The following is a 70680-nucleotide window of genomic DNA, read 5'->3' on the forward strand; positions in this document are numbered from 1 at the left end:
GGATGACTATAAACGAAGAGGAGGAATGTGCACCAGAAATTCCTGAAATAGGACACCCGCGTGGGGCGTCACTGTGGAAAATAGAGGAGACCATTTCCCAGCGCTGCGTACAGGAAAATGCCTCGGCGGGTCAAGAAAGGCCAGAGGGTCAAGAGGAAGCGCACCTGGTGGAGGAGAGCAATGAATCCGTTCCTTGTGGGGGAAGCTGCCCGATCCCAAGTGATGCCACAGCCCCAGTAGGAACTGACCCCGGAAGGAAACGAAACCCCTATGGCGCCTACACCAGAAATTCCGGCATCCCTCCAAGATCTCGCACTGGGGGAAAACCGGTCAGATGCCACATCTGTGGGAAGTATTTTCTTTGTAGCGCAAAGCTTCTCGTCCATCAGAGAAGCCACACTGGGGAGAAGGCGTACAAGCGACTGTATTTCGGCAACACTCAGCATGTGGGTCCGCCCACCCTCGGCACAAATTGCCCCAGCCAGGCGACCATGCTCCACAAAATGGTCCCTCGGATCCGTGGCCAGCGGTGGGAAGGCAAGGAGGTGGTGGCCCTGCTGAACGGCATCAAAGCCAGCCCCGCCTTGGCCCTCCTCATGAGCAGCAGTTCCCAGAAGGGGCAGCAACACTGGGAGAAAATCAAGGACCAGCTCCAGGCTCAGGGGTACACCAGGAACATCGACCAGCTGAGATCCAAGTGGAAGCAACTGAAAACAGATTTCTTTGCCGCTGGCCGACCTGCAGCGGAAGGGAAAGAAAGGCCTAGCATAATTCCACCATATTTTAACCGGATACGGGGAGTGTGGGATGCAGCAGGGAGGCCCCCCTTCAAAGATCGACACCTGCCAGGTGAGTTGAAGTGTTTCTTTAAGCAAGGGGAGCAACGGAATTCATTGCACAGTTCAATTCTGCAAGCGGTGGACTCTTTTAATGGGGGTAGCTTTCCATGCTTGTGTGTTTTATTTTTGCGGCTCTTTGTGGCAGAAGCCTCAACTTTTTCACTCTGCAGAGCACCATGATGGGAAAATATCCATATCTTTACAGAATTTTCCAACCCAAATTTAAAATTTTGAGCAATTCTTGGGGAACGCATTTTAATTGTGGGCTGGACTAAGAGCAAAAACTGTGGGGCCCAAATATCAGAAATAACACAATGCCAATACCTTTTAGCCTAAACCTGCTTCTGCCAGTAGTTAAGGCTTAAAAGTGAGAATTGTGACTATTTTGAAAGCAAGCTTTAGGACCAGCTTTCCTTTTAGGATGGAAGGGGAAAAAACTCTGCAAAAGCCAGATATCCACTAAAGAAATCACAACACACATCTTGATTTTGGCTTTTTCCTGTCTTGTTTCTTAGCCTTCTGTGTTGCATCAATGAAAAATAAGATGGGATCTGAGAACTTAAATTATTCCAAATTGCTTCTGAGCACTAGCAACACCCTTTTCTCTTGATATCTCTGTCCCTCTAACTGCAGACTCAGGTGGTGAGGTACCAACAGAAGTAAGACCAGCCAGAAACAAAAAGGAGATATCTGTAGACCCTATGATATCTGTACAGATTTCAAGCACAGAAATCTGCTTTTAAAAAAGCAAGTCCTAAGCAGGTAAACAAAGAGAAACATAGCAAATCAGAAGGGGCCTCCCACGCCATCTAGTCTGACCCCCCGGCTCCAGCCAGCTCCACTTATGTAATCCCCAACATATGATTGTCTACTCTTTCCTTAAACAGCCCACTGATGGGGCCACCACCACCTCCCACGGGAGCCCATTCCATATCCTAGGGGACCTGAAGATTGATTGATTGATTGATATCCTGCCTTTATCCGACAAAGGGCTCAAGGCAGCTTACATCATTCTCCTCCTCCTTCTTAGATCAGGAACTACCTCCTGACATCCAACCTGGAAACCAGTTCCTTGATCTTTGTCCCACTGGACCATAACAGGTTATGACCCAATTCAAGGTGTTGATTATGACCTACAAAGCCCTAAACGGCTTGGGTCCTGGCTACCTGAACGAGCGCTTACGTCCGTATATGCCCGACCGCCCCTTGAGATCTGCAGGAGAGTCCCTTCTCCGGGAACCCTCCATGAAAGAAATTAGGAGAGTAAGTACCCGGAGGAGGGCTTTCTCTGCAGTGGCACCCAACCTATGGAATTCACTCCCCAAAGAGGTCCGCCTGGCACTGTCGTTACTGGTTTTTCGGCGCCAGGTAAAGACCTTTTTATTTAAACATCATTTCAATTGTTAAAACATATGATCTGGCCAGGGCAACTTCTTCTTCCTTCTCTTTCTCCTCCTATATTTTTATTTTATACTGATAATTTTAATTTTATTTTTGTAAATCAATGTATTTTTTGTATTTTTATATTTAATGGTAATTTATTATGTACTATTGTATTCCAATGTATTTTATCGTGTTGTAAGCCGCCCCGAGGTTTCGGCAAGGGGCGGCATAGAAATGCTATAATAATAATAATAATAATAATGATGATAATAATAATAATAATAATAATGATAATAATAATAATACCATGTGACACCTCTTCACACCTGTATGTCACTAAAAGATCCCCTCATAGTCTCCTCCAGGCTGCAGAGGCCCAGCTCCCTGAATTTCATCTCATCTGTCACCCACCCAATCTGGCTGCCATCCTTGTGACCTTGCGCTGTCCTGATTCCAGCCCCGCTATGTCCCTCTGTAATGTGGAGTCCATAATTGGAGACAGCATTCCAGTTGTGGACGCACCAGAGTCTTACAGAGTGGTACTAACACCATCTCAAACTGGAAGCCACGCTTCTGGCTGCACCTCCAAGGGTGGCATTTGCCCTCTTACCCACTAGGGGAATAATACCATTGTAGCAGTTTATATTTTTGCTTTAGCAGACGTAGTTTCCATTAAGCCTCAGCAAAGGCAGTCCAGGATTTCAAATATATATCCATCTGAGAGTAGAGCCTGGATATCATCTGCTGAAAAACTGAGAGAGTTGTTAGGTCTTCAGTCCATTGTGTTACAGGAGGAGGGTTTTTATCTTTCCAGTGCTGCAGTGTTAGGTTGTTGTCATTATACTTTTATCCTGCCTTTCTTCCTTTTTCATGGGAACCAAGGCAGCTTATGAAGTGCTCCTCTGGATATTATACTCGCAGTGACAACAGAGCTGTTGACTGGCCCAAAGCCACCCAGTGAGATTCATGGCTGGGTGGGGACTAGAACCCGGATCAACCAGGCCTCCAGTCCAGCCCTCCAATCACTACTGGATACATGAGGGCTTTCCCTCTATCAGCTGTTGCCAGCAGCATCCATTGTGGCACATTGTACTGAGAGGAGGAAGCAGAGCCATTCCACTAGCCCTCATGAAAGAGTGCTTTGTTTTTCCTCTCCCTTCCCTATTCCTTTACCTCATGTGTCATGCCTTACAGGCAGGGACCGGCTTCATTTTACTGATTACCTGTATGTTACTCCTTTGGCTGAATAACCTAAGGGCATCTTCAGAAGTCCTTCTCTGGGAGCCCCTTCCAAAGGAAGTGAGGAGGGTGGCTACCAAGAGGAGGGCCTTTTTGGTTGTGGCACCCTGACTTTGGAATAAGCCCCCAAAGACATGTGCATGGTGTCTGCTTTTTATTTTACCAGTATTTTAACAGTTTAACTTGTATATATTCCATTTTTTTCTGTAGCACTGCTATGCTTCTATGCTGAATCATCACAATTGCTATTATGGTTTTGTTCCTTTGAATTAATGTGTGTGTTTTCAATATTTGTTTCATTTTAACTTCTGTTAACTGGCCAGAGAGCCCCAAAGTGAAACAAATAACTGGCAAGACTCTCAAGGAATAAACACTACACTGCAACATTTAGTTGCAGTATCCCGCTAGATCAGGGATGCAGAACCTTTGCCCTCATGGCTCATATCAGGTGTCTGCTGGGGGGGGCGGGGTACCACATGCAGGCCCATTCACATGTTTGCTAACACACCCCACTTAACACACTCATGTTGCACTTTTACGTAGAGTCTAACGTTTTTAAAAAGTTAATTTAAGGCAGGAAGGGGCATCTGGGGCCACCTATCCTTGGGGAAGAGCTCCCTGGAGTCCCTCTGCCCCCCTCACACAGGTATACAAACAGGAGAAGTTTGCATCTCCTCACTTCTCGATCCCCCACATTCACTCACTGCTTGAGCCCCGCTGCTTTCCTTTGCCTTCACCAAAAAATGACAACCGAACCCTCTAGGAATGGGCTCTATGGTTGCCACCATCAATGCTTCCTTCTTCCTCCCTGCTGTTGGGAAGGAAAGAGGCCACTGTTCTTGGTGTGTATCTCAGGGCCAGGGAGATTTGGACTCTTTGGACAAGGAGGATGGGCCCTGGGAAATGGGGCCTCCAGAGATAGAGACAGAGAAGCCAGAAGATGGAGGGCAGATCTGAGAATCATACCGGGAGAGGGTGTGGGGCAGGAGCCGGGCAAGACTTGTTCCCATGCCACCTCCTGATGGGCCTTCCCAGAGGTCAGGGACCAGAGCTACTCAGAAGAGAGTTTTTGGAAGTAGTGTCTTGGTTGGCCTCAGCAAACTATTCTCTGCATGCTTAGGGACTCTTTCTTGGCTGGTTGTGGTTTGCTGGGTGTGCACTGGGAAATAGAGCGCTTCTGCAAAAGAAAGGTGTGTTGTTTTGCAATTTGAGAGCCAGTGTGGTGTGGAGCGCAGGTCTGGGACTCGGGCAATCCGGGTTCTAGTCCCTGTTCAGCCATAGAGCCAACTTGGGTGACTTCGGGCCAGTCACAAACTCTCAGCTCAACCTACCTCACAGGGGTGGTGTTGTGGGGAAGAGACTGAGAGAAGAAGAATGATGTAAGCTGCTTTGAGTTCTTAAAAAAAAGAAAAAAAGACAGGATATCATAGATAGATAGATAGATAGATAGATAGATAGATAGATAGATAGTGAGAAGGCAGCAGCCTAGCTCCAGACACCTGCCTTTCAGGTTCTGGGGAACTGGAGTCAGCCAGACAGGGCTTGGGGACCGCCTGAGCCTGGGATCTGCACATTTTGGACCCCTGAGCTAGTCCTACATTTTATTTATTTAAAGTTTTTATATGTCGTCCAATACCAGAGTCCCTGGATGGCTTTCCAAAAAAAAAAAAACCCATACCAACAAACAACACACTGAATCCAACCATTTATGATAAAAACAAAGATAAAACCAATTAAATGTTAACATGTTGGGAAACTAAAATGGTTTTCGCCTAACACTGAAAAGAATAAAGCGCCAGGCAAAACTCCCTGGAGAGTGTGTTCCAAAGCCGGGGTGCCACTGCCGAAAAGGCCCTTCTCTGGGTGGCTACCCCTCTAATCTCCTTCAAAGAGGGCTCCTGGAGCAGGACCTCTGCCTCAGATCTCAAGGGACGGACGGCCACACAGGGAAGAAGGTGCTCCTTCAAGTATCCAGGACCCAAGCTGTGGGTACAGCAGATGCCGCCCCATGTACCCTGGCCAGGTAATGAGTCCATGACAAATTCTCCAACAAGCATTCCAGATTTTGGCCAACCAGAACTGCTTTTTCCCCCTGCCCTCTTGCAGCCTCCTACCGAGCCCGGCGACGTGAACTGGAGCGATGCGAGGAAGACGATGAGGACGACAATGTGGAGATGCAAGGCCCTTCCTGCTGAAGACAAGCAGCCAGACCTGTGGAATAGCCACCTGCGTGGCTGGTGTGTGTGTGCGCGCTCCCGTAGCCCAGCAGCCATGCAAACGGGGGGGTTCCGTCTGGAACATGATTGGCCAACGTAAGGATTGCAGACCGAGCATCATAATACTGAATAGTTACGCATGGCTCTTTTTAGCCATCAGTGTGCATAACATCCTGTGCCTGCCGAGGCTGACAACAGCCCTGCGAGGTAGGCCAGTGTTATCTGTTGATGTGCTTTGTTTTTCTAGTGATGTGACGCAAATGACACATCACTCCAACCCACAGTAAATCATGAGCGATTGTGCATCCTGTTTAGAAATATTTAAAGGATTTTTAATCAGCAGATTGTAAAATAGGTTTTATGCCAAAATGTTTCATGTTTTAAAAAATGTTTGTTTATAGGAAAATATCCTTTGAAAATGTATGAACTGGATGCACAACAGGCTGGTTTTTGTTGTGGTTGGAAGTTTCTAGCCAGTGACACCTTCCATTAATTCGCTCTGACTATGCATCACCTTTCTGCCAATGAAAGGCATTTGTCCTCTGATATAATGACTTGCAGTCAAATAGGCTGGACCCAGACTTTGCCTAGGCCCATTGAAATCCATGGGACTTCATGTCATCATATGAGGCTCAAGTCCCATGGATTTCAATGGGTCAGCCATTTTGTTTCATTTATTAGATTTCCGGTCCCATTCCAAATCTGAAACAACCTACATGTTTTACAGAGATTAAAACCCTGAAAGGACATTCTAAAAACATATACCTTTGAACACGCAATACTCAGAAAAACACAAATGCCTAAAACCAGCCTTAAACAATCAAGAAAAATTCAAGATCTGCTTTTATTTATTTATTATTTATTTATTTAGAATTTTTGTATGCTGTCCCATTGTTTATAGCCTTGGGATGGCTCACATAAATAAATACACATAATACAAATACAATTAAAACCCAGAAACACCCTGGCTGCACAGTTAAAACCTATAGATATTATTAAAATGTTAAATAAATAAAATTAAAATAATTATTTTATTTAATAATTTAATAATTTTAATCCTTAAAATAATTAAAATTATTAAAATGTTATCACATACAGTCAAAAGCCTGAGAGAAGTAGGTCTTGATCTGGCATTGAAAAAGGCCTCATCAGAGACATCACTCATTGGGGCCATCACTGAAAAGTCTTCCTCTTTTTTGCTACCTTCCAAGCCTCTCCAGGAAGAGGCAACCTGAGGAGAGTGTTTGATTTGGGTCTGTTCTAAGTAAGATTAAATGTGGGACCTACCTTTAATAATAGGGACCCCCCAAGTATTGTTGGATGGTACCTTTCACCCTATCATATTGGCTATGCTCTGTAGCGCTAATTCGTTCATTCATTCATTCATTCATTCATTCATTCATTAGCTTTCTATGCCCCCTAACTGGCAAATGCCCTCAAAGCAACTGGCAATCGTAAAATCAAATCAAAACAACAGCATGGCAACATCAAAAACCCAACAGTGATAAAAATGCCAAAATCACATCATTTCAGCCCAACGTCACCTGCAAGTCCACATGTTCCCCGCCTCTGCCGTACACACAGAGATGTTGGAGAAACTCGCCACAGGTCCAAACATTCAGATTTCTACGGTCTGGACCTGAAGCAGAACTTTTTCTGAGTCACACAGAGGCTGCAGACTGGCAGGAGGATTTTTCATCTTGTGGGGGAATTAGGTGCTAATTTACATTGCTGGTAATTTACAGTATATGAGCTGGAATGTATTGCAATAGATATGTATAAAAAAGAAGATCTGATTCTGTCAATGAACCAAAAAGGGAACAAAAGACACCTGACAATTCATGAAGCACAGATGGAACGGAATTAAAATCTGGGACACGCACCCTAAACAAAGGGATGGATAGCTTAGCTTTCTTGGGGGTGCCTGAAGCATATGTTACAGTTAAGTACCCAAGTTAATCCAGTGTACTTTAAAAATTACTGTTTGACATCTGTTCTTTCCTAACTCTGCTGTTTCTCTTGCCTTGGCAGTTGACAAGTTGGTGGTCAAGATGTATGGGGCTCAAGAAGCAGGTGAATTTCCTGAGATGAGGAAAACAGTCCATCAAAAGCTCTCTGTTAATCTCATGGATCAGGCTATTGGCCACCTTCGCCCCTATAGGGGATGAAGGAAGAGGCCATCTCTAAACAGGAAGACGTTTTCCTGATCTCTCCCACACCGTGTGGTCCCATTCTCTTTTCTTCAAACGACACATCCCCAGCCCTACGTTTGCCCTTATCAGAAATCATGTCACACTTTTCCAAAGGCTCCTATATGTTATTTATATGAATATAAAATAAAGCATTTAAAAATGCTGGTTTTGAACCTGTATTTACCTATTTCTGTGGCTGCTGCAAGAATTATGTCCTCCATTTCCTGCTAGGGAAAGAATTCTTGAACCTGTAAAATGTGGAGCTGTTCGGATCTTCAGTCTGGTGTAGGAAAAGAGGAGACAACTCGGGCGTTGTCCCTGGCAGCTCTCCTCGGTCTTCACTGTGGATTTCATCAACCTTCGTTGACTCCCTAGGGTTGATGGGAATTTTGGAGGGCTTCCATTCATAGGGTCGCCATAAGTCAGAGATGGTTTGACAGCACAAAACAACAACAACCCTGCAATGTCTGCAAGGACAAACACCAAAGAAGTTTGCTACTGGACCTTACCTCTGCCTGAGCCAGGGAACTCCCAGATCTTACAACTGGAGTCATCGGCATAGTCCCCAAAAGAGCCACAGTACCTCCCTGCCTGCATAGCCATACAGCAAGCTAGCACATGGAGCAAGCTTTGCTAAGCTAGAAAGGCTCAGTACTGCAGCTGGATGGGAGACCACATGTGGAAGTAGAGCAAGGGGTTGGACTCAATGGCCTTTTGTTGTTGTTTGATCTCAAAATCATGTCCTTCATGACCCCACGGACAGCATTCCTCCAGGCTCTCCTGTCCTCCACCATCCCTCGGAGTCCACCCAAGCCCACACCCACTGCCCTAGTGGCTCCATCCAGCCACCTCAACCTCTGCCTTCCCTTTCTCCTTTGGCCTTCAATGATTCCCAGCATCAGAATCTTCTCCAATGAGTATTTCCTTCTCATTAGGTGGTCAAAGAATTTGGGCTTCAGCTTCAGTCCAGGATTGTTCAGTCCAGAACAGCCAGATTGATTTCCTTTAGGATTGACTGGTTTGATCTCCTTGCAGTCCAAGGGACTCTCCGGCATCTTCTCCAACACCACAATTCAAAAGTGTCAATTCTTCGGTGCTCAGCATCCTTATGGTCCAACTCTCACAGCCATACATTACAACTGGGAAAACCCCTTAAGACCCCTTCTAACTCTACTTCTATTCCATCCTCTTCTGCAGACACTTCCAATGGGGCCTGTGAAGGTTCCCCAACACGAGCGCCATGGGCACCCAAAAATTGTTTTTATATTTTGGCCGGTTGTTAAAAAAACATCCACATGGACTTGTGTGATGTGCCCACAACTTTCTCACACTGATGCGTAGGTTTCAAGAAACGCAGACCAAATATCCAAATACATCTCCAATTCAAGTTGGCACCTCTTTATGCCACCTGTTCTTGTACCAAAAGCTTTGTAAGGTCCTCAGTCCATTGCGTGATTGGAGGTGTTTCTCCTTCCACTGTTAAAATATCTGCCTTTTGGCTTTCCAAAGGTCACAGAGGCCCATTTCCCCTTCCATTTGCCAATTGCCATGAAACAGGCACACAATTAAAAGAATGCGCCCCATCAATGAATAGTAAAGATTGTACCAATAGAAAATGTATCTGTATAATAACCTCCCAAATTAAAGCAATGACTGGAGATAGCCAAAACATACACGTAAAGGAAGATGAATTGTTCTGCACTGACAGAGGAATTAAACAAAACCCCTTATTATGATGTATTTATTAGGTGTTTTATATTGTAAGCTGTCCAGAGACAAACCATAATGGACAAGTTAGAAATACCCTAATCAATAAATAAAATAAAGAGAAGTTGTTGTGTCTGACAGACACAAAAGAGGAGTTTTTGCTGAACGTGACTCTGTGATCCGCAGGTGCAAGTAACAGACGCCAGAGTAGTGGCTCGTGCTAAGCCTTTGTGGTCGTGCCCACTGCAGTTTCTCAAATCCCCAAATGTGCTCGCAGTTTGAAAAGGGTTGCCTCTACCTGAATAAGACTCCAAACCGGGGTCATGAGGTCTTCCCTCCCCAGCCAGGCAGATTCTCCAGCACTTCTTGTAAGCATCTTTATTCTACAAAGAAGACTCGAAACATGCACAAGTCTCTGAGCATACACAAAGTGAGATGTTGAACCCTCTCTGCCCCCCTTTACCCAAAACTCTACTTATGAACCCTTCAGGGACTTTCTCTGAAAGGAGGGGCCCTGTGGGGGCACGCCTGCGTTCTGCACTCTGAGCCCCCATTTCGGCCAGCCTGCAGCTGTGACGATGGGCCCTTGGGTCCTGGAGTTCTCCATCCAAGAGACGACCCATTTCCCAATCCCCTACCTCCAGATGTTGTTCGTTTTCTTCCTCATTCCCATGGGAGGGTGGTCTGGGCCCCATGGCTGTCCTTGAACTAATCTCATTTTGAGCAGACACAGACGAACTGAGAAACGGGCTGCAGCGGGAGGGCTGCCCATTACAGCAACCATTCCATTATCAGAGTCTGAGCTCTTAGCCCTGTCTGGGTCAGCCAGCTCCCCATCATTCCCAGACTCGGAGCTATCAATCCCACCCAAACTCAGCTTCTCGTCAAGGCCTGAAATTGTAAACTGCAGCAATTAAACCAAATAGCTCTGTTTTTAGTACTAAAACTTAATGAGAAGGAAGGACAGAGAAACGTTGGAATTGGTGTAATGTTTATTTGCAGTGGCAAGAGGGAAAAGAGGAAATGAAAAGGGATGCAAGGAGGGGAGCATGTTGGAAAACAACGTTAGGCAAAGAAATAGCAAACGTTCAGTCAACCTGCCATTGACCTGAGTCTTCCAAGCAGGCAGGACCCAAATGGCAGCCTTGGTGAGCTTCACAAGGCCAAACCAAGGCAGAGAACTGAATGAAAAGGAAAAAATGGCTCTAGCCAGCCACCCATCCCTGGTAGTATATCCAAAAGATTTTCAGAAAAGTCAGCAGAGCTGTCCTCTGACCTTGTGACTAAAAATGCATGAGTCCTGTTGGATAAGGGCAAAGGCCCATCCACACTGCCTATGAAAAGCAAACCAGACAGGAACACAAAAGCACCCTACCTCCCATGTTCCCCAACAGCTGATATCCATAGATATGCTACCTCTGCCGCTGCAGGTGGTCCATAGCCATGAGGTCTAGAAGCTTGTTCTTCATTTAAGATCAAATGCACTGGCAGGGGAGGGGGAGATTTGGAGATGCCCCAAGATAAGGGCAATTATTTGAGAACACAATAGATTATTGTGCATTAGAAAAACTGCATGATAAACAGCATATATGTATGATAAACAGCATATTGGTTGCACACAATGACGCTACTTGAGCTAGTGTAACTTTGGAAGCTGCCTTACTATAAAGGCACTTGATGAGACGGGCTGATCAAAGCGAAGTTCAACAGGGGCAGCCTTCCATTCCCACAGGGGCAGCCAGCTGTCCTCAGGATCCCATAAGCAAGAGATGAGCAGATGAACGCAACTTGACTCTTGCATCAGCTAGGGGTGCATAGGCATACCGCTTTAGGTACTGGAGGCACCATACAGCCATGAGAACTAGCCCCTTATTTAAAAGCAGGAGGTTATTGTTGTTGATGTTATTCTTTTACCTGTTTTAATAGGTTTTAATATGTTGTTACTTGTAAGCCACCTAGGAAGGCCTTTGTCAGTTAAAGGTGGCATATGAATGAATGAATGAATGAATGAATGAATGGACATGCTGGATCAGAGAGAGATCCATCCAGTCCAGCAAAGCAGGTGCGCACAGGAAATCCACAAGCAAGACAGCAGTGCAACAGCACCCTCCCACCCAACTTCCCCCACCCTACTTCCCCATATACACGTGGCTTCTGATTCCATGAGGACTAGTGCCTTTCTGAAGCGCGTTAGAAGAGCTCTGCAGCATCAGACCAGGCTTCTGCTCAAACTGTGGCCACCGGGCTGCGCCTGGGACGCCCATACGCACGACCTGAGTGCAACTGCGCCCTCCCGCCCATGTTCCCCAGCAACTAGCACACAGAGGAGGTTCACAACAGCACCAGAAGAAATAGCTACTAAAAGTGGTTACAACTGGCAGCCTGCCCGGCCAGCCTGTCCTTCCTCGCCCCCTTCTCTCTCCCCCCCCACTTCTCCCCCCCCGCCCCCCTTCCTCTGCACAGGCTTAGCTTGGCACTCTAAGCTCCGAGCCCTGCCTTGGGAGGAAAGGGTTAAGCAGAAGGAGCTGCCCTTCCTAGAGAGGCCCGCCGGGAGGTGGGAAAGGCGCTCCCCCCTCGCCCCCCACTTCCAAGCGGAAGCGCGAGCCGGGGCTGGGGGCGCCTGGAGGCGGTGAGCGTGCGGGGCCGCGGGGGGGGGGCGTCTCCAAGAGAGGCCGGGAGGGAAAGGAGCACCGGGAAGGGGGGCAGGAAAGGGGAGAGGAGCCCCCCCCGGGCCGGGCTTTGCTTCTACCCTGACCCCGCAGGCCTGGCCTGCTTCCCTTGTCCCTCCTCCAGACGCCTCTGCAGCCTGGAGAGTGGGGTCGGGGGGGGGGCGGCCCCCCACTCAGGCCGCCCTCGATCCGGGCGGGCACCACCGCCCCTCGCTTTCTTCCAGGGTCTCGACGGGGCTTTTCATCCATTGCAGCTTTTCTCCTGAGCGTCAGCGCTGCAGTGGGATCAGCAGCCCCCTTGCCGCGAGAGGCACCAGCATCCCCTGCACCCCTTTCTGGCTCTCCTGCAAGGGTGAGGCTTAGGGTGAGGCTGAGGGTGAGGGTCTGAAGGGGGCTGTTCACCAGTCGTGACAGAGCTCCAAGCAAGCACAGGACTGGAAGCAGCGGGTGAAAAGCGGGGAAGAAGGCGGACTGGTGTTGGGACCATTCCCAGGGGGGAAGAGGCTCAGCATTCGTGGGGCAGGGTTCCTCCAAGGCGATGGCTTCTGTCTTCCTTCAGAGGGTGGAGAGACGCCCCTGTGCCAGCGATGCTTTTTTGGCACCTTGCATTGCAGAGCCTGGGTTAAGCAGAGGTTGAACTAAGGGAGAAGGTTCATGGCTTGGGGGGCTCTTGAACCCTCAGCTCTCACTTGTTCCCAGGTGGCCAGGAGCCCCTTCTATCAGCTTAGCCTGATTTTCCAGCCACGTTCCTACTTGGATGAGCGGAGCGGAGCCACAGTTATCCATGCTCTGGTTACCTCTCATGTGGATTACCATAATGCGCTCTCCGTGGGGCTGCCTTTGAAGACATCCGGGCTCTTCAAATAATCCAAAACAGAGCAGCACAGTTACTAACTAAGACCGGCTCTAGAGAATACATCACACCGGTCCTCCACCAGTTGCATTGCTGCCTGTCATTGCCTGGGCCCAGTTCGAAGTGCTCACACTAAACATATAAAGCTTTAAACGGACCAGGAATGCCTGTCTCCATATACCCCTATCGGACCACTCAGGTCACTCCTTTGCAAACCCTCCCCATATGACGTGAAGGGGGATTAGCGAGGAAAAGGGCCTTCTCGGTTGTCATACCTCACCTTTGCAATTCCCTTCCAAGGCAGGTGCGACTGGCACCCGCTTTACCTTGCCTTTGGCACCAAGTTAAGCCCTTTTTATTTAGTATTTTAGGTTATGTTTATTGGTCTTGCTGCTGTTTTCTTGTTTATACTGTGTTTAACCTCCTGTTGTATTATATTGTATTTTTAATCTATTATGTTTTATGGTTTTGGTTATTATACTCATTTATTTTTACCTGCATTTTCTATTTTTACCTGCATTTATTGTTTATGATTGCACTGTCAGTTGCCTAGAGCGCCTTCTGGCTACAGAGCAGCATACAAATGCAACAAATAAATAAATAGGGGTATCTTTAGGAGACGGGACCCTTTAAGCACACAGAGACTACAGCATCTGTAGATTACAGATGTGTACTTCTTTTTTCCTTTTGCTCCAGTCCCTGTTGATAAGATGGTGGGTCCTTTCTCTCTGAGGCATTTATTTATTTATTACATTTCTATACCAGCCAACAACCGAACCTCTTCGGGAGGTTTACACAATCCTTAAAGACAAATAATAAAAATCCAGTAAAAATGTTAGAAAATTTAAAAAGTTTAAAACAGCTAAAACTGATGATAAAGACAAACCATACCAAGAATAATTTAAAAAGAGTGACTCTGCAACACCTGGATGTCTTTAAATGCCTCATCACACAGTGCCATCTTAACCTGGGCCAAATGGATGACATGGTTAGTGTGAGGCTGGCCTGGGCAGGGGTGTCGTTCTAAAGTTAAGGGGCCAGCACAGAGAAGACCATTCCTGTGGCTGCCTTCTGCGCCTCCCTTGGAGGTGGCACTCAGAGGAAGGCCCTAGATGTTGACCATAGTGTCTGGGCAGAGTGTGGCCGGGAGAGGCGTGTCAGCAAGTATTGTGGTCCTGAGCCATGTAAGGCATTCACAAATGTAGGACAGGTGCAAACTGCTAATTTAAATGTGCATAGAATTTGGATCAATGTATGAGACAACCAGCATCTTTTCTTCCCCTGCATTTCTATTTTTAAGCAAAGGTCAGGCCAACATGAAGATGAGCATTTCCTTCTGTCTGTTAACATTGTTAACATGTTTCCTTCTCTTCAACCAGACAGAAGCTTGGCACACCACTTTTTAAAATAAATGGCTCTTTGTGAGTCACCTGGAGATACAACCATGGAGGCCCGAGATGACACGAGCTTCAAACTAGAGAAGTCTCCAGGGAGACGAAGAGAAGCCCCACATGTGCTCCAAGCAGGGAGTATTGCAGAATTTCTCAGGAGACCAGGAGAAGAGGTAAAACAAGAACCGGATGAGTGGGAAAGTCAGTGGCAGGAGTTCCTGAAGACCGTGGAGTCTGCTCATTTCCACTGGGGAAGCCCACCCATGTCTGAGGAGCCTGTAATCTGGGACGACGCCAAGGCCTTCCTGGCCTCCTTCGAGCAGGTGGCTGAGGCCTGCCGGTGGCCCAAGGAGGAGTGGGCGGCCCGGCTCCTGCCAGCCCTCAGCGGAGAAGCTGAGCAGGCCTTTCACAGTCTGGATGCCCGAGACAAAGAGGATTATGGGAAAGTGAAGGCGGCCATCTTGCGCGGGGACGCCCTGAGCAGGGAGAAGGTTCGCCAGCACTTCCGGCGCTTCTGCTACCAGGAGGCCGAGGGGCCGCGAGTGGCTTACGTCCGGCTCCAGGAGCTGTGCTGCCGATGGCTGAAGGCCGAGCGGCACTCCAAGGAGCAGATCCTGGAGCAGCTGATCCTGGAGCAGCTGCTGACCATCCTGCCCTCCCCGATCCAGAGCTGGGTCCGGGAGCGTGGCCCGGAGACCTGCGCGCAGGCCGTGGCCCTGGCTGAGGACTTCCTTGTGAGGCAGGACTCGAACCAGCGACAGGCCGACCAGGTGAGACGGCATCACTGGCTGGGTCAGACAGAGCCTGAGCTGGCCTTCCATTCATAAGTCAGCCTGGTGCCCCACAGTAGGGCTGGACTACAACTCCCAGCATCCCCCAGGACAGCAAGAGCCAAAGCCTGGGCAGTGTCCTTGGCCAAGGACTTCCCCTTGAGGCAGGAAGTAGACTGGAGAAGAGAATGCCAGGTGAGGCCATGTGGTTCCCATTCTGGTGATTCAATGCTGAGAGACCTCCCATGCCCGATGGTGCTCTCTGCTGCACCATGCCATTGCCGTTGCTCTTAAGTTGACCCTTTTGGCATTTAGGCCCTGTCATCTCCACCCACCACTAAGATGTGGCCCCCAAAAGCTTCTCCAAAATGGAACTTGGCCCTCGGACCAAGAAGAGGTGCAGCACTCCTAGTCCAGCCCTCCCACAACTAGGGGTGGGGGAATCCGGTCTGGAGCTGGGAATCCATAGGATTTGCCGCCAGCTGGACTGCTCTGTTGCAGCCCCACGTCTGAGTTCCTGATGAAAATCCCCACCACTTGCAGGGCATGTGCCAAGAACCAGACCACACTGGCTGCGGAAGCAGCGCCCCTCTTCCAGCCATTTGTGCAGCTGCAGCTGATGCAGAGGAAGGTTCCCATCGCACAGCCTTCATTCTGCAAGCATGCGCGTGCCTCCTGTCAGTTCAATTTGCTTTACTAACCAGGCCAAGCACAGGAGGAAGCCTGCAGAATCCTGGAGGGACAGGCTCCGGTGAGGTCCGTCCTGGTTCCGCCCAGGATTTTCGCTTTCCGTGAGGTGGACCCTCTCTGCTGTTGCAGGTGACGTTGGAGGAGGAGGCAGGGTGTTGCCCCGTGGTCGACCCGACTTTGCCCGGTGCCGAAGGGAGGCAGCTCTGCGTGGGAACCAAGCAAGAAGACAGCCACCTGGAGACTGCCCTGCTGGGTAAGGGGAAGGTGCATTTTTGTGCCTGAGATCTTGGACTCTCTGAAGTGCCTTGCTTGGTGGCCGGTGCATTGCTGAGGCCGGGCCATGCAGCCTCGGCCCCAAGTCTCTTTCCCCGGGACCCAGATCCATTCCTGGCCACCTAGAGTCAGTGCTGGGGAGGAGAAGGCTGGGCACAGACTGGAATTTCCCTAACTCCACAGCTCTAGCATTCCCTCCCTGCAGTAACAGACTCACCAGTACATCTTGATAAATGTCTTTATTTTACACAAGTCTCTGAGCATACACAGAGCAAAAGATGGACCCTCTCCTGCCCCCTTCACCCAAAGCTTTGCTTAAGAGTCCTTCTGTGCCTGTCTCAGGAGGGGAGGGAGGAGCGCTGTGGAACCGGGCACGCCTGCGTTCCTCCCTCTGCGATCCGAACTGGGCCACTCTACAACTGTGTCAGTGGACTTTTGGGTCCACTTCCTTAAAGGCTGCAGTACTTCGTGCCAGAGACTCCCCATCTTTAAATCTCCCCCCTTGCAATGCTGCTGCTCTTCCTCGTTCCCAAGGGTGGGTTGACTGGGCCCCTCGGCTGCCATTGAACTAATCTCTCCCACAGCAGGTAAAGGCAAGTACCCAGGGGAGCTGCGTCCATTTCAGCAGCCTTCTCCTTATCGGAGCCTGAGCTATCCGCCCTGCCCGGACCGGCCCGCTCCCCTCTGTACAGCTCACCCGCCAAGTCTGAGCTGCCAGTCCCACCAAAATGGTCAGCTTCTCATATGCACCTGGGAATCCTGCCAGGACGCATGTGCACAGCACTAGCTGTTTGCCCTCCCGGAACTCCCTGCTTTTGCCTCTCCAGGGTCTCCTCAAGACCCCGGAAGGTGCAGCCCGCACGGTCCATTCCTTGCTGACTTGGAGTGAGTGGGCTGGGAGCTTGTCCTTTCAAGACTTCGCTCGACATCCCATTTATTCATTTGCTTATTGGTTTCATTTCTGAAGCTCTCTGGGCAGTTCACACCAATTAATCCACGTGCAAAAGATACAATCAAAATACAAATATAATAAAGCACAGCCTAAAATTCCAATATACAAAAAGAGAAAACTGTTTGACTGTTTAAAGTTATTATATGCCATCCCAATACTAAAAGTCTCTGGATGGCTTTCAAAAAAAACCCATTTAGTTTAGCATCTAAAAGATTTTAAAGAACACTAGATCTCATGAAAGCATAGAATTCCACCTTCAATTGTTTAATCCCTCTTTTCAAATACCATTATTCCCTTTATCTCCTGTCTTCAACTCTGCAGTGGTGAAACTTCTATAGCCAAAATGGTGGTACTCATGTGCAAGAGAGAGGTATCACTAGCCTTGGGGGAATGCCAAAGTTTGCCGATCTGCTGAACAGTTAAAAAAATAAAAAACCCTAAGGGAAAAATAACCTGCAAAACAGCCCCATGAGCTGCAGCGAGGGGTCTTGCCAGTGGTGGCCCCACAGTCTTCCAGACGAGGCCCATCAGATGCCAACATTGTTATCTTTTCAGCATCTTCTTCTCTGGCATTTGGCAGCATATGATGAGGTCTTTCATCAGGTCCTGAATGTTTCTCTTATGCTTTATATAAAATTGTTTTTAGATCCATGTCTGTCTCTTTATGCACTGGATATGTTTATGTTTCTCTATCTATGGTTTTTAAGTGAGCATTTTCACCTGAGTCTGCTGCCCAGAGAGCTTTGGCTATCAAGGAGTATAGAAATATAAGTCATGAAATGTTGAGGACTGAACACAAAATTTTGAGTACGCGTGCATGTTGGGCGGCAGAATGGAAAAGCGGGTGGTGATGAGAGGAATCAGAATGGAGAGAACAAAAGTACAATTTAATTGTTAACAATATTTACTTATTTATCTGGCCAGGGCGACTTCTTTTCTTTTATAACTTTTCTTTTATAGCTTCTTTTATATCATTTATATTTTTTATTTATTTATTTTTATTAATTTTAATTTTATATTGTTGTTTTTGTATTGTATTGTATTGTGTTGTAGGCCGCCCCAAGGCTTCGGCAAGGGGCGGCATGGAAATGTTCTAATAATAATAATAATAATAATAATAATAATAATAATAATTTGCAGCATCTTTTTTGGTTCCGACCCACTTAGTCCAGAACAAAGCCCTCTGTGATCTCTCACTAGGATACCAAGAGTGGATGGAGCTGGGTGGAGAGGAGGACTATCTGCCTGATGATTCAGAAGTGGTGGGGGCACCCACAGTCGAAGAGACATTTTCCCAGGAACGCAGCAAGGAAAGCCCTCCAGCATGTCAGAAGAAGGCCGTGAGCCAACAGGAAGAGTACCCAGCGGAGGAAGAGGATGGGTCCATACCTAGTGCAAGCCATAGCGAAACAGGAACCGATGCTGGTAAGAGGCCAACACCAACAGTGCTTATGGAAAAAGAAAGCGAGGGACCTGGAGACCAAGTCCCACCAGGAAAGGCTGCCACGAGACTTCTGGTTTTTAAATTTTTTTCCTGTGGGGGGACCGTCTTGAATGCTTGGACGGGGGGGAATTCTTCCTGCAGAAAGCTAACTTTACACGAACCCTTGCAGCAGACGGCAGAACTGATGGGCCACAGAGGCAGCGTTACTGATCCGCTAGGGGAGGTGCGCCGAATCTTTCAGTCAGCATGCCAAATTTCCAAGAGGCCATCTGCCCCACCGCTCTGCTCCACATGGGCACGCGCTGAAATAAAGGTAGAGGGGCTTTCATGAGCTCTGTTGAATCTGATCCCCCAAGATGAGCTGCCCCTTTGCCCAAATCTGCTTCTTCCCTTCCTGCAGCTTCTGTTTTGACTTTTGCTTTACTTTCCTGAAATCAGATGCTCTCGTTTCCTCTACCCAGCCAAATCGGGTGTCCCTCAGAGACAGGGTCCTTTAAAGATGCACACATGCATACTCTCACACACAGAGACCTTAGAACACATGTCAAGAAACACGCAAATTGGTGCATTTTTTAAATCCTGCAGACCTGAGCCCTGGATTTTTCTGGTACCTATCACTGCCCCCACTTTCCATTGCCGCCCTTCACAAAATGGATCCATAAAATAAACAGATTGCGCATGAGAGAATTGCGCATGTGTTCCTTCATGCAGAAGGATTAAGACACAGAAAATAACTCTCTTTTCATCAGGGTTGTCTGCTTCTTTCTCTAATCCTGCTTTCTCACATTCTGGTGTCTCTTCCCTTTTTATGTTAAGGATGGACTGAACTTTCAAATAATCAGAAGTTGAGCCTGAGCTGTGGGGAAAAGACTGGAGGGAGCAAAGCACCTTCCTTCTTTTACGTTTTGGGAAGGGGTGGTTTTGACGGGGGCGGGAGGGGAGCTCCATAAAACTGTTCTGCCAGTGGCAGTAGTCCATTTTTGGGATCCAGAGACACTACACACACCTGCGGACCAAGAGGAAGGCCAGGATCTCTTCTCACTCATCCCTGAGTGTAGGACATGGCATCACACCAGATTTAGGCTAGACACCAGGAAAAACTTCCAGAGTGACAGAGCAATACAACAGTGGAAGCAGTTGCCTGGAGAGGCCATGGGCTCTCCCACACTGGAGACATTCAAGGCAAACTGGACAGCCATCTGGTGCGATGGTGTGACTTGGCATCCTGCTACAGCAGGGGGTCCACTGAATCTATGATTCTGTGATTGATTATTACCGACATTTACATTCCACTCCATAGCCAGAGCTCTCCAGATGGTTTAAACTCAGTGTTACAGTAAAACAACTTTAAAGCTTTGCAGGTATAACCTATGCAAACAGAAAGATGGAGGGAGTTACTTATTATAAACAACCGACATGTACAGGTGTAACACGCAGGCCCTTGGGTTTTTGGTACCCACCCACTCTTCCTCCAAAATGCATTAGCTCAAAGAAGCTCCACAAGCAGAAAATTTCCTCCTGCCACCATGCCCCCAAATTTCAGGGTTAAATTAGGCTTCCTGGGAGTTGAGGGGCAGACCCAGAGTGCAATGCAGTCCCCTGCCAATTTCCCACTGTTGTTATAAATGTTTTGACTTCTGTGACTTCTTTCTCACAAATCCAGAAGATTGAGCGTCTGATTATCAGAACAGGGGATCATATAATTGAAAGATCCCATAAATGGGGTGGGGCGGGGGGACAGAAAACAGACATAATCTATCACACTAATATCTCTTCACCTGCACTAAGAAGCAGCCGTTCTTAGTAGAAAACAGGAGAGTAGTGTGCTGTTAGAAATTTTCCATTGGAAGAGTTTTGAATAAGATTTGGAAGGCATAACCTTTTACAGTTTCTTTGTTCTAATTACATGAGCCACTGCATAAAACCATAAAATTGAAGCAAATTTGTTATTTGTTCAGGACATATATGTTTGTTTGCAACAAAGAATCCTTGTTGCCCTTCTCTAGGCATAGATTGCAATGGTGACGTTTTAAAATTGCTTTCCAGAAGTGATGTGGCGCTGTGCACAACTTTGCTGTATCCTGTTATATATGTTCTTTTGTATTTATCTGTGCATATTTTCCCCGCAGGGTGGTTATTCTGACCTTTGTGTGTAAAGGATTATAAAAGCATGAGCTTATTTTTCTTTATTAATGCATGTATATCTCACCTTTTTCCTCTTCTAAATACCTCAAACTGGCTTACCCAGCCTCTTTCTTCCTCCACCACCATTTTACCTTGGAGGGAGGGATAATTTGGGGAGGGAGAAGCCAAACTGGGTGTGTTTTTTAGGGGAAGAGGGAAAATGAGGATTGTGGGGTAGCGGGGAGGAAAAGACAACCTGAAGGGAAAACAGGGCATGTGGGTTGTTGTGGGAGACATTTAATTAATTGGGGGGGGGGGCAGATTGTCAGGCTGTGATTGTAGATAGAGTTCTTAAAGTGCTTGCTAAGAAGAGGACATAATCCTGTTCTTACTCAGTTTCATTCTGTCTGAGGTGCTTATTCAATTTCTTATTTATTTATTCCAGCAAATAATACACAGGAGAGCAAACATGAGCAGGATCCATATAGGATATCATCAGAAAGAACTGGCCCTGAGGAACTGAAAGGGAACATTTGTCATCCAGATAGATTAGAAATGCAGGAGGGAAAGAGAAGAGAGAATCCCCTTCTTTGTCCAAGTGAGGATTTCAGTGAGATTCCAACCCAACAAAGAAAGCTAGCAGAAAAGAGAAGGAACCAGTGCTTCAATGCACCTTGGCAGTGCCATGCTGAGGAACCCACTGGAGAAAGTTTCCATCAGAGCAGAAACCTTCCTGAAAGTCAAGTGCTCCACAAAGGAGAGAAGCCATACAAATGCTTGGAGTGTGGAAAGTGCTTCAAGCAGAAGAGAAGTCTTACTACACATCAGAGAATGCATACAGGGGAAAAGCCATATCAGTGCTTGGAGTGTGGAAAGAGCTTCAACCATGCCTCAAGCCTCACGTCACACAGAAGGATCCACACAGGGGAGAGACCATACAAGTGTTCTGACTGTGGGAAAAGCTTCTGTCAGATCGCCAGCCTTAGTTCTCATCAAAGAACCCACACCAAGGAGAGACCATTCAGCTGCTCTGAATGTAACAAAAGCTTTTGTAGTCAATCAGATCTGATTAAACACAAGAGAATCCACACAGGGGAGAAACCATATAATTGCCTGGTGTGTGGAAAGATATTCTGTCAGAGGATACACCTTCTTAAACATCAGATGATTCATACAGGAGAGAAACCATTCATCTGCTCAGACTGCGGCAAAAGGTTTACTTACAAATCAAGACTGACTCGCCATCAAAGGATCCACACTGGGGAGAAACCATACAAATGCTTGGAGTGTGAAAAGAGCTTCAATCGGAATACAAACCTCGCTTCCCATAAATTAATTCACATGAGGGACAAACCGCGATATGGCTGCTCTGACTGTGAGGATAGCTTCTCTCACCAGTCAAGGCTTCTTCAGCATCAAAGAATCATGCATGGGAAGAAATCCTATAAATGCTTAGTGTGCGAGAAGAACTTTGGCCGGAGAAAAGATCTTACTTCACATCAACGTATCCATGTGGATCATATCAGTGTCCAGATTGTCCCCAGACCTTTTCTGATCAGCCAGTCTTCTGGGAAACATAAGATAACAGACACAGAAGAGAAACGATACACATAGAAATGAAACTGTTTGGCCACTTTGAACTTGTCTTTAGTTGTAAAGGCGTTGCTCTGTTTTCAGTGGTGGATCTTGCCAGGACTGGGGCGGTTGGTGGGAAGCGCAACCCAGGAAAGTAAAACTTAAAGGGAAGGACCAGAACACTGATGATGTAGAAACCAAAAGCTTAGCCAAACTCTAATGACTGGCTAAGAGATTGGGAAGGTGAGCTAGAAGAGCATGTACAAGTGAGGCCAGCAAATGTGGGGAAAGGAGAGGAAGCAACCAGAAGATGGCAGGAAAGAGAACAACAGAAGGGTTCAGAGAGGAAAGATGGTGTGCTGTGAAGGACTGGAATAAACCGAAACAAGTGGTGTTCTCATGGAATCATAGAACAGCAGAATTGGAAGGGGCCAAGAAGCGCATCGGGTCCAACCCCCTGCTTGTTGCAGGACACCGATTTATACCACTCAGATGCTGTTCTTGCTGCGTCTTGGCTAAAAAAGGGAAATGTTGTAGACCAGGGGGCAGAATTTCAGAGGCAGATCTTAGGGGTAGATCTACCCCTTCGGGGCTCCTTCTCTCCTTGCTCCCCCCTCCCCCCCATGCTCCAGGGTGATGAGGGCCTGCGAGCAAGATGCCTCGGTGGAGCCCCTTCTCAGCAAAGAGGCCGCTTTCTCACCTCCCTTCTCCCCAGATGTTTCTGGCCATCTCCCTCTTGCTCCTCACCAGTGCTGTCATGCTCGCATCCAAAGCCCAGATGTTCTTCGTGACAGTCTCCACAGCTACATCCTCCAAGAAGAGTCCCAGAATTGTAGCTCTGTTGAGCCCTGTCAACACATCAGTTCTAGGAGCCTCACCGGGAGCAGGCCTTGGATGATGGAACTGGGCTAGGGTCCCATTCAAGACCCAGGCAGCTCCAGCATCCTCTGCATTACAACGAGGAACATCCATTCATTGCTAGACGAGTCCGTCACGCGTGCACACGCAGACCCAGACACCAAAGCTCACAGTTAACCCTAGAAAGAACAAAGGCGTCTGAGAGAGTCGCAGACAGACGACTGGGTGTGGGTCCTTGAAAGGAATCTAGCCAGGCTGAGTCCGGGCTAGGCTTTCTGCAGTTTTTTTCCCCTGTCCAAAAGCTGAAATGCCCCCCTAGGGCATAGTTACTGGCACTTAAAGGCTTTAAGACACAATCCCCTTGTTATTTTGATTCTATCCCATTTGCCTTTGGACCAGTCCACAGAAATAACCTTCCATAATGGAAATCAGCTCTCAGATTGAAAAGTTTCCATACCCCTAGTCAGTCAGTCAGTCAGTCAGTCAGTCTGTCTGTCTGTCTGTCTGTCTGTCTGTCTATTTATTTATTTGGGATATTTCTAGCCCGTCCAATCACTTTCATCTCTGGACAGCTCACAGCAAAATCTATAAATACAGTGACATAAATGAATAACATACATACCCCAAACAATAATAAATAGATATCCCACAACTGAAATAAATAATTATTAAAATAAATTAAATAGATTAAACTAATTATAGTAATAATTAAAATCTATTAGCATTAAAATATCAGGTGAATAAAAAGGGTGAATAGACCAAAACCAGGTATACACTAACAGCAACAAACTAATTCAGAGGGTCTGGACCTTCCAGCCCACCCAGATGCGAATTCTACCACCATGCCTGCTCTGGCAATGTTGTTACGGACCTCATCCTGTCCCCTTCAACATCAGCAACATGTCACTTGCTCATCTTCCCATGTGAACTATGTCCTCTTCCATCAGCCACCCCCTTTTCCATTTTGGAGCAAGGAAAAGGCCTGTCCTCTACAGAAAGGAATCAATGCTTGCCACTCAGTCTGCAGAAGCCATTGGGAATGGTTTCCAAGAGGCCACTGTAGCAAAGAAACTTCAAAAGGTGATGAGAGTAAGCGAAGGCTTGATGAGAATTCAACATCGGACCTAAATCAGGCTTTTATCTAACTGCACTTACGCCCGTGGAGAAACAGCCCGTGAAGCTCACAAAGAGTTGGGGAAGCAAAAGGGCCTATGTGTGGGCCCCAGAATCCTGTATTTTTTGGCTGTCTTTTTAATGCAGAGTAAGTCCAAAGCCGATCTTTTAAAAGCTCCCTACTCCGTATACTAGATCCCCAATGGAGATACATGCACATGTGGAGTTTCTGGAGAGAGAACCCTGTAAGAAGGAGGAGAGAAAAATAAGTTTTCTTTGTGTAATTGGATGTTCATAAATAAAACATTTGCTGTTTTCCTAAACTGGATCATTGTTTTCTCTGTGGAATAGCTCACCTAGCTGAGCTGCTGGACTGGGCCATAAAGGTACCTAACAATATAATTTACATGATTGTTACTGTTTTTCAAATCCTTTGATAAAAACTGAATTTTGGGGGGGTTTCTTTGGCTCAGATGCCTTCAAATTCACCCCATTCCTAATGGCCATCTCATTCTACCCAGTATATGCCAGGTTATCTGAAGAAATGCCTCTTCCTGTATATTCCTACCTGGGCCTTAAGATTCTCTTCTGGAGTCCCTCTCAAGGAGCCCATACAATGGAGGTAAGGAGGGTGGTGACTGGAAGAAGGGCCTTCTCAATTGTGGCACCCCATGAATGGAATCAGCTCCCCAAAGGGGTACACCTGGCACCTACCCTTTTTTCTTTCCAGTGCCAGGTGAAAACCTTTTTATTTTCCAGGCATTTTAATAGTTAGGTTTTTAATTTTAATATTGTACTTCCATAGAATCATAGAATAATAGAGCCGGAAAAGTCCAAGAAGGCTATCAGGTCCAATCTCCTGCTGCTGCAAGACACCAATTTACACCATTTCACTCAAATGACTGTCCAGACACTTTCTGAATGCCTCCAGCATTCAACCCACAACCTAACCAGGCAACTGGTTTCATTGGCATATTGCTCTGACAGTGAAGAAACCATTCCTAATATCTAGCCTGAATCTGGGTTGTCACAACTTGAACTGATTATTCCATGCCCTACACTCTGGCATCAGCAAGAAGAGACCTTGTCCTTCCTCTTTGTGACAGTCCTTGCGGTACTTCTAGAGGGATACCATGTCTCTTCTCGAGGCTGAATATGCCCAGTTCCCTCAGTCCCTCACAGGGCAGGGTTTCCAAACCCTGGATCATTTTTGTTGCCCTCCTCCGCACCCTTTCTCATTTTTCTGCATCTTTCTTTAAACTTGGTACCCAGAATGGGATGCAGTGTTACAGATGAGATCTGACTAGTGAGGGGTATGGGGGCACTACTACTTCTCGTGATTTGGAAGTAATACTTCTGCTAATGCTTGCCAAAATAGCATTTGCTCTTTTTGCAGCTGCATCACATTGTTGGCTCATATTTAACCTGCCATCCACAATAACTCCAAGGTCTTTTTCTGTTTTATATTACTGCTGTGCCTATGCCCCAAGATAACTATGGCAGCAGTGGGCTTGTTGTTATATTAGTGATTTTAGTGTGTCTGTTTGTTGTCTTATATATCTATTTTATACTTTCTTGACTTGGTAACTGGCCAGAGAGGGTTTGGGCTACTGGAGGGGATAAAAATGAAATAAATAAATCAGATTTGCATGATCACTGGAGAAAAGAAGCCACTGTGGTAATGATGAGTCTGGTCAATGCATCGGCTGCAGAATAAAAGTCAAGAACAATAAAGACCTCTTTTGATAGCGGCAGCCAATAAGATAGAGAGGTGAGGGCCACTGGAGAGAAGAGAAATCAGGAGTTAAGTTTTTGGTTTCCTTGCATTGCTTCTGCTCCATCTTGCAATGCAGATTACAGTCATCATACAGAAAGGGTTTTGACCATGACCCCTTCAGAACGGGGGACTGTTGAGTTAGAAAAGTACGGAAAAGTCAACACAAACAGCCAGGGCTTAAAACAGCTTGCTTATGAGGAAAGCTTACAAAATCTGGGTCCTCAAGCGTCCAAAAAGAAAAAAAGCCAAATGAGGGAAGATAGGATAGAGGTGCACAGAATTAGGCATGGCATGGAGAAAGTGGATTGGGAGTTTTTTTCCCTCTCCCATAACAGTAGGACCCAAAAGGGTAATCAGTTGAAGCTGATTGGATGGAAATTCAGCATGGATACAAGGAGGACTTTGTCATACAGTGCATAGTTATACTGTGGAATTTGCTTTTACACAAAGCAAGGATGGCCACAAAGCTGGACTTCTTTAAGGGATTAGATCGATTCATGGAAGGTGAGACCATCTATGGCTTCTAGTCCTCATGGATAAGACCATCCATGGCTATTATATTACCTCTGGTAAAATCATCCAGCGTAAGCACCTTCCACTGGAGACCATGGCCAAAATCATCCACACTGTTGCATTCCTGATCACTATGCGTAAGTGTGAAGGCTGGGCCATGAAGAAAGCTGGATGGAAGAAAATGGATGCGTTTGAAACATGGTGCTGGAGGAGAGCTTTGCAAGTGCCCTGGACCGACAGAGAGATGAACGAGTGGATCCTAGAGCAAATCAGGCCAAATCTTTTCCTAGAAGCAAAAATGGCAAAACTGAGGCTGTCAGAATTTGGATACATTCTGAGAAGGCAAAGCTCCCTGGAGAAGACCATCACACTAGGGAGAGTTGGAGGCAGGAGAGGAAGACCAAATACGAGATGGATGGACTCCATCAAGGAGGCCAAATCCTGGAGTTCACAAGAGCTGAGCAAAGCTGCCACCGACAGGACATCTTGGAGATCTTCCATTCATAGCGTCACCCTAAGTCAGAAAGGACTTGCCAGCACATAACAACAAAACTTGCTGGCTGAGATAGACTGGGAGTTGTTGATCATTTTTTCCCCTCTCAACATGCATAGAATTGTGCTTCTCATTTGCAAAGTCCAAGGCTTTTCAGAAGCACCCCTCTGCAAGTCGAGATGAGAGACAAGCCAACAATCCGCTGGTGCAACTTGGGAATTCCTAGCCGCCTTTGCGCACCTACCTTTGTTTCCTTACAGTTACATTTTATCCTCCTCTTCCTTCTTCTCCTTCTTCTGCAACTGGGTAAATCGTCCTGAAAACTTGGCTTGCAGGGCCTGCGGAGAGACTCGACTCCGCGAACCAAGAGAGTCCAAGGGGAATTAGCCTGCGGGGAACCAGCGCCTGCGCCCCTGCGCTGGATGTTCCAAGCCAACAAGGGGTGTGCGCGCATTGCTCGGCCTGCCATGTTTGGGAAGGGTTAAACAGACCGAGCTTCCCTTCCTAGAGAGGGCAGGGCTGGGAGAAAGGGATGCACCGAAGTCGCCGCCGTCCTTTCTCCGCAGGGGGAGGCGGGGGCTTGGCTTTGAATGTCTTTGCAAAGAGATCGCAGAAGAAGCAGGCGGCGGCGTCTCCGCTAAGACGGTGAAGCAAGGGGGGGGCGCAGACGCAGAGAAGGGCGGGTGGGGGGAGATGCTTGACCCCCCCCCAAACTGGGATCCTGCCCTTGCAGATCAGGCGAAGGAGAAAGACCCCTCTGCTCCTGTGTTTGGGGGTGTGGGGAGGTGATCCGTGCGGTTTCCTATTGGGCGGACCGGGAGGGGGGCGCTTTGCGCGCCAGGTGGAGGTGGAGAACTCATCCCGGCGGACTACTGGGCACCTGCGCTGGAGGTCGCTGGATTTGTGGGTTCAAGGAGAAACCGCGACCTCCACCAAAGCAGATCCCACAAGCCTAAAGTCTGCTCACCCTGCCTTTAAATTCTGGGGAACTTGGGAAAAGCCTAAAACCTTTTGGAGAGGTGCGCAGGGGTTCGTGTACTTGCAGCCTGGTGCCGTCCGGAGAATTTTGGACTTCAGCTCCCATCCAGCGGTCAGGCATGCTGGGAGTTGTAGTCCGCAATACTCGAAGGAAGGCTAGGCCCTACAGTCTGAAAGGTGTGGTCTGTTAATCAAGGAAACCGCGGACTCCAATAAACGGGCTTTCCTCGTTGCACGCTTTTCTGCAAAACGTGAATCTTGGAGAATCCTATGCCTGTTTACTCAAGAGACCTAAGCCTGAGTGAGTTCAGCTGGACTTATTCCCAGGCATCTGTGCCTAGGACTGCAGCCAGACAGGCAAAGGCAAAACTCTGAATGTGTTCAGGGTTTGTTCTATGTAGAGGAGAAACATTGAAATTAATGGGACTTAACTGAGCTGTGACTAACTTAAACCTCATTCGTTTCAGTTGTGGTACAGGACTGACAGCATAATACCCTCCTACTTTTCATTCATTCGTTTGTCATTTCATTTCACATTTCTGCAGCACCCAATAGCCAAAGCTCTGGGCAGTTTGCAAAGATTAAAACCTTAAAAAATACAGTACAAAGCCCACATGCAGCATGCAAATATCTAAACAGATAACACAGAAAGGGAGAGACACATGTATCTAAAACCAATTTTAAATGAGCAACAAACAACTGAAGATCACATTTCTTACCTGCTGTCTCCTGAAATTATGTTTTTAACTATATTAACTGGGAACAGAAGAAGCCGTGAAAATATTGTAAGGAAATGCTGACTATCCCATTTTTATTCAGTAGTTAGTTATTTCTATACTGCCTGTAGCCAAAGTGTTCTGGCAAAGGGAGAGTATTATCCAGAAAAGGATTAGTTTGGGGTCATTCTGACCATCCATTTTTCCATTCCTCCCCTCCAGCACCTACTTAGAATAAAACCAATATTTCTTAAAAAATGAAAAATGGTTTCATAGCAACTTTAAAACAAACACATTTTATTCTGGCTTTCATTTTATTTCGTTTGGGAACTAGAAAGGGATTGGGTATTTTAAGATCCCTTCTCGTAAGTGAGCCAGTTCCAAAATAATAAATTCTTTTTTGGTTTTTTGAAAAAGATGACCAGGAAATTCTTCCAGATGGGAAGCTTGGTCTAGCCAGGTGCACACAAAGCAACAAACGGTAAACTTTAAGGTCTAATTGTCAACATAAGTGTTATCAGTGCTTGCAGCTCCTCTTTGTTCCTTTTTTCTTATATTAAATGATGGTCACATGTCTGTTCTTATATGAAGAACATATAAGACATGTATATATGCTGACATGTGATCATAACTTAAAATACTGTCAGATTTAAGGGGCAAAATCAGGGACCAAATTAAGAAAACACTAAAATACTACTTTTTTTTTAAATGCCCTAGCTTGGCTCTGCAAAGAAAGCTGTGTGGAGAACCCTACAAGGGGCCCACCACCAAAAAAGCCACACTCACATTGACAACCTACAAGCCTCACAAGGAAAAATATGACAAGCACTTCCCCAACTGAATGTACATGTACTTACCCAAAGGGCTATTGGTAATAGGATTTTATTCTGATTGGGGCTAAGCCTACCTGTTTTGACCAATTCCCTGTGTAAATAATCTTGTTTTCCCTGCAGGGGCTTCACACGGCTGCTGAGCTCCCCTCGGCTCCTTCTAGGGTTTTGCACACTGCCTCAGGATGAAAACGGAAGAGCAAAACGCAGCACCTTGGAGACGAGGAGAGGCTTCCGGAGGTGCCAGGAAAGGCCCACCTGCCCTCCATCCGTCTGCAGGTTGCAAGCCCAGGGTGGATTTGGTGGGAGGAAGCCAAGCTGGTGAAGCAGTGCATCCTGGGAAGACCGGGGGAAGCCACCGAAGGGCCGCCCCACACCCGGTGAAGGAGGAATCGGAAGAGGGCCTGCTGCACTGCTGGGAAGCCCAGTGGCAGGAGTTCCTGAGGACAGTGGAGTCCCCTCACTCAAGCTGGGAGGCCTCGCCGTTGCCGGAGGAGCCCGCCCCGTGGGATGACGCCAAGGCCTTCCTGGCCTCCTTCGAGCACGTGGCCAAGGCCTGCCGGTGGCCCAAGGAGGAGTGGGCGGCCTGGCTCCTGCCAGCCCTCAGCGGAGAAGCTGAGCAGGCCTTTTGCAGGCTGGAGGCCGGAGACAGGGGGGACTATGGGAAAGTGAAGGCGGCCATCTTGAAAGATGATGTCCTGCGGCGGGAGAAGCAGCGCCAGAACTTCCGGCGGTTCTGCTACCAGGAGGCTGAAGGACCCACGGGGGCCTACAGCCGGCTGCAGGAGTTTTGCCAGGGGTGGCTGCAGGTTGAGCGGCACTCCAAGGAGCAGATCCTGGAGCTGCTGATCCTGGAGCAGTTCCTGGCCATCCTGCCCCCAGGGATCCAGGGCTGGGTGCGGGAACAAGGCCCGGAGACCTGCACCCAGGCTGTGGCCCTGGCTGAGGAGTTTGTGCTGAAGCAGCGAGAGGCCGTCGGCCAGCCTGAAGGCCAGGTGAGGTGCTGGAGCCCGGATTAACAGAAGTGCTTTACATCCAGTGCAGCTGGACACATTTTGTTGCAGTGTTGCAGCGTCCAGCAGAGAAAGCGTCCAAGAGGGGTAGCTGAGGTGGGATGCAGCTGAGTCGTCCCACCTAACACCAGGAGCCAGACCCTGGGAGGCGCTGTGGCAGCCCAGAAGCCCAGAAGTGGCTTTCATAGATAGCATCCACAGGGCTTGATCCAAGTCTCCAAAAGCCAGACAGGTGCCATGGTTCCTTATCTTGGCTTTCATGTCCCCTCTGTGTGGTGGTATCTGACTGCCAAAAGAAGTTCCTTTTTATTTTTTCCTTCCTTTTATTACAATTCTAAACAAAGAAGGATAGATCATCATCATTATTATGAAGTTTGTAATATCCTACATGGGCCTTCCCCAAAATGGGACCGTCTAGGTTTTAGACTACAGCTCCCATAAGCCCCCACCAGTGTGGCTATTGACCAGGGATAATGGGAGATGCAGTTCATAATACCTGCAGGGCACTACCTTGTGGGAAAACTGTCCTAAATGTATTCATTTATTGATTCAATAAATCATTTTGAATCAATAAATTGAACCATTTATTGATTCAATTTATTATCCATGAGGCTCTCTGGGCAGCTTACAACATAATCGATACAGCAATACAATAAAACCTGCAATTACCATAAAACCAAAAATAACAATAAAATCAATAAAGATAGCAATAAAAATAAACAGTTAATAAGAATAAAATAAGGAAAATAAGTTGGAACAAATGAAATGGACACAATGTATTAAACCAAATCAGGTAACGTTAAAGTAAAAAATAGACCTAATTCATACAATTATAAAATGGCAGCAACAATTAATAATATTAAGGCCATTAAAATGACAAAAGCTGCAGATTCACCCACCAAAATAACTGCAGAACAGGAATGTCTTTAGTTGGCATCTAAAAGTATATAAAGATGACATTGATACTAAATACTAAAATTCATACTCTGTGTATGGATCTTCACGTAGCCGAAACAGTACTCCCATGCGCATAAAGGCATGTGTAGGCGCAAGAGCATGCAAAGAGTTGCAGGAAGGCCAAAAATTCTTAGAAAAAATGGGAAAGGACATGGCTGGCTTTTTCTGGCACAGGTTCCATTTGTGTTTACATAAGTTTAAAAGAAGCGGCACCCTGGTTTCTCCCTGTATCTGCCAATGGGACTCCTCTGTACAGCATGGGGGATATCACAAGGCCGTTCCAGCTGCAGTTCTCTTCCACCCAGCTCCGTCCTTCTGTCCTGAAAGATTTTCCCTCTGCTTCTTGCAGGTGGCCTTCGAGGTGGATGCTGCAGGGTCCTCTGAAAGGAGCCAGGCTTTGTCTGAGATCAAGCAGCAGCAGCTGGGCCCAGAAACCAAGCAGAGGGATGGGGAGTCTTTTTTGCTTGGTAAGGAGAGCAAAACATCTTAGGGCCTCATGTTGGATGTTTCCAAGCTCCTCATCGGGCCAATCACTGTATGTTTTCTGCAGACAGCTCAGGGTCTGCTGAACCTTGAATTTCTGGAGCCCTTGATATTCTGGGAGGAGTTTTATTTCCCTGATATTTATTACTAATGCAATTTCTATCACACCTTTTAGCAAAAAAACAATGTTCCAAGACAGCTTACAAAACTAAGAAATACAGCAGCCCCTGCCTGCAGGCTTACAATCTAGAAGTCATGACACAGGAGTAAAATGATTTGGGAGGGAAAAGGAAAAGGGGGTTGGAGTTGCCAGAATTAAGTCTCACAGGGTTGACAAGCCTAGATGTTTTGATTAGTACAAAACATCTAATGAGATTCTGAGATCTTGTATAATAGGATGGCATACAAAAGCTTTTAATTAATAATAAATAAATACATTAGTAGGGGCACTGCCATTTTCAGCCACCTTGCTCAGGCTTCCCTGTTCCTCTGTGCCTTGAGAAAGAGATTTTTCCAATAGTATATAATTATGCCTTATCCTTCCTTGTATTTTGCGGGGGTTATGCCGTGATTAGGGCCATCTGTTTTGCAGAAGGCTCTTGGTGGGGAGGAGAAAAAACTGTCTTGTTGAGCCTGAGATCAATATTTCTCCCTGGTGCTGGAGGAGAAAAAAACCTGGGAAATATTAAGCTAGTAGTCTTAAGCTGTTCAGGGACATCTGTTGCCCATCTCTCCCGTTCCTTAGGCAATCTCAGATCTCTTCAAGCAACATCCAACCAGCTCACCACTTCAGTGTTCTTAGCCAGCCAACTTTTCTGTGAATTTCAACTGATCCCAATACATTGGATATCAGTGCATTTTGCTTTGCATGCCAAGAGAGATTGAGAGAGAGAGAGAGAGACAGAGACAGAGACAGAGAGCGCGAGCGCATAACAACAGCTGCTTGCATTTTTTGGGCTGTTCTTGTGGTTATGGCTTTGGAGAAGTGGGCGTGGGAAACTGCAGACTTTGGATTTAATGAGAGACATTGAGAGCTATTGTGACATAACAGTGAGAGCATTGGACTGAAACCCAGGAAATCTGAGGGTGAGACTGGGTGCCTTTAAATCTAACCTACCTGGCAGGGTTGTTGTGAGGAGAAAATGGAAAGGGAGAATATTATGTTAAAAATCAGGATCAGTGTAATAAATAAACAGTTATTTTCATTGATCAAACGCATTGTTACTCCCACAGTTTTTACTTGGGTTTCACTCTTTATTCCAGCAGGTGAAGTGTGGGAGAGTGAAGATGAGGAGGAATTGCCTGGTATGTCATCAGAAACAGGCCCGCATGAGGCACTGAAAGAGAACTTCTGGAATCAAGAAGGATCTGAAAAGCAAGACGAAATTCACCTAGAGAAGGGAAGCAATAAAATAATTCCTTGCCAGGATGGAGACTTCCATGAAATCATAATTCAAGAAGAGCAAACAGAAAAGAAAAGAAACAAGTGCCTCAGTGCACGCTGGGAAATTCACACAGCAGAGAAACCCAGCAAAAGCTTACCATTTGGGAAGATCTTTAATCAGCACAGAAACATGACTGAATATCAAATGCTCCACTTAGGGGTGAAGCCATACAAATGCTTAGAATGTGGAAAGAGTTTTAGTCAGAGCACACATCTAACTTCACATCAAAGAATTCACACAGGTGAGAGACCATACAGCTGCTCCAGTTGCAGTAAGAGCTTCAATCAGAGCACCAGCCTTATTCAGCATCAAAGAATTCACACAGGCGAGAAACCATACAAGTGTTCTGAGTGTGGGAAGAGTTTCCGTCATAGTACAAGCCTTACATCACATCAAAGAATTCACACAGGGGAGAAACCATATAAATGTTCTGATTGTGGGAAAGGCTTTTGTAACCAATCTGGCCTTATTAACCATAAAACAATTCACACAGGGGAGAGGCCATATAAATGCCTGGAATGCGGAAAAAGTTTTAGTCAGAGCACACACCTTACTTCACATCAAAGAATTCACACAGGAGAGAGACCCTATAAATGCTCAGACTGTAACAAGACCTTTTGTGATCAGTCAGGTCTTGTTAAGCATCAAAGGATTCACACAGGGCAGAAACCATATAAATGTTTGGCATGTGGAAAGAGCTTTAGTCAGAGCACAAATCTTATCAGACATCAGAGAATTCACACAGGAAATGAAGTACCCATATTAACATACTCATAAAGTAGCAGATGGCCCACGGGGCTTAGCAGTTAGTTTCATCAGGCAGGGCCTCTTCAGTGGTTGTTCTTTTATGGAACTCTGTCAGGTTTATGACTCATTTGTGGCTTTAATTGATTGGTTTAATTGTATGTTTTAACTAATTAGTTTTAATGGTCAAAATACTTTCACTGTTTTGTTATTTCACATAAACTGATTAGAGGACTTTTCTGGATTGGAAGGTGGAGTTGAAACTATGTCATAAAACAATTTGGAGTGTGGAAAGTGCCCAGTCAGAAGCTCTTATGTAAATTCACCTGAAAAATTACAGGAAAATAATCCAGATACATAAGTGAAGCTTATGGGGGGGGAGTGAGATCATAGTTTGGTTATTGCCACTGAAATAACTCATACATCTGGGGTGTGGAAATTCATTCAGCCCAAGGGCTGAATTTAATTATAGTTTCCCAGAGGCAGCATTCCAGGGTGGGTGGGTGGCTTAAAAGAGAAAAGAGCCAGCAAATGTCAGCTGTTTCTAATGTAAAACTATTCCTGCCAGTTGCTAATTCTTAGGAGAGGCATCTCAACCTTGTATCCTAGTGGGGAAACTAGACCATGTCAGGAAACCACCAGATAATTTGTAGTAGGGAGGAAAGAGGGTGGAACCTTGGAGGGTCAGATTCAGCCCCCAGGCCTGCAAAGCTTTATGATAAATAGGTAGGGATGACGTATTGGGGCACTGTGGCAGAAAATTGGGTCAATGCTGAAGAGGAACAGAGGTGGGAAAGAGAAATTATACAAATGTCTTCTGCTGATTCTCCCACTGAAACAGGACAGTACCGCATCTGCAGTCCAGGAATGCAAAGGTGGGAATAGTTGTACTGCCCAATTCTGTGCATCAAAGTAAGGTGGATTGCAAGGGCTTTTAAGACTGCACTTCTATTCACCAGGCCAATCATCCCCATCCAGGTGCCCCTCAGACATTTTGCAGTACAGCTTCCATCATGGCTGACCATTGGCCTTGTTGGGTGGAACCGATAGAAACCACAGTATAAAGCATCTGGCAGATAGCACTCTAGGAAAGACTATTATTGTTAAGTAGTGATCTCCATTCATTACTGCTGAGCAAACATGCACAAGATTGCACCATGCATAGGATCAGGCTGAAATCATGTGGTTATGTAATGAGCGTTGTGTGTTTTCTGGCTTTATATGTCTCTTTTCCCACCCCCACTATATGTTATTGCATTTCTGGTGGTAAACTAGAAGAACAATGTAACCTAGAAATTAAATTACAACTGTACCCAAAAAGGGGTAAAGTTCGTACAAGGAAACCAGATTTGCTGTTTCCTGACTTTCAGACAGTACAAGAATGGAGCCAATGATCCAGGGAGGTTGTGAGCTCTGCCACACCGGAGGCATTCCAGATGCAACCATCTGAGAGAGACGGTTTAACTGGGAATCCTGCACTGGACAAGGGGTTGGACCTGATGGCTCTTTTAACCACTTCCAGCTCCACTAGTCTCTGATTCTGTGTCATGTTTGTTTTTCCTCGCTGAAGAAAGCGACTTCTTTCTGTGGAATGGCAGTTGCCGGGAGCCCTTGCAAGTTGCAGGATGTTGCCCCAAGGTTTAACCAGTCGCTAGACTAAGAAGACCTCATTTCTCCTGCCCAAAAAACCCAGCAGGCCTGTTCCTTGGCATTTCCATATCACTCGGAATACAGCCACACATCAACAGGGACCAAGGGTGGAGAACAGCACCGCTTGCAGCCTCAAGGATGGAACACGATTGAGCCTTCTGTTATATAAAAGGGGGTTACGGGATACATCAGGCGCTTGCATGGGAACATACATGGCTCTGGACACACAACTACAGCAAGGATGTAAATCGTCCTCACTTGCCGTCCCGGCAATTTGTTGTCCTGGGCCATGCAGTCCTCTCTGCCCGTGGTGATCCCATGAATGAAATCCCTCTAAAATGCCCTGTCCATGACAGCCCCGCCCAGCATTTCTAAATTCAAGTCTGTGGCTGCTTTTATCCAGTCGATCCGTCTCATACTTGCTCCTCCTCCTCTTCTGCCTTTGACTTTCCCTAGCATGACTATCTTCTCCTCAGTTTTGTCCTTTTTGCTTCCAGGGAAAGCTCCATCTGGATTTGATCCAGGACTCCCTTGTTCATCTTTTTGTCAGTCCAGGGTACGGCGGTACCTTGGCTCAAGAACGCCTCCGTTCACCACCAAATCAGGTCACGAACAGAAATCTCTGAAAAAGTTTGCCTCGGGTTGCGAACTCCGCATCGGGTGCCTATCGCGCCCGCCTCCCTGGCCCCAAGCGTGCCTGCCATCGTGTCTGTCTCCCCCACCCCCAGCTTGCCTGCTTCAAATTTTTGTGATTAAAAAAAAAAAAATTACAGAACGGATTAACCTTATTTACATTGAACCTTATGGGGAAATTTAACTTGGCTCACGACCATTTTGGGTCACGGCCAGAGTCCTGGGACGGATTAAGTTCATGAGCCGAGGTACCGCTGTATTTGCAAAGCTCTCCTCCAGCACCATGTTTTGAGCACACCCATTTTCTTCCTTTCCATTTTCTTCACCGTCCAGCTTTCACACCCATCCAAAGCAACTCCTGGCAATAGGTAGGGATAAATCAGTGGTAAATAAGTTTATTGTAACCAGAGGTCATAACATAAAGGTTCCATAAAATACCATGAAATGGTAATAATAAAACAATGGAATAGTAAAATTATAAAAAAGCAATAAAAAGTTACAACAAAACAGCTACGACTGAGAGTTTAAGAAGTTCTTTCTAAGATTAAATAACAGCAGAGCAAAAGTGGCAATGTGATTGCTAACAGCTGGAAACACATCTGCAAGGAAGTAGGTCAGTTTTTATTTTATTTATTTATTTATTAAAACATTTCTATGCCGCCCCTTGCCGAAGCCTCGGGGCGGCTCACAGCACGGAATAAAATACAATAAAATACAAAAATAACAATATAAAACCAACAACATAAAATAAATAACAATATAAAAGAAGTCAAGATCAGAGCCCTTAATTACTTCTGTCTTTAGTCATTTGGTTCTGATCTTGTTGCAAACGGGACAGAGGAGGATATAGTAAATTACATGTATAGCATTGGACTACATGGCAGGTTTGTTGTAAACAGTTCTCTGCCTCCACTACAAGATACGGACAGTAACAGTGGATGATACTGCTACTGACGTGGTCAAAACTCGCACCCCCTCTTGCAATATTTCAGAACAATACATGGATGGCACTGTGCAACACTGCAGGGTTGTCGTCACTGACTGGGCCACCCTCCCGCAGTACGTAGACACTAACTGGACTGTGCTGGAGGGTTCTTGCAAGCGCCCCTATCAACCTTGCAGTGTGGCATTGTAGCAGCTTCATGCTCTCTACTTCTCATTCCACCTGAAATATGGACATATTGAACATTGCATTTCTCCAGTCCTAGCATTGGATGTAAATACCAAACAATCTTTTTATTTATTTATTTATTTATTTATTTATTTATTAAAACATTTCTATGCCGCCCCATTTGCCGAAGCCTCGGGGCGGCTCACAACATAAAATTAAAATACTAGAAATAACAATATAAAATAAAATTATATTTTTAAAATATTTTTAAAATTCAGGGGTTTTTAAGTCTCCAAAAAATCATATCCCCCGCCCTCGCCAGCCCCAGACTTAAGTAGGAAAGAAAATGTGATTTTATTTTTACATTTATTAGATTTCTATCCTGCCCTTTTCTTACATGGAAACCAAGGCAGGTTTACGTAATCCTTATTTCCATTTTGTCCTCACAAGAACCCCACGAGGTAGGTCAGAGAGAGAGTCAGTAACTGGCCCAAAGTCACCAAGTTCGCTCCAATGAGGACTAGAACCCCGCTCCACTGAGTCTCAGATCAAGGCTTTGTTTTGTTGCCTCTGCGGGGATAGGTGGAACTTTAGCTCCATCACTTGAGGTTTCTTTAAGGGATCAACTTTCATTTCTACGCCTCCTGCTCGCCACTTTAATCAGGGTCACTGTCCAATCCTAAACTTACCTGACCGCAGGAAGGCATCTTGACTTCAACTGAAAGTTCACCAAAGAAGGGAAACCTTTTGAGAAGAGATCTGAGGAAGGCACCTGGAGATTTCGAAAGCTTGCACTTTGCGCATGTCTGTGGGCTCTTTGATGTGTCCTAATATAGGTTCTCGAACATTTCTTATGGCTATCAAGAGCAGCCTTGGGGTGTTGGTTTAAATAAATTTACAACATTAAAAATAGTCTTAAGTCCGCTCTGCAAACAAAGAGGCTTGTCAGTCCACTTTTTTACATCTATGATGCAAAGGCTCAGCCAGGGGAGAGAAAAAAGATGTGGGAGGAACAGAGCAAACAAACAAATAAAAATCCAAACCCATGAGGTCATAGAGCTGAGCCGGGCCCAGATTCCTAGAGAGGATGTCAAAGACTAGAGATAGGAAAATTAGGGTAATAGATAAATTCTGGATTTGAATAAGATAAGCCATTTTTACCAACCATCTCTAATGGAAGCTCTCCATAGAAATCAATGGAGAAATTCAGATTTTTACATAGCTCTGGCAGACTACTTTCTGTTTCTCATGCTGTTTTTCCCAAATAAAAGCAAGTACCTGTGCTACCTAACTCTTAGTGTGAATAACTTAATTTTTGAAAGTTCAGAAGCCTTTGAAAAGTAGCATCATAAATACGAATTCCATTCTCCAGGTCTTCCATTCATGACCTTGATATTACGGGTTGAAGCAGGCATAGGTCCTCAGGATGGTTAGGACTATAATGCCTATCAGCCTCAGCCAGCTGAGCCAGATTTCAGTGGAGGATGAGCACCAGCATCCAGATTATCTGTCGGGCACAGGGTTATGAGTGTAGCCTATTCTAAAGGACTCCAGTGGCCTGAAAAAAGCAAAAAGGAATTTGCATCTGCCCGAAGGTGTACTTGTGTGTTTTTCTCTCTCTCTCAAAACCCCACTTTTAAAAAAGTTCAGAAAAGAAGCCAGGCAGAAAGATTCATCCTGCAAGAAAGGAAGCACCCATGGGCAGACACAGGCTTACCAGGCGGATCAGATAAAACAGAGATCCTTGGGGACACTGGAGCGCTATTTCGGCAAGTCCAGTGGGTCATGCGGTCTCCCAAAGAGTTGGGACTCCAGCCCTAAATATGCTACTGTTTATGCATGAAATGCAGTGACCTTGGAAATTGTATTGACCACAGGGACAGAGTGAGTGGCTTGCAACAGTCCTGCAGTGTAGTTCACACCAGACATCGCAGATTTGTTTTGGGGAGCTCGCTCAGGTTTAAGAACAACCCTGCAGCGTAGTGTGGTGTCAATCTTCCATGTTGGAGTCAGGCTTAGAGTGTTTAACATCTTGGTTCCCTGTTGCAGGTTTAGGAGGTCTGGGGCTTGCTAGACAGTAGCGTACGACAACCCTGCAATATGGTCCACTATTGATATTATTTATTTATTTATTTATTTAAAACATTTCTATGCCGCCCCCATCACAACAAAGCCTCGGGGCGCCTCACAAAGAATACATAAAAACATACATAAATAATAATAATATAACAATTTAAAAGATTTAAAAACCCCCGGTGCCGAGGCTGGTTCGGATTGCAGATCACCAACTGCCCCATTCCATGTTTACAGTATGGTTTAGCTGTTAAAATGTGCTTTAATGTTGCTTTGACTTGTATTGTGTTTTATGGTTTTGTTCTTTACGCATTGTTGTCTGCCTTCCAGAGAGCTTCAACTATGGGCTGCTATAGAAAATGAAAGAATTAATTAATGAATAAACAATACCTCTCAAGATGCTGTAGAGGTAAAATTCCTTCAATTACCCTTTCGGCACTCCTCCCAGGGTCAATTCTAACAGCGTTTGATTGCATGACAAAGTGACTGCTCTAGGAGCAATTTGATTTTATTATTTTTATTATTATTTCATTGCATCTTCTCCTTTTGTGAGGAACTCAAGCTGGCTAGCTCCATTTTTATCCTCATAACAGCCCTGCAAGGTAGGTCAGGCTAGGAGCGTGTGACTGGCCCAAAGTCACCCAGTGAGTTCCATGGCTGAATGGGGACTCAAACCCAGTTCTCCCAGCTCCCCAGTCCAACATGCTCACCACCACACCACACTGGCTTACACATTTTTAAGGTGTGAAGAAAACCAAGGGAAAGGGTTTACATTTTCAAAAGAAGGCCCACATTAGGAATAGCACAACATTTGCTCTATGCTGCAATTTCCAGAGGAATGGACTTTTAAATTCCTGCAGTAAAACCCACAAAAGGTCCCGTGGTACTTTAAAGACCAAGAAATCAAATCATTCCAGCACAGACTTTTCTGAATGCTTTGCTCTTCATCAGATATATGAAGCCTTGGTCTCACACTGGCAAAATTACACTCGCATCCTGGGCTGGAAGGACAGAAAGATGCCAACAGTGTGGTCAGAAGAATTCGAAATGTGGGAAATGCAGACAGTGACTGGGTGTTATACACAAACTTCTTGGGTCACCAAACGCTTGTCCTTATTCAAACCACACAAGCAAGAGTTGAACTTCCTTCATCCTGGCTGGGCATCGAAAGGAGCTGGACTTTTTTCTGTATCATCAAGCATGTTTGCTTCTTTAAAAACACAAAGTGCAGGTAGGAAATTTCAACCCATGAGAATTTAGGAGGTCATCTCTTTTACAATGCAATCCTATGCATATTTAGCAAGAAGAAAAGTCTTACAAATCTCATCAGCCATGCTGGGGGTTGTAGTTTCTGTTCATACATACATAGGGTTGCACCTTGAAAAAAACTGTTTAAAAAAGCAAATAAAAAGCTAGAACCCCCAGCATGCCCTGGACAACTTATCTGGCTAGGGGAAGCTGGGAAGTGTAGGATTTTTTTAAAAATGGCTAATTCTGCATACTCCTTCATGGATCACTGCCTTGTCGTGGCAAAGGGGCTTGTGTAGCTCAATGAAGCTATGAACTATGCCGTGCAGGGCCAGCCAAGACGGACAGGTCATAGCAGAGAGCTCTGACAAAACGTGATCCACTGGAGAAGGAAATGGCAACCCACTCCAGTATCCTTGCCATGATCGCGAGGAGGAAGGTTGCGCCGTTCCGCCATGCCACATCCAGACACACGGAGCGGGATCTGGCGTGCGGCTTCCTCGGGGAGCGGGATTCGCTCCCGCATATTCGTCTGCAGGGGTTGTAAAAAATGCACGAGTGAGATTTGAACTCGTGACTCGCAGCCCAAGTGTCGGATGTGGGATGTGCAGGGTGTGGGGACACTCCTCTTGCAGCCCTCGAGAGAGAGCCGTGTTACTCCATTGGAGTAAACGAGGCAGAAGTTCCACACCAACCTTTCCAGTCTGTTCCCCTCCAGATGGGTTGGACTACATCTCCCAGTATCCCCAGCACATGTGAGGGGAGCAGACTGGGGGAGGCTGCTTTAACAGATCTATTTCCCGAATCCTTAGTGGACTGGGACACACTTTGATTGCATTCAGTCAACATGCTGATCTTCCCTGTATCATTGAACTGTGGGGTATCATGTCCGAATGCAGCTACACTAACAAACCATGGCTAGTAGTTGGATTTCTATGAACTTTGGGCTCTTTGTGCTAAACCCAGACTGGGTTTAGTTGGGTTCAGACAGCATGATAACTGGGTTGTAAGCTGCCCCGAGGCTTTTTGCGAATGGGGCGGCATTAAAAAATGGTTTAAATAAATAAATAAATATCAGCAATAAACCATAGTTCAGAGATAACCTACAACCAACCTTTGTGTGTAGGTAATTGTGCCCATTTGAACCCAGCCTATGTGAAATGCAAGCTGGATTTCTACTTTCTAGGGTTAAATCCAGTGCCTCCAAACTTGGGTTTGGGTTTGGGTCCTGGTTACCTGAAGGAGCGCTTACATCCATATATGCCCGGCCGCCCCTTGAGATCTGCGGGAGAGGCCCTTCTCCGGGAACCCTCCATGAAAGAAATTAGGAGGGTAGGTACTCGGAGGAGGGCTTTCTCAGTGGCAATGTATGGCTGTGAAAGCTGGACCATAAGGAAGGCTGAGCACTGAAGAATTGAGGCCTTTGAATTGTGGTGCTGGAGGAGACTCCTGCGAGTCCCTTGGACCACAAGGCGATCAAACTGGTCAGCCCTAGAGGAGATCAACCCTGACTGCTCTTTAGAAGGCCTGATCCTGAAGATGAAACTCAAATACTTTGGCCACCTAATGAGAAGGAAGGACTCCCTGGAGAAGAGCCTAATGCTGGGAACAATAGATGGCAAAAGAAGGAGGGGGTGGCAGAGGATGAGGTGCCTGGATGGAGTCCAGTTGGTGTGAGCTTAAGTGGTGTGAGCTTAAGTGGTGTGCCCAATTATGGAGTCCACATTACAGAGAGACATAGCAAGGTTGGGATGGGGTCGACACAGGGTCACAAGGATGGCAGCCAGATTGGGTGGATGACAGATGAGATGAGATGGAGGGAGCTGGGTCTTTGCAGCCTGGAAGAGACTCAGAGGGAATCTTACATGGACATACAGGTGTGTGACAGGTTGCCGCTTGGTAGAGGGCCATGACCTGTTTTCCCCTGTAGTGGAGGAAAGGACGCAGTCCAACGGGGCAAAGCTCAAGGACCAGGATGTCAGTACTTCCTGATTGGATGTCAGGAAGTACTTCCTGATGGTTAGGACCCCTAGGAGATGGAATGGGCTCCCAAGGGAGGTGGTGGAGGCCCCATCGGTGAGGGTGTTCAAGGAAAGAGTGCACAACAACATGCTGGGGATTCCATGAGCAGAGCTGGCTTGTGCCAGGGGTCAGACTAGATGGCCCAGACAGCCCCTTCTGACTCTCTGTGCACCATGCAAATACAGCCTTCAAGTCAACAAGCAGCAGTGTGGTGGAACTTGACTTTGTGAGGATGTCATTCCAGCATCTTTGGCTCAACAGCAATGCAGAAATCATATCCCTGCTCTTTCTCCGCTTTTCTGTAATCCTCGCAGTGCGTGCCATGAAAAGTCATGGTGGGTTGTGATCAGGTATAGTTGCAGAGTGGCTAAGTGTCGTGTAGGAACCCAGGGTAAATTTCCCATCGTTGGAAGAGGGAGCCGCTGACTGGTAGGAGGGCTGCTTGGGGTGTTGGCTTATTCTTAGGATGACTTAGTGTGATGTTTGAATGCAGCAGAGAATTTTTTATCACTTGAGAGCCAACTAGTAAGAGCGACAGAAACACATCCCACTTCACCCCCATTCCCCATCATTCCGTCTCAGCCACAGGGCGGATTTTTAAGCTTTTTGTGGTTGGAATCTTGAAGGAAGAAAGGACACTGGAAAATATCCAGAACATGTTCACAAGTGAATGCTTTTATTTTCTTTGGGCTGTTTCCTCCAGAGTTGCAGCTGCCACTTCCCTGAACTGACATGTGTGGTCAGCTATCACAAGGCAGTGAACAGGATCACACAAATTACACGTCATTGTTGCAAAGCAATGCAGTGCAGAGGAAATCTGCACACATTTCGAGGCAAAGTAGTACAACAGAGGGGAAATGTGCACATATTTCATGTCAGAGCAGTAGAAAAGAGAAATTTATGAACATTTCTGGGGGTTTTAAAGTATGCAAACCCTTTCCCACATTTGCAAAGGCTCCAAAATATATATTTTTTTTTCTGACCAGTGAGTTTCCTTCATCTACTAGCAACTGCAGCACACCAGCTGGAAAAAAATGCTGGTAAAGGACGCAAGGATTTCTGCTACAAAGGTCCCAAGAAAAAGGGTTGGGTGTGAGCAGAAGCACTGAGATGCATTGAGGGAGACACCAGGCAGGGGTAGCCACCACACAGAGGATTCTATGGCAGGAGTTAACAGCCCAGCCCAGTTGAGAGTCACCTACTATGACTTCTTCTCAAGGTGGCTCAGTATGCCATGCAAATTAATAGCAGCACATTAAGCTGTAGACTGCGCTTTAGAAGGCCAGGTCCTGAAGATGAAACTCAAATACTCTGGCCACCTAATGAGAAGGAAGGACTCCCTGGAGAAGACCCTGATGCTGGGAACAATTGAAGGCAAAAGAAGGAGGGGGCAGCAGAGGATGAGGTGCCTGGATGGAGTCACTGAAGCAGTGGGTGTGAGCTTGGGTGGACTCCGGGGGATGGTGGAGGACAGGAAGGCCTGGAGGAATGTTGTCCATGGGGTCACAATGGGTCGGACACGACTTCGCAAGTAACAACAACTAGCTGTAGGGGAGGCATTCCAACTTTTTCCCATGGGGAAGCAGCTGCACAAAAGCTGGGAAACCAATGATCACGGAGGCAGGAAAGGGGTGCAGACAATGAAGAAGGGCGTGAACATCTGAGCAGAGCTGGAAGTCTGGATTAGAACCGTAGGCCAGGGGGAAAGATCTGGCCCCAGGGCTTGAAGGTCTGCACCCCTGCTTTAGTTACGGAGGAGAGCAGTTCCGGTTCTTGAAGTGCTACAGAATCTGTCCTCAGCTCCCAGCCCATTCAGCCTGAAGGTGTTTGGCCACTGCTGACATACAAAAAGAGAGACAGAAAGAGAGTGCTTTGGCTTTTCTGCAGTACAGAACATTGATCATAATGATGAAGCACTTTGGGAGCAATCTTATGCATGCTTAGACAGAAATATCCTTCCCCTAGCAGCACTCCTCAGCCACCCACTCCGCGGCTCTCCATGTTGAACAGGTCAAGAACACTTCCCTTAAGAAACCTCTTTTATTGTTTAGATAGCCCTGCCTTTGGAAATGGCAAATCCACAATGGGAGACGCGTTCACAGAATGGAAAGTCCTATTCCCTTGTTGTAAATAAGCAAAACCAAAAACCAAGTTATTATAACGAAAGACTGCAAAGAATGCCCAAGCTCAGATGCCAAACATCTGACTTACTTCGGCCAGTCGGTCACGTGTGTGACCAGGAACAAAAACCAGGACACAGTCTTGCAAAAACAAAGAGGTTCCTTTCTTAATTGCAGTGGGGAGGGTCCTGAGAGTACCCCAATAGTTTCTCCTATATAAGCCAAGTGGCTCTTGTGCATTCCTATAGGGAAGGGCAGTGGGTCAAGCAAAGCAACGTCTTGGCACTGTGGGGCAGAGCTAGCCACTCGCTTCCCACTTCTGTCTGAGGAAGGGAACCTTGTCCAGCCTCTCTTTGGGGATGCCCAAATTGGGCAAGGTTAGTAGCCAATGAGAGCCTCTTAGTAATACATTTACATCCCGCTTTCTCATCTTGTTTATATTGCGATTTATATCCTGCCTTTTTCCTACAAAGGGCTCAAGGCAGCTTACATCATCTCTCCTCCTCCATCTTATCCCCACAACAACCCTGTGAGGTAGGTTGGGCTGAGAGTCTGTGACTGGCCCAAAGTCACCCAGTTGGCTCCATGGCTGAGTGGGGACTCGAACCCAGATCGCCTGAGTCCCAGTCCCACACTCTTAACCACTACACCACACTGGCTCTCTAGTTGAAGTTTCTAGTTGAAATGTCCATCCCACCAGAGGTCTAGATGTTTGCTACTGGCTACATGATGGAGGGATTTATTCTGGTGGCAGCAGCTTTATGGTTAAGGGTTTTATTATGGTTGTTATCACGATTGTTAAGGTAGCCCTTGGCAAGGGGTTCTGTGGAGCCAAGTGTTCAAAGGGGAATAGCACGGAGAGCCACTGAGATGATCCCAAGTTTGGGGAGACAGAGAAGATAATCCAAGATTGTCCTTCCACATTTGGTGTTAGCTGTAGGATAACCTGCAGGTTTCCATCCTGGAATGTAAAATTTGGGAAATAAATCTTACATTCTGTCCTACACCATCTCACAACATCTGACAAGGCATGACAGTATTTTCCAGGATGATTACAAATCTAGCTGGACAAAGACAAATGAGCTGAAACTGTCACCTTTGGGTCTCTCCCCATCAACTCGATTAAATATGGGCTTTGATCAGGCCATTAAACAATGAATTACAGACACAAGGAAATATTGGCAGAGTAAATGGATTTTATATTCGTGAGGATTGCAGATGCAATGCTGCTCCACATCCTGTCTCACTCAGCTGGAGGTTCCCAAACACAGAAGGGCATTCACACTGGCCCAGTGCGGTGGACTTCCTCCGGCAGTTCAAGAGGGCTATTATAAAAAGACACTTCTTGTTCAGTGGTTACGACTTGCACCGCAGGACAAACTCAAACCATGTTCTGTTTAATTTTATGTTCTAGAGAAAAATTCATGCTGATTTTATTTCCCCATTGTTGAATATGTTCCCAGGGTGTTCAAGTCAATATTACGGCTATTTGTTGCATTAAGACTGTAATCCCACTATTACATATATGGTTGCTAAGTTTTTTGCAGCCATGATTAACACCCGGAAAAAGATGGACTACGGCAATTCTAATTTGGAACATGAGAGATGTTATACTCCATGCCCTGATATGATGAATTTACACCAGAGTTCTAAATTAGAGGGATTATACAGCAACACAATAAGGCTAGGCTGCTGGGAAGCTTTACTTTATTGGCATTTTATGTTTTTTTAATCCCAAACTTTACCATTATTTTAATGTTGGGTCAATAATTGTAGTATTTAATATACTTAAATCTTTGTTTATGGTAATGGTGAAGCAACTTCAGTAGTTCTGTTTCATGCTGGTCCACGACCACAATAAAGAATCTGATTTGATTTGATTTAACATGATGATATTTGATGGGCTAGTAGACCAAATCTATTCTGATAAAAGTCTGAGCCTAAACGAGTGTGTAGAGATCTGCTTGCATAAGCAGTGTGGCAAATGGGAAGGCGGAGGTGGTGACTGAGAATAGACCAGAACTCCATCCTTCCCTGAAACCTGAGAAGCCTAAAGCCGGTTAGCAAATAGCAAGCCCATGTATGTTTGCTGTAGTTTGCATCACCACTGAAGAACAAAAAAAACTTTCAAGCATTTATACTGCTGCCCTTTCTGCTGTGATGACAGCTACCCCTGTGTCTCTGATCCCTGGAGCGGAAGCTCATCTGGTCGCCAGGAGGCAAATTCAACTTGCTGTGGGTGACCAGTCAAAAGACTAATTGCTTGAACGCTCAGAAGTCTCATAAGATGTTGCCTCCAGTTGAAGTTTTTCCCCACGTTCAAAAACACTGATAGTGTCACTCAATGTATACCCTTTCTGATGTGCCAAACGTGATGCATGCTGATTTACGTTTTGACCATATTCGGGGCATTTACATGGTTTCTCCTCAACTTGAATTCTCTGATGGTGAATAAGGCCAGACTGCTCAGAAAAACTCCTGCTACAATCTACATTTTTGTACGTTCTCTCTCCCATGTGTATTCTTTGATGAGAAATAAGGTAAGTACTCCGGCTGAAGCTGTTTCCACACTCCATGCATTTATGTGGTTTCTCCCCTGTATGAATTCGTTGGTGTGAATTCAAGATTGCCTTCTGACTGAAGCTCTTTCCACACTCCATACACACGTATGGCTTTTCTCCAGTGTGGATTCGCCGATGTTTAATAAGAGTGGAGAGATCGCAGAAGCTCTTTCCACAGTACGAACAGCTGTATGGTTTCTCTCCTGTGTGGATTCTTTGGTGTGAAGCAAGGAGATCACTCCGAATGAAACTCTTCCCGCACTCCAGGCATTTATAGGGTTTCTCTCCTGTGTGGATTCTTAGGTGTATTTTAAGGCTTGACTTATAACTGAAGAATTTCCCACAGACATTACACTTATATTTTCTCTTTTCATTTGGCTTATCTTCTGGGGTAGATGCATTATGGAACCCAGCACCCTGACAAGCAACAGGGCTTTTCTTCCATTTGTCTGTCTGAAGGTTTCTTGTCCTCCGCGGTGCAGCTTGATTTTCAAGCTTCTCGTCCAGCTTTGGCTGCCCAGCCCTTTCCACTGGGACCTCAAGCATCTCTCTGCTGTTCTCGCTCTGCCAAGCGTCACCTGCTGGAATGGAGAGAGACTTGAAAAAGGCAGATTGGAGAACACAGTTACTAAACTAGGAACTGAAGTCAATGAACCAGCCCTGTAAATAAACCCACTGAAGTTCCTAGCCTGCAAACCTTTCCACTAAAGTTACTAGCCTGCAAAACATTTCTACTAGCCAGTCTGAATGGCTTTAAAAAGGGCCTGGACAGATTCATGAAGGAGGACGCTCTCCGTGGCTTCTAGCCCTGTTGGCCATGTGCTCCCTCCTTCACCAGAGGTGGCTCACCTGCACACACCTGTTGCTGAGATGCTGGGCAGGCAGATGCCTTGCACCCATCCTGCTGGAGGGATCCTGTGAGCAGCACAATCTTTTGTCATCATGTGTAAGAAGTGCTGGATTGGAGGGACCTTCTTTTTGATATTGTTAGGCTGCTCAACTGGTCCAAAATACTTGCAGCCAGAACATTGACTGGGACCAGATACAGGGAGTAGATTATTCCTTTTTTTATGAGAGCTTTACTGCTCATCTGCGTCCTTTAGCTGGCAGGCAATACACATTCTTATTGAAGCAAGTTTTGGGGTATCACGTTTGTTTGCAGGGTTAGCTGCTGTTTTCCTTCCTTCCTTCCTTCCCGCCCTCCCATATTTATACGATGCCTATAACTACCAGAATGGCCTCTCTAGGTGGCTCACACAGTAAACAACATAAAACGGTTAAAAGAATACAATTGCAACACATAAAAAAACCCTTATTCTTTTGTTGATCTATTTTTAAGACTGCTTTAATTTTAGAAGTTTTTATTTTAAAATTTGGATGGAAACACAGGGATTCAATCCAACCAACCAATCAATATGGAGCTATAGCTTTTATTTCCATGGTGGCTCTGGAAGCTACTAACCTCTTAACAAACTACTCTGGAAGCTACTAACCTTGATTTAAAACAAACAAACAAAACATTCTCCCCCAAAACTGTCTTTGATTGATTGATTGATTGATTGATATCCTGCCTTTTTCCTACAAAGGGCTCAAGGCAGCTTACATCATTCTACTCCTCCATCTTATCCCCACAACAACCCTGTGAGGTGGGCTGGCCTGAAGAGTGATTGACTGGCCCAAAGTCTTCCAATCGGCTCCGTGGCTAAGCAGGGACTAGAACCCAGATCGTCTGAGTCCCAGTCCCGCGCTCTTCACCACTGCACCACACTGGCTCGCATACCAGTCTTTTACCAGCTCCCTCCCTCCTTCAGCAGCCTTTGTATTTTCAGGTTGGTCACAGAGTAAAAGGAAAGGATGTATCTCGCCTGCTTAAAATGCTTAGGGGCTTACAGCAAGCTGTTATCAACAACTAATTGTAACTAAACTGCGAAGGAGAAAAATAATGGTGTTTTCATGCTTCGCTTCACGAACAGCACTTCGCAAATATGGGACCATTGCTGAGGGTCCGCAGCACCGTTTGGTTCAGTTCTCATTCCCAATTCACATGAGCTTGAAGAGGTTGCGGGGGGGGGGGGGCTTCAATGGTTTTTGCCTAATGATTTGTTGTTGTTCTGCAAGATGGCTGATACCTCACTCTTATGAACAGCCCATGATGGCTGCATAAGAAACCATTTTCATACATTCAGATCACAGCCAGCAGGTAGGTAGGTAGGTAAGAGAAAAAGTCCACGCGTTTTAAAAAGTAATTGCCCCTACTGTCGCAGTCGATGAGCACCATGAATTCTTTTTGCAACCCGGTGTTTCACTTACATGAGCTCACGTGTCCGGCGTCGGATTCCAGCTTGACTACCAAACAGAGTGCCCGCTTCCCAGCCTCTGACGGAGCCGGTTCTGCTTCAGGTACTGGGCTGATTTCTGCTGCCGAAGGGATCGCTGTTGTTACCACCTGAAAGGACAAGGAAGACCAGGCCGTGAAACAGTCCCATGGAACAGGAATGGCCTGAAAATGGCAGAGGGGAGGCTCCCCCCGTCTGCCCTCACTGCACTCTTGTTTTCAGCAGGACACCTGAAATCCATCTTGCTGGCTGATCCGGGCCTCTTTGGGTTCCAGCTATGCCAGCAGTGGACCGAGGGGGCAAAATGGCTCTGCTGGGTCCCGACAACAGGGTGACCCACACCCAGGCGTTGAGTTCAGGTTGAGTAAGAGTAGGCACGGAACCATGGGTTGTTGCCAAAACATGGGTTATTACGCTGTCCGAACCCAGTCCTGGAAATCGTTCATGGCTTGTCAACCACAAGCAACCCAGGAAGAAACCCATGGTTTGTTCTTGGGTTGCGAATGGCGGGTTGTCCACCAACAAATTCTCAACCCAAGTGTGGGGGACTGTGTTGTCCGAATTCAGTCTGTGTGCGTATAGCATACCTTCATGTTTGCTGCAAATGCAAAACTAAACTAAAGCGAACCCCATCATTTCCTTCCTGAATTTATTTGTATATTTATTTAAAACATTCCTATGCTGCCCCATTCGCAAAGAGCCTCGGGGCGGCTTAGCCGGCTTTGCAAGGTGGAAGCAGCGTGAGGTGAGACGATGGCCTGGTGTCCAGTTCAGTCATTTGTCTTGCCCTTTTAGGCTTGTGGTGAATTTATGTCAGGAACCTTCAAAATTATTATTATTATTACACTGCATTTATACCCTGGTTTCCTCCTTTTACAAGGAATCCAAGGCAGCTTACACATTTCTCCCCCTCTTTATTCTATCCTCACAACAACAACCCTGTGAGGTAGGTTAGGCAGAAAGTCAGTGACTGGACCAGCATCACCCGGTGAGCTTCACGGCTGAGTGGAGACCAGAACCCAGATCCCTTGGGTCCCAAGTCCAGGCATCTCTGCCACGCTCACCCCACACTTCTCTCACCAATCCCCCTTGAGGGACCATCCCTCAAAATCTGTTAAATTGAAAGGCACAAAACAGGCCTTTTTGGTATTTGTGGAATGCTTTTCCTGGGATGAACATACACAGCCTCTTATTTGACTGGTTTTCAAAATCAAGGTCCCAAAACTGTTTTTCCAGAGGTCCAGCCAAACAGCTTTCTGGCCTCCCGGCTGGGTCTCTGAGCAAAAGGTGGCCTTTTTGCCTTCTCACAGCTGGTGCAGAAAGAGCCACGCCAGCCGTCACTCCAAGACTGAAGAAGCGACCTTGGAGTGCATTTTAGAGGGTGGAGAAGAGACAAAAATCAAGTTGCGCTCCGTAACCCTCCACTGCGGAGGCCCATAACCCTCCTTCTTCGCAGGTTTATGGGAGTTCGGCTTGGACTGTGCCCTAAATCTTCAGCATCAATCCATCCGTCCTTGCCACTTGAGGATGCCCTTGCGCTGCTCACAGGTGCAGGTGGAGCCAGAGAACAGGCCAAACCCTCCATATGCCTCTCTCTGCAAACCATAATTCGCTCGAGGGATGCAGGAAGAAAGGACTCACCTGCTGCTCCCATCGCAAAGACTCCCGTTGCATCCAGAGGAAATCCTCGGCCAGGGCCACCGCCTGGGCGCAGGACCCGGGGCCTCGTTCTCTCACCCAGCCCTGGATCTCCGGTGGCAGGACGGTCAGGAACTGCTCCAGGATCAGCAGCTCCAGGATCTGCTCCTTGGAGTGCCGCTCGACCTTCAGCCATCGGCGGCAGAGTTCTTGCAGCCGGTTGTACACGCCCCTCGGCCCCTCGGCCTCATGGTAGCGGAAGTGCCTGAAGTGCTGGCGCTGCTTCTCCCTGTTGAGGGCATCTCCCTGCAAGATGGCCACCTTCACTTTCCCATAGTCCTTCCTGTCTCGGCCCTCCAGGCTGCTAAAGACCCGTTTGGCCTCGCCGCTGAGGGCCGGCAGGAGTCGGGCCGCCCATTCTTCCTTGGGCCACCGGCAGGCCTCGGCCACCTGCTCGAAGGAGGCCAGGAAGCCCTTGGCATCGTCCCATGGGGGGGGCTCATCTGGCACCAACGGGGCTCCCAACCCTGACTGTGGGGACTCCACCATCTTCAGGAATTCCTGCCACTGGACTTCCCACTGCTGAAGGAGCCCGTCACATGGCTCGTGTTTAATCTCCTCTCCGGGTTTCCTCTGAAGGGACTCCCAGAAGCTCTTCTTCTCCGGGAGGATATTCATGGCCTGTTCAGCAGCCATTTCTCTCTCTCTCTCTCCCTCTCTCTGCTGAAGGAATCCCTAACCCGGGCTGAAGAGACAGGATCTCTCAAAGGCATCCAACACAAGACGGGGCTCTGCAGTTGTCTGCTCTTTGCCTTTCTTGATTTGCCCACGGCACTCCAGCAGCTCACCGATTCACGGTGCAGCAAATGCTCCACATGGACAAGGGAGTGACCAATTTCCCTAAGGGAGAGAGCATATTTTGGAAATAAGAGAAAATGTGTGCCCAGAGGCCTCCCAGAGACTATGATCAGGCTATGATCTTGAGACTTCACTTGGAGGGTCCTGTGACAGGAAACCATTCTTCCGCTCCAAAACAAGAACAGCACAACTCCCTGCACCAAGAAAGCTAGGAAGGCAAAGAGAAGGCTTGCCTAACTGACCCGAGCTGCAAAAATGGGCATCGCACAAAACAAGGGGTCTGTGGAAGGAGTCTCTTTATGATAGATATTTTCAGAAAATAGGATGGGGGATGCTTGGGACAAAGTTACAACCACTATACATAACAGGACATACAAGCTCTCTTAAGAGGTTTGCTGAAAAGTCCAGATTACTTTCAGACTGGGCTGGTAGCTGCCATGGTCTGAAAGTAGTCTTTCCCAAACAAACCATCATTAAAATTAATCACAGTTTGTTGGCTTTGATATAAAGACTGGGCAAAATCTATGACTCCTCCAAATAATTGCGGGAGGGGATGGATGAGCATCATGTTGGAAAAAAAGCTTTGGAATTGCACAGGGTCCCCACATTTTTCTGTGTTCAAGACAAGGGTTAAGACTCATTTTAAAAGGGTTGTTACAGCCTTGAAAGTTGTTTTTAACATTTTACCATGTTGTTTTTTATTACTATGCCTTTTAATTTTCTGAAGTGTCCATAAAACAATGAAAGAGGAAGACATTGCTACACTACAAAAACAAAAGGAAGAAAAACATTCTCAGGTACCTGGAAATAATATTTATTTTGTCTAATGGGTTTTGGAAAGAATCTTTTTCCTTTGTCAGGGACCACTTGTCTTTCTTCGGATATAATAAAAAATAGAGGTTTTCCAGTAACCCTTCTACACTGAAAGCACTTTTCAAAGGCCTTTTTATCAACATCTCCAAAAACAGACAAGAGGCCCCAACTAACGAAAATAGTATTTCCAATATGAGCTGGACAAAAAAAAAAAAAAAAACACGCCCTGGAATTTTTTCCCTTTCTCGCTCTCTTGTTTAGGCGAAAGCTTTCTAAATCCCCTTGACTAGCATCAGAGTCGTGATGAAGAAATATAGTAATTAAATAAACACTGGTGACTTTGGAGCAGTCACAGACTCCCGGCCCAGCCTACCTCACAGGACTGTTGTTGTGAGGATAAGATTGAGAGAGGGAGGAAAAATATATAAGCCACCTTGAGTTCCTGGGAAGGAAAAAAGGTGGGCTAGAAATCTAATAAATAAATAAATAGCCTTGAAAGTGGGGCTACAACACCAGCTCTGACCACATGTTACTGGGGGAGCTGGGTGAAAGAAGGGGTCGCCCAGCCCTGCCCCGTCCTGAAAGAGAAGAGACTTTTACGATCATTTTGGTTCAGACCAGACTTTCAGCCACATCTGCCTTCCAAGAACTGTTGACAATGTGGCGTAGCGGGAAACTGAACATTTTAAAAGTGGAGGAAGTGGTTGAGAGAACCTGTATAAGCTCTCCAGAAAACAAATCCCTCCAAAAACACAACCAATGCAAATGCAGGCCACTTCCCCTAAACATAAAAACTTCTGTCCCTTTTTCCCTCTTAAGAGATCCCAGTATTTTTTGTATTTTATTGCATTTATAGCCTGCCTTTTCCCCTCTTTCCAGGCATTCCTGGCAGTTTAGATAATCTGCCTCATCTCCATTTGATCTTCTCAACAACCCTGCGAGGTAGGTTAGGCCGAGAATCAGTGACTGGCCCAACTTCACCCAGAGAGCTTCATGGCTTTTTAACTTTCACCTTTGGGACCAACTCCCAGAAGCCCCAACAGGCACAGGCAACAGTCAGGAATGATGGGAGTTGCAGTCCAAAATATTTAGAGGGGGTGTATTTCAGAAAAGCTGCTCCAATGTAAACTGAGCAAGAGAGAGCCAATATTTTGTTCCTTGACTGTGCGAGGTTGCAGACTGAGTTTAACATATTGAGGGGCAAAGCTGTATTTCCTGTATTTAGTCAAGGGGGGCAAACCTGGACTGTGGTTCCCATCAGCCTCAGCCTAGCATGACCAATGGTCAGGAAAGTTGGGAGTTGTAGTCCAAAACATCTCGAGGGCACCGGATTGGAGGAAGGCCGCTTCATTCTTATTGCAAATCCAATTATCAAGCACCCATAGTCAAAACAGCTCCCATTCCCTAGAGGAGGAATCGGCAAACTTGGGGAAAAACCAGGATCATTTGTATGTCTCTCACACAAAACACCTTCAGGATCAGTGTCTCTTCTATAATCTTGCTGGCCCTTTGCAGCTTTAAACGGTATTTATACCACATTCAGCTTTTTTGAAAACGATCACCCAGTAAAGTGAGGAAACCTCCTGAGTTACTTTAAAGTGTTGGACTGGAAACCTGGGAAACCCGGGTTCAAGTTCCCACTCGGCCATGAAGCTCACAGGGCGACTGTGCGCCAGTCACTTACTCTCAGCCTGGCCTACCTCACAGGGGTGTTGCTGTGAGGATAAAACAGAGTCAGGTAAGCTGCCTTGTGTTCCTCACAAGAGGAAAAATGGAAGGCTATAAATGTAATGTAATAATAGCTATCCAATCCAGGTTTGGACAGAAACAGGTTCCACTGTCCCCAGAAAACATGGCTGGGAATCACAAGTCTTTTTCCTGCCACACATGCATTGAATTGCACCCTTAACTAGTAACTCTTAACCAACTGAGGCTGCAATTCTACACCCATTTTTATTTTAGAGTGTGCCCCACTGAACTCAGTCGCCCTTACTTTTGCATAGGATGGGGTTTTGCATCACCAAATGACAACCGCACTTGGGAGCAAAAGGCAGGGTTTATACTTTTTTGGGTAAAGAAAAACCTGGCAGAGTCTCTGCAATATTGCAGCTAAAGGACGGCTTATCTATGTGAGCCGTCCCTATCTATGAGAGCCATCCTGAGGCTTTCGCGACAGGATGGCATATAAATACTTTAAATAAATAAATAAAGCCAGATTTTGTCAAGATGACACCTTCAAGATGTGCTGGACTGACGTTCCATCACTTCATGGCTGGGAATGATGGGATATGCAGTCCTAGCAAGCTGGAAGTCCCCAGCTTGGGCAAGTCTGTGAAAAAGTGTCAGGCCGGGCCCGACAAAACCCAGGTTCAATGCCCAACTCAGCTGCCAAGCTCTCACTGGGTAAGTTTAAGCTCTTGTCATCTCCCAATTCAGCCTACCTCACAGGGCTGTAAAGGAGCTTAAATGGAAAAATGGTGGGTGGAAGGAACTAACCGTGCCACCTTGGAGGAAAGGAGAGGCAGGAATGGAAGAAAAAATGCGCCCCAGGGCCAAAGTCCTGCTTTGAGAGCACAGCAAAAGCTGTGTTACATCAGAAAAAGGTCCCAGTGAAAAGGAGCCAACCAGTCGCTCAGGGGAAACCAGAAAAAGGACAGGCGAGCAACAGTAACCCTCCTGCCCATGATTCCCAGCAACTGGGGGACATGGGCGTAGAGCCTCTGGTCCTAGAGGTAGCATATGGGCCTGAGGACTAGTCACCTTGATGGCTTTCTCCTCCATGAATGTCTCCAGCCCCCTTCAAAGCCCTCCAAATGGGTGGCCACCCCGACCGCTAGTGGAAGGGAATTCCGCTTTGTGCCGTGAGAAGCGCCCTTTCCTCCGTCCTGAGACGATCCCTTTGGGTGCTAGAGAATGGGAGTGGGAGAAAAATGCCCCTCTGTCCACCGTCTCCGTATTCCTGCCCTCTAAAGCCACGATATTAAACAGGCAAGCCAACTCTCTCCTAGGCTAAGGGAGCCTCTGAGATCTTTCGCTTCCACGCACCCCTTTGCACCCGGACAAAAGCTCCCCCCGCTTTGTCCTCTCCTCCCGTTGCGCATGCAACTCACCCAGGCGGCCCTTTCCAGCTTCCTCCCAAACCCCAAAGCCGCGGCTACTCCTGGGGTGGGTGGGGGAAGAAAAAGTACATGCAGGAGACTCAGTTTTGCAAGGGAGGAAACAGTGCAGGAAGAGGCGGGCACGGAGCTTGGGTCTCCGGTCTAGGAATCGGAAATCTCCTTCCTTCCCTCCCCAGACGGCTGCTTCTGGGAGCGAGTGAAGTTTTGCAGGAGACTTGCTTGCGTTTGCAAAAACCTACGCGCACCGAAGTTTGCCCTTGTTGTGGCAGAGAGAAAACAAGAGGCTGGCAAGCCCTGACGGGTTGCAAGGGTTTCTGGGAATGGTAGTTCAGATCCTGGGGCGAATCTCTCCTCCCATTATTACTTGCCAGGGAGGCGTGATCCTCTTTGCAGTAAAAGCGAAAAAAATCTAATAAGTCTGCCCCACTGGTGCGTGGATGCGCTATTTTGGCTAAGCAAGGCCGGGTACTCGGAAGAAATAAGCTGAAAATCATAGGAGGAGACTAGAAAAGCGGGGTTTGATGTGTATCTAAACTGTTGCAGTCAAGTAGGCTTTATTGTCTAATTTTCTGAGCCTGATTTTAATGTGATAATTTTAATTTTGTGTAGAAAATTAATTTAAATTAATTTAAATTAATTAAAAAAATTAAAATTAATTGTATAGATAATTTCGTATAGAAAATTAATTTGGATGCTGTGCTGCACTTTGTTTTATTATAAGACCGTCCTGAGACCAAGGTAAGGGATGGTTTATAAAAGTTTTAAATAAATAAATAAATATTTCTGGAGATGGGGAAGGTATTGCAGGGCGGGGTTGGGGGCCACAACAGAAAAGGCCCTCTTCCTGATCGCAAGCTGATGACTGCAGCAGTCAGGCAAATCAGTTCCAGAGGAATTCTTTCCGGTATCCCGTCCCACGTTGCTTAGGGCATCCTGGGTTAATAATGCAAAAATCTTACACCTGGTCTGGTGGCAGATTTCTAACTGCCTGCGTTAGGCAACAGCAGGATATATCACACCACGACCTTGCGGAAGCATCCCGCACCCGGGGCAGCTTCCAATCCTTACAGAAGGGTATCCATCCCCTTATGGGGGGCACGGTACTGACTGTGGTGTAGTGGAACTGGACCTCACTGGGTCAAAGCACCAGGAATAAGGATGCAACCTTCATCTGCCACCCCCTCATTTCCCTTCTGAGCCAAGCTTACAATCCTCAAGTAGGTGAGGAGTGCAGAGGGGAGATGGATTTTCCCAGATACGGTGGAAAAATACACACAGGCAAATAATTATATCTCAGCTTTTCTCCTCTTGCAAGGAACTCCAGGTACCTTACAGAGTGGTCTTCTTCCTCTTTATTTTATCCTCACAACCACCCTGCGAGGTAGGCTTGGCTGAGAATCTGGCTGGCTCAAAGGCAGGCAGTGAGCTTTATGTCTGAGCAGGACATAAGTGCTCTAACCACTAAACCTCACTGGCTTTCCATTATCTAGTTGGTAACCCAATTGATATTCAGCATCCAGTTGGTTTGAATCAGCAAAGCTGTGCATTTTTGGACTCTGCCATGAGTACCTGTACTTCAAAACCGCTCTAGATGGAGAGAGTTTTAGTGAGCAGGAAGGCAGATTTAACCCAAGAAGTTAAATAAGTTAATAAATAATGTGTTGTCTTCTTATAAAAAGTCAATAGAATTCCAGTGGGTTAGTGCTGTCTCCGGTTGCATACCGCTTGCATCCCAGTGAAATATTATGTATGAGTGTGTGTGTGTATATTATGCATAATATGCATAACATATTAATAGGATATAATCTAACATCTTCAGCTCAAGCCAAACAACTCTGAATTATTTCCCTTTCCCTTCTACTGGTAGAACTTGCTGATTTTAAATTCGTTTAAACCATTTCACTGTGGCTTTTCCATGCATGTCGGCTCATTTGTCACTGCCAAACCCCTGAGCCAGCCCCTCTGGACTGAAATGCAATTAAGCTAAGCCGGCTACCTAGCAACCACCCCATGTTTTTTTCCTATAATTCCAGGAAACTGGACACCCAACGGTTTAAATGCTGGAGGCCCTGTTGCTTCAACGTTTCCTCTCAGTGCGGTTGGATTCTTTTGCTCACAGACACCTTCCCCCAGCCCTCAAAAATTCCTGGAGGAAAAACAGAAATCTTGGATGGGCTTGGCTTCTTCCCCGCAAACTGCCTTTTGAGTTGCATTGCAAAGGTGGGCAAAAGATCGATTAAGAGCCCCAGTAGGTCAGGCGGTTTCCAGAAATCAAGGGCCCATTTCCATCCTGCTCTGGAACCTACAACAATCCGCAGCATGTCACTGGCCAGATGGGGGGTGGAGAGCGCCCAAATCAGCGGTTTGCGGCTGAAATCCAGTGAGAAAACACTCTAGTACCACAATAGCTTTACTTCATTGCATATTAGATTTATATTCTTGCCGTCTTCCTGTAAGGAACCTGAAAAAAGTTACATGATCCTCTTACTCTCCATGTTATCTTCACAACAATCTTGTGAGGTAGCTTCAGCTGAAAATAAGTGACTGCCCTAAAGTCTCCCATGAGGTTTAACTGATTTAAAGAGGAGTTTGAGAGTTTCTGCAGTGGAGCACTCTGGGAGCCACTGTCACCAATTATTTACTGGACTACAATTCCCATCACCCCCCAGCCAGCGCTCTCGGTTTATTTAGAATAGACCCATTCTATAGCATGTCCAAAGGCTGCTGGAAGGCCTCAGCAGTTATAGGCAGCCTATAAATACACGTACGTATAAATAAATAGACAAATTTGTATCAAGCCTCAGCCCAAACGATAAAAATACAATGCTGGGAGTTATGGGAGTTGTAGTCCAACAACATCTGGGAACAATAGGATAGAAAAGCCTGGATCAGCATGTTGTTTTAGGACTGAGTGGTCCAAATTTAAATAACAACTCAGCCATGGAACTCAATGGCCTGTTACTTTCATTCAGCCTGATCTACTTCGCAGGGCTATTGCATGGATAAATCGGTTGATATGCAGGTAAAAAGAGACCAGTAAATAACTTTATTGGAGGGAAGAGGGAGGCGAGGGGCCGTGTCATGGTATCTGCCTTGTATTTCTGCCACAACATGATTTCTTCTGAGTACCATATAAAATGGGCTCTGTTACTTTGGACACCACCCAGTGTGGTTACCCATAATCCTCAAAACAACAGAGGATTATGGGTATCCCATGGAGGGTGGGAAAAAGAGGGAGGTGAGGATTGCAAGAGACCCTCCAAGGTCATAATCACAACTGCAGCCTTCAAAGGCATTTCCAAGGAGCTGAGATGCTGAACTTTGCTGCCCTCACCTGCAACAATGTCTGAAAATATGGCAAAACAGTATAAACATTAAAACCCATAACAAAATCTTGAAGCACCAAATTTAGAAACATATTCTCCGCAGAAGGCTGGCCCAGGGTCTTCATTCTGAGTAAACGGTGAAAGGCAGGAAGGCATCATGTTATGCATATTAAGACCAAAAAACCCCCCATAATTCCAGGAGTTGTTTTTGCCTAATAAGACAAAAAAAGTGTCGGACTGAGGACCTGGGAGATCTGGGTTCAAGTCCTCACCCAGCCATGAAACTATCTGAGTGACCTTGGGCCAGTCACAGACTCGCAGCCCAGGCTACCTTGCAGGGCTGTTGTTGGGAAAAGTGCAGAAAAGGGTGACTGAAATGATCGAGGATCTGGCGGAAGTTGCTGTAAGGAAAAATGACAACGTTTAGGATTGATAGGTTAAGAAAAAAGGTAAGTGAGGGAAGGCGGGATAGAGGTGTCCAGAATTATGTCCAGAGGTGTCCAGAATTATGCATTGTATGGAGAAAGTGGAAAGGGAGACATTTTTCTCCCTCTCCCATCATATTGTAGGAAATGAATTACCACAGGACTCACCCCAGGAAGATGAATGGTGGGAAATTCGGGACAGATCAAAAGAGGGACTTTGTACGGTGCAGATTTCAGCGACAAAATCCACTGCCACAAAATCCACTGCCACCAGACTGGACGACTTTAAAAAAGGACTGGACAAATTCACAGAGGAGAAAACTATTAGTAGCTGCTAGTCTTGTTTGCTCATGCAACCTCGAGGATCAGAGGCAGTTTGCCCATGTACTCCAGTTACTGGGGAACATGGGCAGGGTGGTGCTATGGCTTGGTTGGCCACTGTGCAAACTGAATACTGGCCTTGATGGACTGATCCAGCACAGCTCTTTTTCTGCTCTTACTTTATTTAGTAGTGTGTTTAAATCCTGCCTTTTCCCCACTCTTATTTGGAGCCTGAAGCAGCTCACAGAATCCACCTTCTTTCTACTTTATTCTCACGATAACCCAGTGAGGTAACTTAAGCTGAGAATTCATGAATGACCCAAAGTCTTCCAGTGAGTTTTGTGGCTGAGAAAGGCTAGAGCCTGAATCTTCCCAGTCCCAGCCCAACCCCATAATTTATGATTTATTTATTTAAAGCTTTTCTATACCATCCTATTACAAAAGTCTCAGGACGGTCTTGCAATAGAGTACAGCATCACATCTTTCTATAAAACCCTAATTAAACCTAAAAATATTGGGAAAATTAAAAGGTTTTGGCCTGGCACCAAAAAGAATAAAGTGTCGGTGCCAAGTGAACCTCTCTGGGGAGCATATTCCATAATGGAGGCATCACCACAGAGAAGGCCCTTCTCCGGGTAGCCACTCTCCTAATCTCCTTCAAAGAGGGATTCTGAAGAAGGACCTGCGATCCAGATCTTAAGGAGCGGCAGGTAAATATGGAAGAAGGCCCACCTTCAGATTTACCATTGCAGTACTGAACTGATGGGAATTAGTATATTGCATTTATGTCTTGCCTTATTTCCTCTTAAGTTCCATTTTAGTCCTACAGCCACAGCCTGTGAGGTAGGCCAGGCTGAGAGTAGTGACTAAAAGCTAGAGTTTCATGGCTGCGGTGGCTGGAACCCAGATCTCCTGAGTCCTAGTCCTGAGCTCCTAACCACTAGGATACACCATCTTTCATGCAATCCTGCACATGTTTAGACAGAAGAAGTCCTTCAGTTCCCAGTATGGCAGTCTGGGGAATACAGCCCCTCCTCCCGGTATCTTGCATACCTCTATTTCACGTCAGTTCCAGGTACCTCCGGTCCAGTCCTGTGCCTCTTTGACAGAAAAAGGTCCTATAGCTCCCAGCGTTCTCTGGCCAGCTGTACTGGGAACTGCAGGGAATGCTGGGAGTTGTAGGACTTATTTCCCCTAAATAGGCGCAAGATTGCGTCTGAAAGCAGAACTCTGAATTATCCGTGTGGCAGGCAGCTATCCGTCAGGAGCGGTTGTCATCTTTTTCTTTTCCCCATCACGATGGAGAACTAGAAACCCCACCTTGGAAGGCAGAGCAGAAAGAGAGCGGAGGTGGGGAAGAAGGGAGAAACAAACATTGAACGGGAAGCGGGAGCAAAGACACGCACCCCCTCTCCAGACCAATTTGCGTTTAGATGCGCTACGGAAAGAGGGCTCGCTCCGGCTTCCTAGAGAGGCCGGCGGTGGAGGGGCTCATGATGTCAAGATCTAATCCAGCCCCTTCCTGCTCGGGTCCCCTCCCTCCTCCTTCCCCTCGTGCGTGGGAAACTGGAGTCCGGATTTCCCAGGAGCCGGAGGAGAGAAGTTTGCCCGGCCGGGGTGGCAAAAGATGGGTGAGTGCGGCGGGCTGGGTCTGAAGGGAAGTGGGCTCTCCCTCCCCCTGTTCCCCCGCCGGATCGCTCTGCTCTGTTTCTGTGGATCCCCCTTCCCTCCACGTCTCCCCTGCCTGGTCCATCTTAAATGCAGACTGCAAAAATAATAACAACCACAAGTATCCTCTTTGCAAGGACCGCATTGCACTGCATATTTCCTTTTAGAAAGCGCGATCTCCGCGGAATGGAGCAAGCTGGAGGAGGGCGGCGCAGGCTGGCTGGCAGGCTGGCAGGCACGAGCAGCCAGCTGAGTGCAGAAGGTGGGGGCGTCCCCGCCTGTCCCGTGACGCTTTCCTGCCGGCTGCTGATGCGGTGTGTGTGTGTGGGGGGGGATCTTTTGCTCCTCGTCTGAGCCTGCGCTGGGGGGGGGGGTCTTCCGCTGTGCATGCTCCGCAGCGCCGAGTGAAGCCGCCGCTTGCCCTTACTGATGCCCTCCTGCGCTCGGATTTGCGGGGGGAAGTGTTTGTGGGGTTGTTTCCAACTTAACGCGTAGCAAAAAGGGGGGGTTCCGTGGGCAGGATAAACGTGTGTGCGCGGCGGGAAGGGATAGATGCGTGTGCGCTTTGGAAGGAGGGATTCCGCTTTCCTCTCCCACCCCGCCGTGACCCCCAATCTTTGGAATCGTATGGATTTTCTTTGCGCCCGTGTTGCATCGCAGCATTTGCGGCCCTGAAGGCAGATGGTGGTTCCGCACCGTTATCCCAGAGATGCTTTGATATAGCGGGTATTTGTGCAGCCAGGGGAGAAAATTCCTACAGCTCCCAGCATGCCGCAGCCAGTATGGCTGACTTGGGAATGCTGGGAATTGTAGGATTTTTCTTCTGCCTAAACATGCCTAGGATTCCATTTCATTATATTTGTATGCTGCCAGTAGTTGAAACTGTGGCTGGTTAACAGAGATTAAACCCTTTAAGAATACATAGTAAAGTGCATACTACATATAAGCATACAACATAGAGAAAGGCACACTTCTAAAAACTATTTTGATGTCCTCCCAAAAGGATCAGCAGGCTGAACCAGGGCCCCTGTGATGAACGACCACCTTAAGTCCTGTGTGGGTTGACAAGTGTGAGCAAAGAAGTGTCTCTTTTTAAAAAAATCATTTATCAGCTATCACTTGCTAGTTGCGAGCCTTTTAACTGGATTGAATCTGGGACTCGCCCCTGCAAAACATGGCACCCTGCTGCTAAACTTCAATCCTTCCCATAATCTGCCTAAAAGTTCTGAGTCCTCCAACCCACTCTGGTTACAGGCCTTCCTAAAGGCCTCCTCTTCCTCATTTGAGTCTTGGACCCATCTCCATTTGGGCCGCCTCCTTTAATGTTGGCTTTCCCGACAATTAACATCTTTTGATTGTAAGTGCTTTGGGGCACAAACCCAAAACTGCTTCTGATGTTCTATAGCAGGTCTGTGGGGGGAATTGGGGACCCCATAGTTGCTCCTGGACTCCCAATCTCTATCATCCCTTGGCTGGGGCAGATGGGCTATAGAGTCCATTACCACCTAGAGTGCCTTGAATCCTTCCCTCCTGTAATATTAAGAAATCCCTATAAGTCCTTCAGCAACTATGAAGTCACAACCCATCTGATCTGTATCAAAATGTTGCAGCGCACAGTACTTCTGTTCAGGCCATCTCACTTGGTTCCCTCTGCTACTGTCTGCACCTTCACACAGCAATCAGGCTCAGTGTACCGGGTGGTTATTTTTGTTTCCTTGGGTTCCTTTTTTTCTCGAATGGATTGGGTGCTTCTACAAATCTTGGGGCACCCCAGACCTCCTCTTGGGGGTTCGTGTGGTCCATCAGTTGAAGAATGGAGATTACTGTTAATCTGTAGGAAAAATGGTCTACTACACTTCATATTGTATCTTGATTCCTTTCGTAAAGAATCCAAAAAAGCTTATTTTGTCCCCAGGTTTTCTTGTTTATCCTCCCAACGACCCTAAGAGGTAGTCAGGCTGAGGGTCCTGGCTGAGTGGGGGACTAGAATCCAGAACTCTTGAATCTAATGCCTGACCCCCACGCCACCCATCGGGGACTCCTAGATGGTTTCTCACTTGGCTGGCTGGAGGTATACTGGGAATGGTAGGCCTTTTTTCTCCTAACTCTGCATAGGATTGCACCCTTCATCCAACTGGTGGCTTAACCTTTCAGGCAGCCAAAATGACTATCTGTGCCTTTTCATTGCTTCCAGCATTTCAGAAGGCCTCCCCCTGACCCCCTGATTTCACTGCGGTTGCAGGGTTTCTTGCTGTTTTTCTTGTGTTTTTCTTCCTTTCTAAGACCAGACCTGTTTTTATGACTGGATTCATTATTCTGCATTGCCTTGGAAAGTCTTCTGCTCTTCTGCCCCGAGGCTTCGGCGAATGGGGTGGCATAAACATGTTTTAATAAATAAATAAAAATAAATAAAAGGTGATCCCATAATATCCTTATTCATAATACCAATCTTTTTCTGATCTCATAGGGGCAAAGCTAGCTCTCTAGGTCCTGGACCATCCTTGTCTTCTGTGTGATCCTGGCCCGACAGCATTTTCTTTCTGAGAAAGAGAGAGAGAAATACACACACTCAAACACGGAGGAAGACCTGTGGCCAGAAAGCACATCCCAAGACATGCCTGAGGACTGAGCCAGGCCGGTTCTTTTAGAACAAAGGAGAGAGGAAATCAGTGGCGCAAGGGCGAGATTTGGTCGCAAGCTGCTTGGGGCAGAAGCCAGCGTGGCAGAACAGGCATGAAAATGGAGGACAGGAACCCAGAAGGCCTCAAACCACAGCTGGGAGTGGAAGGAAAGGTCAAGAGGAGGCACACCACCCAGTTCGGGGCCACCAGGGCCTTTCTCGGGTGGGCCCCGTTGCAGCAGGTCAAGCAGGAGCCAGACGAGGGAACACCGCAGGGCTGGGATGCCCCATTGGAAGATGTCCCCAAGGCGGGCCAGTCCCCCCAGTCCGGACGGGGGAATGCACAGCGGCTGGAGCCTGCCCCCTGGGATGACTCCAAGTCATTTCGCCCCTCTTTCAAAGGGGCTCTGGAAGCCAGCCGGTGGTTCAGCGACGAACGAGGCCCCCAGCTGCTTCCGGGCCCCGAGAAAGGGGCAGCAAAGGAAGAGAGTGCGGGAGTGGAGGTCCTGAGCAGGGACATGCTCCGTCAGCGCTTCCGGCAGTTCCGCTACCAGGAGGCTGAGGGGCCCCGCGAGGCCTGCAGCCGCCTCTGGTACCTCTGCCACCGGTGGCTGAAGCCCGAGCGGCACACCAAGGAGCAGATCCTGGAGCTGGTCATCCTGGAGCAGTTCCTGACCGTCCTGCCGCCCGAGGTCCAGAGCTGCGTGAGGCAAAATGACCCGGAGACCTGTGCGCAAGCCGTGGGCCTGGCGGAGGATTTCCTGCAGATGAAACAAGAGGCCGAGAGCCAAACGGTAAGTGTTGGTTCACACCATCTCCAATGCCCTCGCTGTACTGTAGGGCAACTATAACTGGTGGCTAAGTGGGCTTGGGATGATAGGACTCGTAGTCCAGCACAGGTGGCGAGTGACAGCTTAGGGGAGGTTCTAACCACTGTACAAACTGCCAAAGGAGGGAAGCGGTCTTTTTGGAACACCAACCTCAAGATTGGAGAATGTTGTGGTTGCGGCTCTGAATGATCCCATTTGTACAGATATCAGGTGGCCACTGGATTGTACCCTTAGCTCAAGAATCATTATCTAATGATAATGACATCTTTTTTAACTTACTATGAACTTTTGCATTCTGTATACTGCAACACTCCAGACCAATTGTTTCTGATGTCTGTATATTATTATACTTTTGAAAACCCCCATGAACATAATATGGAAGGATAATATATACCCAAAACAGACACTGCCCTGAATATTTGGGCTTTTCTTTTTGTTTTTCAATGGGAGCAACCCAGGAAAATATCTCTATCAGGTGTGCTGTTGGATGTCTTAGCTAACTTGGGCTTTCCCTTTGGGGTTTGAAATGGTATAAATTCTATACATTTCAGAGTTATATAATGTTTTCCTTCCCAATTAACGTTTGATGGAGGGCTCCATCTGAAGTGTCTGCCTGTTTTCTGAATAGCTCCAGAGCCATCTGGTTTGCCACTGTGAGAGAAAAGCTAGTATAGTTGTTCTTACTCCCTTATGAAAGGCAGCTGGAGCAGAGCTTTCCAGTGTTTTCGGATCCGTGGCCACATTTGGGGATTTGAGAAACTTTTGTAACAAAATACTTACTCAGGGCATCAGCCCGTTGCACCTGTTGACCAGGTTGGATCAGCGAAAACTTTTGTGTTTATCAGATGCAGCAACATCTCTTTGATAAGGCACGGTCTAATTCAGCTGATGGTTGCTGTTGCAATATTTTATTTATTTAGTTATTTATTTCTTTTCTATACTGCCCCACAGTCAAAGTTATCTGGCAGCTGTTTTTCATACGGTGATACGCCTGTGTTCTTGCAAGATTCACAGGTTGTGTCTTTTGTTGTTGTTGTTGTTAGTCACGAAGGAGGAGATTATTGCACAGATAAATGTTGTATTGGAACCGTCTTTAATATTCCATGATATATACAGTCTTTTAAACTATTCACCCACCTCATGGAAATTAACAAATAGAAGGGGAATAAACAGACATCACATAAACACAAAACCTAGCAATATAACATACAATACAGCTGAGAATTTAAACAGTAACCCCAGAGTTAAAAGCAACACAAATTAAAACTAAACATTCTAAAATCTAATTTAATTTTTTATTAAATTCCTCTACCACCCATTAGCCAAAGACAGTTCACAAGACAAAGCTTAAATTTAGAAAACAAACAAACATAATAAATCATTGCATTAAACCATTAAGTTTAAAACAGCATAAAACCTAGGGGAAAAGCTAACAGCAGTGCAAGTTCCAGAAGTGCATCAACATACGCTCTTCTAGGGCTTGGCTACTCACACCAAGAGCCCTAATATAAAATGTGCTGGTTCTTTTGACCACGCCCCTTTTTGCCTTCAGCCCCGCCCACCACTTGAATTCAGCCTTTAATCCTTGAGCTAGCAAAGGACCAGCTAGCAAAGGATGGGAAATTTTTATTATTTATTTATTTATTAAAACATTTCTATGCCGCCCCTTGCCGAAGCCTCGGGGCGGCTCACAGCATAAAATAAAATACACAATAAATTAAAACAATAACAGTTAAAATATATACATTAGAATAAAATAAGCCGCCCTGGCCAAATAAAATTCAATAGTATTAACATTTAAAATGCTGTTTAAATAAAAAGGTCTTTGCCTGGCGCCGAAATTCTAGTTGCTCCCTGGGAGAAGCTGAATGGATAAATTATCCAAGCCCATCCAAGGCCACTTCCTATGTACTTGGCTTCCGAATCACTCATTGCTGGCAACATCTGCATGTATTATTATTATAATCATCCATATTATTATTATTTGTAGTGCTCTTCATAAGGAGCTTCACCTGGCACTTTCTTTATATTCCTTTTGGCACCAGGCTAAGACCTTCCTCTTTAAAAGACATTTTAATTTTCAATCAATGCCATTTTAACCTCTGGCTGTATTAATTTAATGTGATTTATATTTATATTGGATTTTTGCATGTCTATTAATGTACAGTTTATTGGTTTTACTGTGAATTTTTAATTGTGTGATCGTTAGCCGCCTAGGGATGCCATTGGTGAGATAGGCGGCATATAAATGTTTTAAATAAATAAATAAATAAATAAATAAATAACACAGACTATTCTTGCTATTCAGCCTGCACATCTGGAGACTGACCCAGAGGCCTCCCACTTGGCTGCCGAACATTTTCCCTTGTCCGATCCGGTCCCCAGCCCCCCAGACGTAGACCTTCCCTCTCCCGAACCCCGGAGGCGACGGGACGCCTGGTCCCGCAAGGAGACCATCGCCTTCATCGACATCTGGAAAGCCGAGGATGTCCAGATCGCCCTGGGCCAGCAGTACCGCAACATGAAGCTCTTTGCCTGGATCGCGGACCGGCTGCGGGAGCGGGGCTTCGAGCGCGACGCCGAGCAGTGCCGCAGCCGGGCCAAGGACCTCAAGCGGGGCTACAAGGAGATCAAGTGCGGGAACCTGCACTCGGGCCGGGCCCCCAAGACGGCGCCCTACTTCAAGCTCCTGGAGCAGTTCCTGTGCCTCCGGAAGGGCATCGTCTGTGGCAAGGTGTGTGGCGCCGGCGTGGTGGAGCGCTTGGACAAGCGCCGGAAGCGGCTGCCCCTCAACCCCATGACGGCCACCAGGATTGCGCGGGGAGGGGCCGAGGGGGCCGAGGCTCTGGAGCCGCGCTTTGCCAGCCCCTTGCCCCAGGCCAGCCCCCCCAGAGAGCTTCGGGGGAGCCCTGGAGAACTCGCGTGTCAAGCCCAGAAGACGCCGAAGCTCGGCAACGCCGACAACGTGCCGTTTGTGGAAAAGGGGGAGCCGCCTCAGAGCACAAACCTCCCACCGCTCCCCAAGGAGACTCCAGGGGCAGCCCAGATGCCCGGTGAGTGCCGATGCCTTCTTTTTATTAACGGTGAAACTAATACAGGTTGAAAGAAGCAGTTCTGCAGAGGCCCCTTTTAAAAAGTCGCTGGTTTGATTTTGACTCCGAGGCGAACATGGGGCTGAACCGGCTGAGTTTCAAGGACGGCTCAGCCAGAGTTTGGTGAGGAGGTGTTGTAGACCCCCAAAAGCCCCATGGGAGTGAAAATATTGAAGGGAGTAGAGGTTACAGGGACTGCAGTGGGAAGGGGAGGTCAGAAATTTCCTCCCCATGAAGATTCTGCAGGAAAAGATTCACTCCAATAGCAGTGTGGTCAGCCCAGCGCTCTAAAAATTTCCCATTAGTCGAGTATCGCCTTGCATTCCACGGGCTGCATTTGTTAAAGTTTCTTGCTGCATCGTAATTCGACCTGCTGCATTGCCTCAAGTGATTAGGGCAATCAGAGATTTGTCTGCAGCTGACACATTTTTATTCTATCTGCTTTTGTGCGAAGGAGCTCAGGAGAACACAGGGTGCAGAACTTCAGGCCCTCCAGGGCTGGAAATCTGGCCCTCAGAGATTTCCGGGAGGACCGCCTGTTTTTCTGCAGGCCTCTCCCAGTTTCCTGAGTCACTTGATGGTTTGGTGTTTCCCCAACTTTTTACACAGATTTTCTCCTGTTTTGAACTTCTGAAAGGCCTTTCCGGATGTGCAGCTTCCAGCCGGAGACATTTTAAGCGAAAATGTACTGGTATTTTTGGTTCTACTCCTTTTGGCTTCAGTATTCACCACCCCTGGTTCACAGCTCCTGGGATTTTAACCCTCTGGTCCGAGAGATTCTGCACTGCACGGCCAGCCTCTGCCTGCTCCCCAAACATCAGTTTCTCCCCACAACAAGTGGCTGAATGTTTGTGGCTACCTCACGGTTGTTCAGTTTTCCATTTCTGCCCCAGGACCCTTAGTGGGACATGCCTAATCTTATGTATTGCTTACTATTTTTACATTTTTATCCCACCTTTCTTCCACTGTGGAACTCGAGCAGACTGCGTGGGGTTCCCAGATGGTCACCCCTCCAAGCACAGACCAGAGCCAGGCTTGCTTAGCTCCTGCAAAGTGGCTGACTCGTGTGCCCTCAGACCATTGGACCCTACAGGATAAAATCTTGCCAAGGCAGCATGCAAGCAGAAGAAGAAGAGATGGGGCCAGATTGCAAATAGCACCTCAACGGAGCTTTCCCCCAAGGTGGTGGATGGGGGGAACTCCTGTGGAGGGATGGGGGGGGCAGTCTCATTGGCCCCGGGGGCCTGGGGTTAGGGATGTGTGAGGGATCCATCAGGTGCCCTCTGCTTAGCTCTGGGGGCCCTGGACCGCTCTCCCGCAACCCCGAGCCAGCGTCTGCGGCTTGCTCGCCACGAATTGTGCCTTGTACGCTGGCACCGCTCTTCCACGCCTTGTGCAATTAGGGTTTGCGCGTGCGGCTGCACATGACACGGAAGACAGTGGCCCTCGCTGCACTTCTGCTCCACTCAGCTTGCTCTCCAAGACCAAACCAAGCACAGCATGTTGTGAACTGCCGTGAGAGTTTCAGCTGTGGGCTGGTAGAGAGGTGGTGTGGATGTGGATGCAGAGGAGATGCAGAGCCAGTGTGTGGTGTCGTGGTGAAGAGCGCGGGACTGGGACTCAGGCGATCCGGGTTCGAGTCCCCGCTCAGCCATGCAGCCAGCTGGGTGACTTTGGGCCAGTCACAGACTCTCAGCCCAACCTACCTCACCAGGTTGTTGTTGTGGGGATTAGATGGAGGAGATGTAAGCTGCCTTGAGCCCTTTGTAGGAAAAAGGCAGGATATCAATTGGGGGGGAAAAATCTGTGAATACTACAGGGACGGATTCCACTGCATTTCACCCTGAATTTTGCTCGCCTGCCTTTCCCTTCTCTTCTGCCTTCACTGTAATCGTGATCCCCCTTTATGTTTTTCTACCTTAAAAATATTCTGTGCTGTTCCAAAACAAGATTCTCCCACATTTATGTATTTATTATAT

General features: G+C 46.9%; 3 protein-coding genes across 4 annotated transcripts in view; 2 read left to right on the forward strand and 1 right to left on the reverse strand.

The window, feature by feature from the left end:
* The first annotated feature begins 12569 nt into the window (after positions 1–12569).
* On the forward strand, positions 12570–34308 carry LOC123024217. Its single transcript, XM_044431641.1, has 8 exons — positions 12570–12597; positions 14478–15259; positions 16079–16202; positions 18375–18599; positions 21188–22354; positions 29875–30590; positions 31915–32032; positions 33312–34308. Exons 2-8 carry the CDS (start codon positions 14510–14512, stop codon positions 34268–34270), a joined length of 4059 nt encoding a protein of 1352 aa, XP_044287576.1. The 5' UTR covers positions 12570–12597; positions 14478–14509; the 3' UTR covers positions 34271–34308.
* An 11964-nt stretch (positions 34309–46272) lies between these two features.
* Positions 46273–56619, reverse strand: LOC123024216 (zinc finger protein 24-like). 2 transcript variants are annotated; one of them, XM_044431640.1, is made up of 4 exons: positions 56411–56619; positions 51633–52529; positions 49966–50101; positions 46273–48233 (listed from the first exon to the last, which is right to left on the reverse strand). In XM_044431640.1, exons 2-4 carry the CDS (start codon positions 52323–52325, stop codon positions 47350–47352), a joined length of 1713 nt encoding a protein of 570 aa, XP_044287575.1. In that variant the 5' UTR covers positions 52326–52529; positions 56411–56619; the 3' UTR covers positions 46273–47349. The 2 variants fall into 2 exon arrangements, with proteins under 2 accessions (XP_044287575.1, XP_044287574.1); XM_044431639.1 differs by having other exon boundaries at positions 46273–48236.
* A 5414-nt stretch (positions 56620–62033) lies between these two features.
* LOC123024218 overlaps positions 62034–70680 on the forward strand; it is a 29107-nt gene continuing 20460 nt past the window's right edge. Inside the window, exons 1-3 of the mRNA XM_044431642.1 lie at positions 62034–62122; positions 64627–65573; positions 67918–68662. Of these exons, the coding sequence (XP_044287577.1) occupies positions 64893–65573; positions 67918–68662 (1426 nt within the window). The 5' untranslated portion in view covers positions 62034–62122; positions 64627–64892. The remainder of the gene's footprint in view (positions 62123–64626; positions 65574–67917; positions 68663–70680) is intronic.

Source organism: Varanus komodoensis, unplaced genomic scaffold (assembly GCF_004798865.1).
Source record: "Varanus komodoensis strain SLA01 unplaced genomic scaffold, ASM479886v1 scaffold225, whole genome shotgun sequence".
Classification (NCBI taxonomy): domain Eukaryota; kingdom Metazoa; phylum Chordata; class Lepidosauria; order Squamata; family Varanidae; genus Varanus; species Varanus komodoensis.

Excerpts from the sequence above, each read along its gene's own strand:
- LOC123024217 (XM_044431641.1), top strand. The coding sequence starts at position 14,510 with ATGGCTCTTTGTGAGTCACCTGGAGATACAACCATGGAGGCCCGAGAT. Across the intron at positions 22,355-29,874 it reads AGAAGAGAAACGATACACAT|GTTGCAAGCCCAGGGTGGAT; the intron begins AGAAATGAAACT and ends ATCCGTCTGCAG. Across the intron at positions 30,591-31,914 it reads TCGGCCAGCCTGAAGGCCAG|GTGGCCTTCGAGGTGGATGC; the intron begins GTGAGGTGCTGG and ends TGCTTCTTGCAG.
- LOC123024216 (XM_044431639.1), bottom strand. The coding sequence starts at position 52,325 with ATGGCTGCTGAACAGGCCATGAATATCCTCCCGGAGAAGAAGAGCTTC. Across the intron at positions 50,102-51,632 it reads CTTTGCGATGGGAGCAGCAG|GTGGTAACAACAGCGATCCC; the intron begins GTGAGTCCTTTC and ends TTGTCCTTTCAG. Across the intron at positions 48,237-49,965 it reads CGCCGGACACGTGAGCTCAT|CAGGTGACGCTTGGCAGAGC; the intron begins GTAAGTGAAACA and ends TCTCCATTCCAG.